The following is a 72,089-nucleotide window of genomic DNA, read 5'->3' on the forward strand; positions in this document are numbered from 1 at the left end:
GCAAACTGCTATAATTTCAAGGGATTTCTTGCACCTTCTCTCACCTGCTGGCCCTTAGCTGGGCATGTGCTGATAGCCCAGCATGGGCAACATCCTGCGTTGCTCTGCTGGACTTTTCTGAACCCTCAGTTTCAGTTTTATAGAAATTTTGAGTTTCTTTGTATCCTGTCTAGTTTGCCATAGGAGAGTCTATCCTCTATAAGCTGTGCTGAGATGAATTCTAATGTTTTCTTAAAGGATTAATTTGAAATCTGCCAGTAATCACCTCCAGGTTGTTTTGATCACAGTCACAGTCTTATCAGGTCTCAGGTAGCCTCCAGAACTGTAAGACCTAGTCTTCAGCCTGAGCCCAGCCACAAACACCCCTGTGATTTTTGCCTTCCTTTTCATTTTGTTTAATAACATTCTTCTCCTCTGTTTCATTCTTACATGAAGTACGGAAACTCCTCAAATTTCTAAAATACAGCTTCACAATCAGCTTCTGCTCTCTAACTTAACAGCAGCCTGGCAGACACACCAGTTACTGCTAGAAATAAGGCTGCCTTGTGATCGCCCCCACCACTTGCAGACACAGAAAGAAGCACCCTTCAAACCTTCTCCAATTTTACTCCATATTCTCAAAGCATTTTAACTCTTACAGAACTTGCCACTGCTCCTTTTTTTTTTTTTTTTTCATGGAGGTGTTACTTTTGACTCCTGGTGCTGTATGGCTTTGAGTGGCCAGTCTGGGTCTACCCACACCACACAGTCCATGGCTGTGAAACAGGCACTTCATGAGACACGGGGTAGGTTGCACAGGGCAGGGCTGTTTTGGTGCTTTTCGTTTAGCTCAGGTACAGCGTGGGCATACCCTTGCAGATAAGGACCTTGTGTTGTTTGTTGTTTGACCCCAGATGGCTGCATACAGCCATAAAGCCTTCTGCAGTGCCCCATCTGGACTGCCTTGTAGGGGAAGCTCAGCTCCTCCATGGCTTAATCTTCTGCAGCACACAGCACACTGCAAATACTCGGAGGTTTCAGCAGCAAAGGTTCTTCTAAACACAACACAGGTTGTTTTTACTTTAAGTGCTGACTTTAAACAGTATATAATTTAACCAAAATCGGACAGATTTATGTAGGGCACAACAAAAGCAACTCTCAGTACCAGTTTTCGAGATTTTATGACCGCCTGTCTTGGAATAACTTCTGGATTCTGTTTTGGATCATAAAGTGTTAGTAAGTGAATGTGGAGACTGTTCCCATAGCCTTTCTGAACTACCTGTCTGTGATTAATTATGGACAACTCTGAACGATTGTACCTCTCCACCAAACTCCATGTTTGCGCAGTGACTAACATGGTGATGTCAGTTCTCACTAATGTATTTGCCAATTAGGAAGATTTAGTGTGGTGACTGAGGACAGCAGAGCGTTGGTGGCAAATCTGTAATTGTCCAAGTCAAATATCTGACAACTGGGTGTTAGAAAAAGTGCTTTAGGTTTTACCCCCATGTGGGTCTGACTGCGCATCTTTCTGCAACACTTCAGTTTGTATCACATCAGGACACATCAGTCACAACTTATTATGTCACGGCGAATCACTTTCTGGCTCACCATAATACTTAATCAACAAATCCAGTGCCATGTGCTACACTTCAAAGCATCAGTCAAGCAAATGCAATCAAGGAAATGTCTTGATTTTCTTTGAATGCGCGTAATGGTCTGCCAGTATTGGTAACACCTCAGAGCTCCACCAAGACAAGCATCCCATTATGCAAGACCCCTATAAATGTTGCAGGAGGCAACCTCTCCCTCAACAAGCTTACAGACAGGAAGCAAAACAACTTGACCATGTGTGCGCTCACACACCACGCACACACACATCAGTGCAGAACAGACCTCAGCCAACCTGACAGGCTCACAAATGCCCAGTCCACCAAACCAGGCTGAGGTATGTGCACCACTGCTGGTGTGTGAAATACTTCAAATGATACTTGGAGGCGACAGGCTTCAGCTGCCTATGTCAAGGCAGTAACCCTGTAGCTTGTGTAATTGCCTCTGTACAGGAGTTCGTGTTCAGCCGTACCTCCCTCTGTGAAAAAGTTGAGCTGCAGGATAAGAGCTTTCACACAACCAGCTGCTGCCAAGCAGCAGATTAGCAGGTAATCAGTTGACTGGTAGTAACTTCGTCAGCTCCCAGAGTCTTGCGATGTGTCAGGGGCGGATGGTAAAGTGTCAAGGCATGTGCACCAGGGGCAGAGGTAGACGGCTAAGGTATAAGGTGGAATTGGCTGTGGGGTGAGAGGAATGGGCGCAGTATGGCCCTCAGTCACTGGCTTCAGAGAGCAGTGGTGGGAAGAGGATGAAGGAGTTAATACCATAACCCCGGTCTGAGGGACATTTACATTCAGTAGAAAGAGAATAGAGGCTTTCACATGCCTGTGCATGGCTCAGCCTTGTACTGCCACTACCCACGCACATGTGAAAGGATAAGAACTGCAATTTCCTTGAGTTTAGGATGATGCCAGGTAACCCATGCAAGCACCATACACTGCAAACCATCAGCGAGCTGTCTGATTCTCCAGCATGGATAAAAACAACAGTATCCCAGGTTGGCAGGCTGTCCGGAAGCAATGCCAAGTCCAAATGGCTTAAAAAAGAACCAGCCGTATCAAAGACACTGTGGAAGTTTTACTTCACTGCTTTTTAAAGTTCACGAGTTTATTTCCATCCCATGGAAGACATCTACTGGGTTTCATATTTGGAGAAAACCTAAATCCCAGTAAGAGATACTGAGTTCAACCTTATTCATTTCTATACTCGCATGCACGCACCGCACACACAATCACTGTGCTGAGAGGCAGTTGTATGCTTTGGCCACTTTATGCCAGCTACACAGACACAAAGAAACTGTCCAGGGAAATAACTTTGACAGAGAGGGGTTTATCTGGCAGCATTTATCTAGCACTGCCTCTGCATTCCCTTTTCAGGACCTCCCCTCCTCCTCCACCCTCAGGATGATGGTGGAGGAAGGGATTAGGGAATAGAGGGAGAAGACCAGAAAGGAAACATCACCGGGGAATACTAAGTCTTCAGCTTTTCTCTGCCTGAGAGTAGTCCCTCTGCACTGGGGATGCAAGATACAACAGCCCTATGAAAAGGATAAACTGGCCCCTATGAGGACCCAAGAGCAGAAAAATAAACCAACAACACCCAACACTTCTATGACATTCCTGAGCTGCACAGATCACTTGCCCAAGCCCTCACATACTGCCTCCCTCCTCCCAGCTATGCAGCACTGCTGCAGCAAATCCACAGCGCCTGGACAGCTGGCGATGGCTGGGATTTGGCCCGATACGTGGATATTATTTGGGGGGGTTTGTTGCATTTTTTATGTTGACTCACTGCATACAATGGGCCAATGTTGCCATCACCACATAACTGTCACAGAACTTTTTTTTTTTTTTTTACTATTATTGTATTTATTCCTTTCTTCCCCTGCCACCCTGTAACAAAGAAAGGAAAATCCAGAACAGGACATGTGTTATTTAATATCTGTGTCAATGTCAGAATGCAGGCATGCTTTTATTCTTTTGCCTTTTGCAATGAATGTGTGATACCTGATATATTAGGTATTAATAAAGCAGACTGCTTTATGCTGTTTATATTGGTAATATGATTCTGGATCTTATCCCCAGCTGAAAGGAGTAGGAATGTAGATTTTTCCCTGTATATTATTGCCCAGCCATGGCTAATCAAGTATACAATATATTCTGATTTTTGTGTATTGTTTTATTTTTGATTGGCTTTAATTAGAACCAGCTCTCTATATAATAAGTAGACATATAAAATGTGGAAGGGAGGGAGCAATGGCTAAAAACCATAGAGCATGAGACAAAATGAAATCCAATAAAGAACCCAACAGGATGGTGTAGCCTTGCACTTCACCAACAATTTTACAGTACTTCACCCATAACTGCCAGGGCCAATCCCATGCCTACAGCAGTGATCTGTCCCAGAGGCATCAGTTCACCCGAGGGCTGAAGATCCCCATCAGCATTAACCAAGGGATTAATGGGGAATTACAAAGGGAAGTTGCAAAAGTGTGATAGCACAGAGTGGAAAGCATTGTTTTCTCTTGTCCATGGGTAAACAAAGAAATTTAGAGATGTGAACTAGTTCAGATAAAATAAGTCTCTCTTGAAGCTCTGACACACAAACTTGAAATTCTGCATAAATTGTGTGTGTCCCTTTGTCTTCCCTTATACACATGCTTCCCAGTTTCTCACAGATTTTCTTCTGGATTGTATTTGAAGTCCTCCTATGGCTATTGTCAGTGACAAAACTCAGATGTCATCAGGCACCTTCCCAGCAAGAGAAAATCCTCTTTGTTTGAATGTCCAGTCCTTCTCAAGGAACAGCTAATACTTCCATTAATTCAGTCAGCAACTGACCTTAATTTGTTTGCTCCTGGATAGGAGATCCGATCACATAAACCACTTGCACAAACTCCTGGGTTTATCCTGCTGAGGAAAATAGCGGCTGGCCTGCCTAGTATCACAGCACTTGATGCCTGTTCTGTAGGGCTTTTTACATAACATCTGGGGAGCGCCTACTTCTAAGGAAGTTTGAAAATGGTCCCTTTCATCAGCATCAGATCCCATTGTATTCAATGAGAGCTGCAGGTGTTCTATACCACTTGGGGCCAGGCCCTTCATCATAATAAAAAGGCCAGATTTGAGCTGGAAGGTCTGTCATTAAAACTGCCTGTAGTGTATTAGTAATCTGCTGAACCTCCTAGAGGCCCGGAGAAACCTTCTGCTGTGTTACTTTAACTCTTTGTGATTATCAGAACAGTGAGGATTTAAGAAGGGGCACATTAAATTTCTGTCACATCCCTTCTCTGAGTTACCCAAAGACTAATAGACCCAACAAAACCTTTCTTGGGAGCACAAAGTAAAAGGAGCTCTCTCTGTATGAGATAGCATTGACTGTCAGAAGTGCCCACAATGTTGTTTAAGATGACTGACAGCCTTTCCCTCCATTTTATTTTACAGCTATTTCAATGTATTGAACACCTGGAGATGCTTATGAGACCATCCAAACCAGTTTTTAGTGCCTCTGATCCACACACCGAATCCATTTCCTGCTGCTCTCTTCCCAAGAAGCGAACACCATTTCGTGCAAGGGCTTTAGCACAGGGCGTGGGGGCACTTCTGCTTCAGCCGTGGGAAATATGCTGATGGGGAGGTTGCAGTCCTGAAGGCACCCTGATGGCTTATGTTCTTACTGGATAACATCAGGGTGGAAACATCAGGACAGACATGGGAAGGGAGCAATGACTTCATGGAGATCCACTCTGGCAGGTTTCCCTGGTGGGTAGATCTGCTGATAGGCACCACACGGGTCATCTGCTACCAGGGCAGTGATGTGAAAACATATGAAGCTGGGGCACAACATGGTCCTGCACTGCCAGCCTGAGAGCTGTTGTCACCTGGCATAGATCAGAGTGGTATGTTGCTGTCATGGGATTAGCTGGAGGGATATATAGGAGGAAAAAGAAGGACTAGGTTACTGAGGGAAGGCTAAATGCTATAAAGAGTCTGGCTCTTCATGTCATATTCATTAAAAGCAAATTATTGGATCAGAATGGCTGTTCAAATTGGTTCAGCTAAATATTAGGATATGACCCAAATCTTCTATCCAAGTGAACATATGCATACACTTTTCTGAAGCTCAAAAGATTTAGTCAGTCAAGATTTAAGAAAGGGGAGAGATTTGCTTTTCTGGGGTAGGTAGTTGTTTATTTTATATTTCAATTTTCACATAAGTCTGTGCTTGTTGGAGTCAGCAAAGACCAGAAATTGTAACCCAACAGATCTGTGTAGTGTCTTGGATGATCTTAAGATGAGGTTTGGAAAAGCTTCTAAGAAACTTCCAAGTATCTATAGCCAAACTTTCTAATATTTGCCAACCTCTGTTATTGGAATATTTCTCCCTGTCAAAAGCCATGACTTGCACAACTCAGGAAGGTCTACAGAGGATTTTAATTCTTTTTTCTTTTTCCTTTTGCATCTCATGAGATTCAGCATGTAATTTTATTATGATCCAGAGGCCACATTACTGTGAGCTTCAAGAAACAATTAGAGTTGTGGTCACAACAACTTGTAGAGAGTGCGACGAATTAATAGCATCATGTAATAACTTGATAATGATGCCATGTCACAAGTTTAGCATAGCATATCATGTAATTTCTCTTACACTAAAAATGGACATGAAACAAACCCCCAAACAATCCCAAACACTGAGATTTGACTCCCAGTCCAACTCTTCGCAAAGCCAATTACTCTGTAACAGGCTGTGCCAAAGTCCTGGATCAGAAGCCTATCTATTTTGGGATCGTATCCATCCAGATCCAAAACTTGTCGAAATGGGGCCCTGTCTTTGTTTCCACGATTGCTCAGCAGCATGCAGCCGCTAGCGCTGACCTGCAGTCGGTTTGCTGCAGGTAGGAGATGTGTGGGTAGGGGATGTGTGGTGCTCCCTCGGGTTCGGTCTTTGTCTCCAGTGGCCGGCGGTGCAAAAGCAGCCCCAGCCCTTATGGTGAGTGTGACTGACGCTCCCACCCACGTCAGCCAAAAATGAGCTATAATGCAAGCTCTCCATGTTTGCACACTGCTGGTTATAGTCCTTTAAAGGGTGGGAGAAGGTTTTAAGCTCAGGGTCTGGACTGCTTGTGGTTGGAGGCTTGAATAGACTATCCCACTACAACAAGCACCACCGCTCGTTCTGCCAATGAATCTTAGTTAGTTTTACTGATAGAGCAGCTGCTTTGGCATCCAAGAGCCATCAGTCTGACATGAAGGAGGACAGATTTCTCATGTAGTCAAGATGTTAGGGTATCCAAAGAATATAGTATCACCACATATGAAAATACAGCTCTTTTTTTGGTTATCAACTTTGGCGTTAGAACATGTTTTTTTTCCTTCACCCTTATGACTACAACTGAAAAATATTCTCAATGAACTTTTCAGGAATTTCTTCTCTTTATTTCATGCCTTCAGCTTCTACAGAAAGTCTTGGAACTAGGTGGTTAAACCAATACTCCCTTCTGCTCAGGTCTCGGGTATTACCTGCTTTAGAAACTGTGTAGCTCCGTTAACACTCTAACTCAATGAGCTTTCACTGGAGATTCAGCCAGGCTGGAAAGCACACCCTGGCTGGCACTATCAAGAGAGGAAGAAACAATTTCAGAGAGTGGGACATGGAAGCACATTCTTCTCTTATCCATGTTGTATTTTCTTCTTAAAATGCAGGAAAAGGGATGATAAGAACTGGGGTCTGGGTCTGCACTGCAACACACCTGACCTCTGGGGAAGTCTGGGTCTTCACCAAGGACCCTGGTGTCTCTCACAGCATTGCCCCCCTCAGCACCCCACTGCTTTGTCTCCCCATCCTCTCTCCTGCTGTCTTGTTGTCCGCATGGCAGTGCCGCTATTTCAGCGTTAGTCCTCGGGTTGGACTTTGTTCGTTAAGATGTATGTCCATTTCCAAACACATTGACAGAAGACATGAATTACAAATATTATGATGCATTAAGCTGTGAAAAGACAATGGTTAAATAAGAAAGCTGAACGGCAGGGACGGAGGAAAATAACTGGAATTCCATCAAAACTGAAGATGAATGAACAGAACTACACTGACATCTGCTGGTCCATACATCAGCGCTGGTATTGTTACTGCCACTGAACATTGCTGCGATGATGGGGAAAAATTACATGTTAAACTCAATAAATCCTTCAAAGATACCTGCCACTTCCACCACATTTATCTACCACCTACTGCCCTGCTGCACTCTCTGGTCATCTGGGCACAATCTCTTAGGGAAGAAATTTTTATATTTGTATGAGTAGGATTTATTTCTTTTTTCTCTTTTGTGTGTGTGTGGTGTGTTTTGTTTTGAGGCAGACAATGTTTCAGGTTACTGGAGTTCTGCATGGACTGCTGGGCTTGCAGAGCTCCTGCACAGATGTCCAGTGCCTGTCCACAGGCTGGCTCTGGTCAGCCTGCACACCAAACCCCACACATGGGACACCACAGCCTATAGTGCTGCACCCCTGCACCACTGTGCATGCACCCAGTAAATCTAGTAATTTATTGAACTTGCTGTGTAAGCACTAATCAATTGTACAGCACACACACGGTAGGTCTGATGAGTCCTAGATACTACAAATCCACTACACAGTCCTTAGGCACTTGTTTCTGTCCAGGAAATTTTGCAGAAGAATAACCGCTTTCAGATTTTCAAATTAGGCAGATTTTTTTTTTTCTTTTTAATAAAGATACACCATATTTAACAGCTGTAGAGTATGATTTTGCACCTAGGGGAAGAAGAGTCATTGGGAAAGGAGGCTATTACATTTATCAAAAGATACATATACAGGAGGACTGTGATTTGGGATACCTTACTGCACGGTTACCCACCTTTACAAATCTTTCAGAGACCTGGATTTTTATAACACTGAACCTTAATCTTCTGAAAATGTGAAGAGTAAAATGGATGTACACAACAAAACCACCTGTCCATTTAGATTCATATATTCTGGGAGAGCTATGTGTGGAAAGAGGGAGGATATAAAGACAGTGGAAAATTATTATTTTTCCTTTAATTTGGTGAAATCTTTTCACTTTGCATATAATGCTAAACAATTAAAGCACAATCCTTATAACCCAAGCCAAAACAAAGATTGTGATATCTCAATACACGAAAAAAATCCATTTAGTTGCTTCTCAGAAAGACACCTCCTCAAAACACTCTTTTCTTTTAAATAGTAAGTTAACTATGATATTCTATTTCCTTTACTGAAAAATAACAGTCTTTCAGAAAGCAGCTGATTCACTTGCAAATATGCAACCCGCACCCTTACTGTCTTAATCCTGATGACAAGGGGGTGGGGCTGGACCATCTGAAAAGGAGCTCTCAGTTTCCTTTCCAAATCACTGCTTTGGGATTTCTCTGGGTGGATTTTTGATTGTTCTGCTTTTACTGCACGCAGAGCATTTTCTTTGCACATCTAAATGCAGAGGCGAAAAGATCTCGCTATTGAAAGAGTAGGGCAAAGAAGAGACTTGCATTCATACATGAAAACCCAGACATTTGTTGGAAGTCATTATTCCTTAACCGTTACCAAAGAGTGAAAGGAAGCAGCTAGATGAAACAATCAAAATATCTTCCGAAGCACAGATAAAAATCGATTAGAACATTTTTCGCCACTTCTAATCATTAGTAACATCAATTAAGTCCATTTTATAAAACACTCCTAAGAAAACAAGCTTTAGGCTCCCATTACCTAAGCAAATCCAGACCCCTTCTGGCCTCCCCCTGTACGCCTCCAAGTCAGAAGACCTAGGAGGCTTCAGTGACTCAGCTTATCAAAGACAAGGTTAAGAGGTAACTTGATCAAATGTTATTTTATTTCATGCAGGAACACAGAGCTGATAATAAATTTTCAGTCCACTAGACAGAGGTATAACAAGAGCAGAAAACCATTACTAAACCTGGTAAGAATAGAGCCACTAACAGAGAAAAGGAGGATGGATGGGTTTGTCACCTCTGTCTTTAGAAGCTAATGCTGACCCAAATAATCAGAAGCAGGGTGCAAAATCACTTTTCAAACACTGTTAGGGTTTGAAGGGTTTTGTTTTAAGTTTCTGCTCTTAATGGGAATATTTTCTGTATTTTGCTAGACATACACATTTTAAGGCTGGAAAAAGACCATTTTGATTATCTGATATTGTACATTACTTTGGCCAAAAGACTCACAATTGTTAATTTCTACTTTGAGAGCAACAGATGCTTTTGATTTTAATTATATTCCTGTTCAAAATTCAGTTCAGATTTGAAAACATCCAGCAATGGAAATTCCACTGAAATAACAGTAAACTGTTTTAATTACCAATTACTGTTGCAGTTTAAAATGTTCACCTTATTTCCAACTTGATTTTGTCTATTTTCTAGACTTACATTCTTGTTACTTCTTTATCTGCTGGAGTGCAGAGCCATCTATTATTGTGTTTCTGTTCCTTAAAAAAGTATCGACAGTCTGTGATAAACTTTCTTCTTCTTTTTTTTGATAAGCCAAACAGATTCAGCATCTTCAATCTTTCACTATAAACAGTGTATTCTGTGGTTTTCATAATTCCCAAAGATTTTTTTCTGAGACCTCTACACATTTTGGTATTATTCCTCAAGTATTTCCCTTTAGCAGGTAGCTAACTTTGACAATTGGCAGGGCACAGCTGATGTGGGGTAGCTAGATAAGCCACTGGGTAGCCAGTTCTGCATGAGCCAAAAGTGAGCTGTACTTTTAAAATACTGCAGCTTCTGTCATTATTTAGTTTCAACAAACAAGGTTTATCATCATCCAGACTTAATGAGTTATGGAGATACTATCAGGCCAGCCTGGACAAATACGTTACAGACTGTCACTTAGTAATCCTCACAAATTAAAATAAATCCTTACATGTCTGAGTGGTTCTGAAGGTATGCCACACCTAGCCATACAAATACCAGCTTGCACCAAAGTAATAACAACATACAGATTTTCAAAAACAAGGCCATGTACCCCACACAAATCTATCAAGAGATAACTGTGTCTATGCTGGCTCTTGAGATAAATGCTTAAGTCTCTTCAGTTCCAAGTATCTCAGTGATGCACTGTGCTTGGAAGCTTCCCAGAGACTTTAGCTAATGCAGATAATGGCCTTTTTTTTCATTTAGCAGAGGTAGCCGTGTCAAACATACAAAATCTTTTCTCTATTGCACTGGCATTTTACATGCTTTTGAGTTCATTTCAAGCAGTTTATTTTTATCTACTGATGCCTGATCTCATTTAACTGCAGTCTTCCTAAAAATGTTTAGGTAGAGGTGTAGAATCCTGATAACAGGTTGCTTTCCTTGCTTCCATTTGAAGAACCCATTTGATGTAGCCCCTGAGAGTCTTTGGATGATGGGCAGAAAACCACTGTCTCTGTGTTCTTGACGACTGCATACAGTGCCTATTCTTAAGATACTATCTCAAAAGTTGAGATCAAGAATAGGCAAGCTGAAACCCTGATGAAAAGGTATTATAACGACTGAACTTGCTCATTTTATCAGCATGAGAGTCTGTTGACTTTCAAGGCACCCTGCATAGACTGTGACATAGACAGGCTCCTTCCTGGATGAAGGTTTGATCAAAAATAACCCTACTCTAAATCTGGGACATGTTCTGCATTCAATTCAATTAAGACAATGATTGTGATTGTCAGCAATGGGGATTTCCCAGAACATTCGGTACCTACTTTGTAATTAGTAAAAAATTGAAATGATAAATGTACTTGTGGATTTATGCAGTAGAATAGGTCTTACATTGGCAGCTTTGATAAATGTGTCTAATAATAGAAAGGAAAAAGGATCTCATGTCCTGTGTTGACTCCACAAATTAAGAAATAACAGGGATATGATTAGAGCTTTCCTAGCTCATTTGAACACTTGTTTCCAACTCAGAGCAGCACCACACCCTTGGTTTCTGGGAATAAATTCATTAATGAATGAGTGAAAATTTTTAGCTTGTAGCAAAGTTTTGCACTCAGGAAAAAAAAATCATGACAGCCTTTATCATATTACTGAGCCAGCGTTATAACAAGAGTATAATAGGTGGGACATGAGGCTTTTAAAGTAAAAAAATACAAAATGCAATGCCAAATGCAGGAGAACAATGCGGACACTGGCAGCAAGGAATGAGAACAGCAGCAATATTATTTACATTCACACTCCCATGACAAACACAGAGCAGAAGCTCTGTCTTCAGCGTTCCTGTTTCTAGCGTAGCTTCTTTGGTGAGTTTATACTGACACCTGTGGCACACATCACTCCAGTGAAATCACCCAAATAGTGCTTGGCAGGAGACATGGTGAGACTTCAGCTGGACTTCATCACTGCCTGGACAGTTGGCCATGACACATAACAGTGTATGCTGGGAGCTGACCTTATTATAGAGAATAAATCTGTTGCACGTGGGACACGTCAACCATGTGGTACATATACAGATCCACTGTGGAGCAAAAGTGTAATATGGCCAGCAGATGTTACGTCGGATTAGCTACTTTTGTCTCTTTCAGTGTTGTCAGATCTATTTAGACATTGCAATGCACATTGCCACAAGACCCATGAGTTGTATGGCCATACAAAAGAGAAAATCCACAGTGCTCCAGAGAGCGGCAAGGTGGGAACGTCACGTTGCTCAGGAGAAGCTTTCTGGAAGATAAGACATGGTTTTGATAAAACCTTGAGGGTGCTGCAGGATGCTGAAATGCCTCAGTGGATGTGGCTGATGCCTCTATGTGTCATCCAGTTAAGAGGATAAGCACAAAAAAAGCAATTAAGCGCTTTCAAACAAATCTAAACTACAAGGTATCTCCAGTCTCAAATACACTATGCAGCCATGGGATCCTACTAGTTTTCCAAAAAAGCATGCTTTATTTGAGCAGAGTATGTCATCTCAGCAGGTAACCTAGACCTGTATACACCTCACACAGTATCTGTTCCGTACAAGCAAAGAGACGTTTAATGTGTCTTCTCTGATTTTGATATTGAAACGAACCAGTTCTCATGTTGACACAGCAACTGAAGCATACACACCTTGGCGGTCTCATTTACATGTGAAAACACACATCTGAGTGGCTTCAGGCTTTGCTCTTTTTATCACTCCATTTTTTTCCCAAAGCTAACTTAAGCAAAGTTAACAGTTTAGAAAAAAAACCAAACCAAACCAAACCAAACCAAACCAAAAACCCCACAACAGAATAGTCTCTCATAGAAATAAACAGCAAAGAAATAGTGCCCTTTCCTGTCCTCTTAAGAAGCAGTCATTTCCAGCCACTAACAGTTGCCTTGCAACAAGCGACTGGCAAAGCAACAAAGAGAAGGGACAAAAATCTGTCGTCCAACAAAGTGGCATTCTGGGTCCTGTAGGTTCACTCTTCACCCTTTTCTTTTATTTCCTCAGGGTTAGCAGTGAAACTTGATGATGCTCTGGGCTCCTAGTTCATGGACCAGTGGCTTTTCCTTCTGTCACCTGCTGGGTCTCTGTCATAATGAGAAGTTGCAGTTTTCAAGGGTAGCATTTAACATGCCATAGCTGTCTTACTCTAGTTACAGGAAGGTCTGCACAAGAACTTACTCTGTACACGCATGGCTAAATAAGAATCTCAAATAATAATAATAAAAAATACTGCTACTAAAGTATTAATTTATTACCGAAGAAAAACACATTGAAGTTTGGAGATGAAAATAAAATACACTCAAAATTCATAAGCAGTGTATGGCTAATTCCTTTTTTATGAAAACCATACAGCACAGATTTGCAGAACATTCACTTCTTCCATTGTCACCAGTTGGAATTATTAGGTCAGTGCCTTTGGAAATCTTAAATCTGCAAAGAATATTTAAGTTCCAATTAAACTGCTAGCTCTAGTTAATTAAAAGGACAGTCTAGTCAAAAATCATGCTTAAAATATTTTCCATTCATCATGATACCTCTTTGAATCTCATAAAACAGAGTAACCGTTATTCTGAAAAGTGACCAGTCACAAGATTGTCAGTTTTCTTTAAATGGTTTATTAGTTTGATGAAATTTTCCATTTTCCATATCTTTGTTCTTTTCAGAAATAAGAAAATTAACATCTAACAGCTTTTTTATGGTTTTGTTTTGGTTTGCTCTATTTTCCCCTTCCCTTTCTCCTACATAGCAAGGCAGAAAACAAAAAAGAGGATAAATGGAAATAACAGGAATCTGAAAATTAAAAAAAAAAAAATCCCCAAGAACTAAAAAGTCAAATAAGAAAATGTTTACATTTTGAAAACAGAATCATAAAAATAAATTCATATAAATAGATATACAAAAATTCTCAAAAGGTGTCAATAATTTCATTTTTTGATATTTTAATGGAAAATATCATTAACAACACTTAGAAATATCACCAGTCTTTTTGATCAGCTCTCTGATCCTTTATGTGGCTGTTACGAGAAAGAGAGACAGTATTTCAATTGCATGTGAAAACAAAAGGGAAGCTTATAATATAATTACCTTGCATTTTGCCTTTTCCTATTTTTTAATTTTTTTTTTAATATAAGGAAGGACAAATTATTTCCCACATTCTAAAAAAATATTTTAAAACCTTACCAAAATTTAGTGTGAATCAAACATTATTTGATGGCTAAAAACCAGCAGAAACAATGAATTAATCACAAGAATTCCTGCATGGTGTTGTATGCCCACAACACATAAATATTGCAGATTATATCTGAAAAACAAGCTAAAGTCTGGGTGACTCTTCGAACCTGTCAGAAACGAACCTTCATTCGTTGTTAAAGGTTAATTAAAATAAAACAGCCAACGTAGTCCCGAGTTAAGAATACCAGACCAAGAAGCAGAAGATCTATCTGGATTTCAGAACCTTCCCTTCCATGGGTAGCATAATGTATTGTTTTTCCATGATTTATTTGTGTTTATTCATTTCCTTTGTCCGAATCTCTGCAGTGAATTCTCCTTTGTCACCTGCTTTTTGTCTCTAATTTCCCCCATCGTTGCTCTTCAGCCCCAGCCCGGGGGTTCTGCCTCAACAGTTTCTGAAGTTTAGATTCCAGCTCTACTCTCAGTTTTCATCACACTGTGATTTCCATTGTGCATACAGATGCTCCAAAACAAGTTGTTGGAGAGAAAAGTCAGAGAAATGCACATTGCATTTCTGTCTACAGATTCACTGCCCAAAGAAATATCTATTCTCAGCAACAAGACGTCGATGCTGTAGTGCACTCCTTCAGTGGACAGTCCAGCTCACTCCCAGTAGCTTTGGCTTTACCTGGAGGGAGAAGTAACCTCACAAAGTTTTCTCAGCCTGGCCTGGCTCCCCAGTGCAGAGAAACTCGTAACCAATTACTGGGACTTCAATTCTTAACTTGACCGGCTGTGTCAAAGCAACGATGCCATAGGCTCCCAAGTGCTGTAAGATCTATAATTCAACTTCCATATAAAAAAGTCAATATTGGACAAAAGAATGACATTTAAAAATCATAAAATAAGTAGCTTGGTATTTACCTAAGATGCTCTTTTCTTCCCATAGTTTTATATAACATGTAGTGGTCTGTTTATACTTCTGCTTTTTTCATGAGTGGAATAATTCTCCTTCAGTTTTAGAAGACGTCTGCACAAGTTTTGAAACACGGTCATCAAGAAAAGACAGCAGAGGATGGGCAACCTCTGGACACATTGAATTTTTTATGCTCTGAAAGAAGATAGGACCCATGTATCTTGTGGCTTTACTCTCTAGTTAAAATAGTGTTCTGAAGAAAAAGTCATTATATGAGCAGTGTAAAAAAAACCCAAACAAATAAACAAAAGACAACAGTCCTAATTTCACTGCACCAGCTCACATTGGCCCTGTGCAGAACAGCAAATGAAGAATCACTTTAAATTTTGCGGCAGTAATTAATTTTGGGTGCAATCAGAGGCTTCAGAAGCTGTGCACTGCTTCTCAGGGGCTCAGGCACCCACACTGTATGTAGCCCCTGTTCGTGGGAGTAGTTAGGGCTGCAGGTTCGGTCTTTATGCCCCTTTGCCACGAAGATCTGTAGATACCGTTTTCTATAGTGAGCTCAATGAGCCAATAAAAACCAGGACAGCTTTGCATATGCTAGGCTCTGTCCTTACTGCCCACTAAGTGCCAGCATATAATTTTTTCACCTGTAAGTGATAAAGGAAGGGTTAAAGAAAAATACCCGAGATGATGTCTATGGTGTGTTAAAACATCTCTTTACCAAAAATTGAAGAAATAAAGAAGGTGTTCATGAATAAACAGAGTAAGTGACATAGACCCAAACTTTTCTAAATTTTATGTCAATGGGGAAGGAATTATCTAGTGAGGTGCAATGGTGCACCAGATGGGACACTGAAGCAAAGGAAAACAAATGGAAGCAAAATCAACCTGAAGTCAGTGAAGGTCAGGGGGGTTTTTTACCCTTCTCCTCCTGTGTCTTGCTGCTGATCTTTTTTGTTTGTTTGTTGGCTACATTTTGTTGGGTTTCCTTTCGTTTCTTTTCACTATTTTATCTTGAGCTTCAAATATTGCCCAAATAATTCTGAAAAGGTGTTACATGTTCACTTTGATCATTATCTGACTCTCTCTTTTTCCTTCCATTTTTTTCTTTTTGCTGCTGAAATGCCACAACAGAGGACACTGTTTTGCAGCGTAAAAAGCATTGTTTTCTGCAACTCCTGTTTCAAAGACCACTTGCTTACCCACATTGAGAACTCAAGCAGAGAGGAAAGAAAGATGGTATTTAGATGATTATTTTAAAGATTTGATCTTTCACAGCTACTCAAAACAAAAGGCCAGACTATTCAATTAGGCACTAAGCCATTTTCCATGGCTCACAAATTAATTATTGAAACTGGAACCTGCCACCAACTCCTCATCTCTCCACACCTTTTGCTCAGGATCCAGAATCAAGCTCAAAAATAGGGCCAGGATCACCAGATTGCTCGGCCCTTGACAAGCCAAAAAAAGAGAAAGGGGCAGAAACTTTCTGTGTGTGAACCCACCCAAGCCAGACCCGGGAAAGCATTTGCAGAAAGTAATCCTGCACTGGCCACGCACAAGACAAAAGTGATGGCAACACCGTGCTCTTTTCTTGCTTCTCCAGCTCTAGGGCCACGGTAAACACCAGTCTCTTCACCTATGGATTATGAATCTTGAGAGATAAGAAGGAAGTTTCTAGGAGATAGGAAGGAAAACTGGTTTTGTGAGGTTTTTTAATAGCTATCCCCCTCCTTCTCTGACAGATACGAGGAGTTTTCTGCTGTTACAGGCAAGCTTCCTGCTGGCTGACTGGAACATTTTAAATGGACATCAGCTAGCATCATCCTGCCCAGCCCAAGAAACGCTGTGGCAAGCTGACAGCCTTGAAATATTCTGATGGTCATCATTTGCATTTGTACTGCCGGGGTATCTCTGATCTGCATTACCATTCTGACCCCTCTTTCCTGTTCATATGCACTTCGACTGACCTTCACAAAGATACAAATTCCAGTTTACTTCACTTCAAATGCAAGAGTGTGAGTCAGCCCCCTGAGGGAATAGCAAGGAATTCATTATAGCAACACAAGAGAAAGATGTGGAGGAAGTAATGTGCTTTCTTTACACAAAAGGGAAAAGAAATAGACAGTGAGAGCACCAAGCAAAGCCCAAGAAATCTTGAGATGTAATCTGACATAGTGGCACCGAACTCAATTCTTATTGTCTGTAGGTGTAAGACCTTAGTAGGGCTTAAAAAGTAAGCCAAGTCTTGTCTGATCCCTGCTGTAGCCTGCCAAGTCAAGCAACTGCTTCCAGAAGTGGAAATCTTCATGATCAATATAAAACCACCGGAGGTACTACACAGTTGTGAGTGAGATCTTTCAGTGAAATAAAAAGCCAGGATTCCCAAATCACAGAAATTAGAAGAGGGTAAGACCTAGTATGTTGTCTTGTCTAACCCCACTATCAGTGATTCCTTAGACATATCCATCACATGCTACACCAGCATGATTGCTTTTTCAAAAGGTCCTAAAGAAAGAGGTTTCAGCTTGAGCACAAGACCCTCCTGAAACCAGGTAGCTGTTAGGGATCCCATTACCTTTTCCTGATAATTACATCCTGATTATTCAAATTCCAAAACGACTTTTCCAATTTCATATCCTTCCCTTCACTTTCAGTTGCCAGACAGCACGACATTGATCTAAAAATCTGTTCTGTTCTACCAAAGATATGGCTGCATTTAGAAAAGTGAACAGCTTCTGAGACCCTTAGCAATGAAAAGGGCTATACAAAGCATGGTTTTTACTACCATCCATTCAAAATATAGCTGGAAAAAGGCAAAGGAACTCTTAAACCTGACAAGTAACATGTGCGTATTGGTGCAGTGAAGATGAATCCAAATTACCTTCAGCAGGAATCCAGAAGCCTGCATTAGTGCACAGAGCAACATATCCCCTGGTGTTCGTTTGTATTTGTGGAAATGGAAAAACAATGTGGATTTAAAAAAAAGTTTTTCTCTCTCATGACTTGACAGAAATATCTGATTAGCAGTAATTACTGCCCAGCTAATTTTATTTACAATTTAAAGGAAAATCAAATTTAAAAAATTTTCTGTTCTTAACATGCAATTTTTTCCACATAACTTTTGACATAGAGATTTTTTGATCCAGAATGCTTTAAGAAATAGCTGGAAATAGTTCTTTTGACCATTTTTACTATTTACTGTATTTTTTTTTCCGGTAAACTACTACCTACCACTCACTTTTATTTTTTTTCTAGGAATGCTTGCATCAAACTTGGAAATATCATTAATAAAGAATATCCCACTAACATACAAAGTGCTAAACTATGCTAAATTGTTGGACAGAAAGAGATGGCGTACGTTTTTATTTCAGAAACATTCAGCAATATTCACAAAGAGGAGTTAAATTCTCAGTAGAGTGCTCAGGTGGACTTAATGGCAGTTACAAACTCTACTAAAATCTGGAAAAGACCAATATCCATTATTGAACTGGCCCAGAGCTCCTATTTCTCAGAAATTAGGTGGTTTCTTCCAAGCATGGAACTTGGATTAAACTTTCTGCTTAAATTGTTTTAAATACTTTTTGACTATTTGTTTTTCAGACAGATGTTCTTTGATACGTTGGTTTCAGGAGGGTGCAGATTTTTACATGTTCTGCAGAATGCAGCAGTGTTTTTCTGCAGAGTTCCTACTTTCAGACACTCAGTACCTCAACCTATTTACAAGCATTCAAGGAAATGGAAGAAAATATTCAATTCTTTGGCAGCTACCAGGATCCCATTCCTTGCCAAAACAGAAACAGGTACCACAGAATATAATTCATAAAACCAAATAAGCTGGAGACGGAAAAGACCTTACCTTTTCCTGACAGCATTGGTCCCTTTCCCAAGCATACACACTCTCATGTTGTGCCCTAGTATTACCTGTGCCTGAGGAGGTTTTCTCTGCCTCTTGTATGAGAGATACCTGATCTTTCAGATTTTTCAGCTGCTGGGAGTTGTTGAGCAAACATGAACATTTTCAGATCTGGGCAAATTTGATTCAAGCATACTTGGCCAAAGCTTGGCAAAGAACCAAAGAGATGTGTTTCCACCAAGCTCAATGAACCCAAATCTCAGTCCCTCTTCTGCTTCCCTTTTTCTGAGGGATGCTTATTCTGTTCCTCTTTGGATTTACCACTCGAGATAAGCCCTGGCCAGGCAGCCCCAGAGGCTGATGCTCCTTCCTCTCTGAGGCATGTGGGCAGGGAGGGAAGGTGCCCCTTGCAGCTGGGGAGCCCGTGGGGCTTCGCTGTGATCTCCACAGCACCCGCTGCAGCTAAGAGCACACATAGCTGAAAGCGGCCGTGGCACAGGCTCCCACGCTTCATCTTCTCCATAGTATATGTGGGGGATGTTTCCCACGGAGGCATGCCCTGATGGGAAATTTTTCTGGAAGCCACCCCTGAGGACAGACTGTGGTATTGTTATCTGTGGAGCCCCTGACCTCTCAACTACAGCAATCAAAGGGAAGGTTATTTGTACTCCAGCACTGCTGGTATGGACACAGGACTGCTAGGAAGCAGCTTAGATCATTTCATTTTATATACACTACAGAACAAACAGCACATGCTTGCAGCTTTCAGAAGTCACTAGAGATCTGGGTCAGATTCAAATCAGCAACCTAGAGGTGAAAGTCTCCGTATCCCATTACCAAATCCTGAGACATCCAGTCCCCCATGCACATATTAATAGTTGATCATTATGAATTCCATGTTGGGATAATTAATTACTGCATCTGAACTCTGCCTTAGGAATTATTAGATCATTTGGGGCCTGTAATTTATTTTATTTAGTACTGTATGAAAATTGCTGCTTTTTTTTTTTTTTAAAAAAAAAAACAAAACATATACCTTAGGCTTTGAGAAGTACATAGTGTTTTCTGCAAAACGCAAACCACAAAACAAATATATCTCTTATTGGGCCTGGAGTAGTCCTACAGGATTTGTTAGCAGGCTCTGATGATAGACGTGAGCAGCCATGCATCCAGCTAATGAGGTGGCCCAAGGGATAAAGAACACACCAAGCCACTAGCAATGGATGTGGAAAAAGAGCCAGGGGAATGGTAGAGCATGTTGCCAAATGATGAGTCTTAAAGGTGGCTTCCCATATGAAATTAAAGGTTTTTGCAAAAGCAAAGTCTGTTTTTCTCACTCAAAAAATAAATCAGACAATAAGACACATTCACTTCTGAAATGAATGTTCTCTCCGACTCCATTATGTTCTTAACAAGACAAGCTCACTTAGAGAGCCAAATCCTTCAGACATGATTTAACCTGCACTTTCAGAAGGCTTTGGTAGGTGTTGTGTAATGAGTCCTGAATAAAAATACAGTTGAGGACCACAGAAATTTTGGTCCTTTGTGGATAGGAGTTATAATTCCAAAGAAGTTGTAAGAAACCTATTCTATGCATAGAAAGGTAAGGAAAGGTGTCTCCACCCTTTTTTACAAACCCTGCTTGCTATTCTGTTCTTTGCTGCAGGGATTTGTCTTAGTTAGGTCTGAAATTCTCCTCAATCTAAGGGCCAGATTCTGCCCTTCAATACATGTGTGGAATTTATTCCTTGAAATATATATTTTATTTTCAGTACTGTGGACTGAAATACTGTCTATTGATTTTTTTTTTGCAGCAGACAGAATACTTTGTGCTGTTTTCACTTGTGTCAACAATTGGTAGATATCTAACTATAGGATGAAAAGTGTCTCAGGAGATGTAAAAATACAATCCAGGTTTGTTAACATTTGTAAGCCTCTATAAAGCTTCAACCTGGGCAAGATGTCTCTGTTTTATCCTAAATAATGCTAACTGCAACTAATTTTATTTCCCCAAAAAGCCTCAGGAAAATTAGCTGCATGAAACAGAAAACAGAAACACTGACAGTTTTGTTTTCTTCTTATTTATTTCTTCCATCATCATTCAATCACCTGCTAGTAAGTGACCCTATAGTCCTAGAAAATTCCTATGAATCCTGAAAAAAATGTACTGGCTTCTCTGAGCTTCATGCAAGGTGATACCTGGAAAACCCCTGGTTTGTGTGCTGCAAAAGATAATGGAAGAGGATGTTAATTTGATCATAATTTGGTGGCTTTGGGTATTCTTAGTACTTACCTACACCACATCTTGAATTAGATCTCACTTCTGTGGGTTATGGATGGTGCATGTTCAGCCTGTCAGGTTTACAACTGTGAAAGAACCACAAAATGCTGAACTTCTGACGTGCATCTCTGAGAGGAAGTAGACATTGGTTTTGCACATATGTGATCATGTGGGGATGTCTGTGCTAGTGTGGGGATGTCATTTCTTCTTTAGGATGCACATTTTGTGTTTTCTGAGCAGACACATGAGCTTATTTTTTCCTGAAAGGCACTGCTAGAGATACTTTCCTCCACTGTTATTTTTGCAGTGGGGAGTTTAGATTTTGGGGAATCTCTAGTTATTATATCAAGGTGGTGGAAAGAAGGTTTTGGCATGCAGAACCCCATGGTAATAAATGGAAGGGCCATCAAACATAAATGACCTTGGCAAATTGGGGCACCGACACACTAGCAAGAAAAACACCTTGCAAAATACAGCATACACGTTTCAGTAAAATAACTGTAGTGCAATATAAATCACTTGATAATACTTCCTGAAATACTGTGAGACCTCTTCTGCAAAACATGAATCCATAGTCACTCAAAGCTGCCCAGCAAATCTGCCTAGCACTGTACTGTTGATGATAACTGAGAGGTGATGTTTCTGTTGCACAGGACACACAGGTTACTCAGCTGTTGATTGGTGTGGCTTCCTTTAATGTGAGGAAGCTGCTTGTTATGTCTGTGTGATGGGATTTATACAGCTTAGCTATCAGAGTCAGTTACACGACCATGTCATGAACACTTCTAATAGATTTCAATCTGCTGTGCAAGAGAAGTTATCATCATCACTGCTGCTGAAAGCATATTTCATGATCCATCCATCCTAGTCACATCCCCATCAATTACTGATCCCAATTCCATTTTGTGATATGTCTGTGCTTCCATATTTCTTATTTTAAGTGTTCTGGACACTTTCATGCAGCATTAAGACCTCTTATGACCCTCTGGGACGAATTCAGCCTTCCTTTTGCAAGTCTTTTCAAAGACTATGATGACCTAACCTCAGGTGTGTCAGAAGTTTAGATCACTTGTAGACAAGCCTTCCCTATATTCTTTCAACTTGCAAAAATCAAGCCTGAATTCCAAAGAGGACAAATCTTAGTGCAGTTGTGTTGCTTTCTTTGAGCAAGCCTCATGAAAAAAAATACAACCACCCCTTTTTGAGTATTGTAATTCTCGTGGCTATTTGCTGTAGAACTAGAAAGTCCACAGGAATTTTAGAAACATTAAGAAAATTAACATTATATTTTCAAATCTAACTAAGGGAATGTGTGATTAACGTTTCAAAGGAGGGTTCAGATTTATTCTTATGTTGCTTAACAAACAGGGTCCCATCCAGTAACTATTTCTCCATATTCAGTCACCTTTCCCACCATTTTACTACCAAACACAATACTCTAACCGCTCATCACCATTGATCCAGCTCGGGTGTCTGGACTGTGCAGCCCAAGAGCCATGTTGCCTAACATGGTGTCCCTTAGCAAAGTAGAAACTTTCTGAGTGTGCGGGGGGGGGCATATCACGTTTTCGGAGCTGGAAGTCTATCCTGAATCCCATCTGCCATTAGTGTAGAGTTACATAAATTGATTTTTCAGACAGGGTGACAGTCCAGAGCCAGGTGACAGGCCAGAACAGTGGCTGGACAATAAGATACTTAGGGAAGCTAACATGGGCTTTATAGAGCTCCAGGGGAGAGTGCTGAATAATACTCTTCAAGCCAAAATCATCTGTAGGACATAAGCACTAAATTATGTTTCCACTTCCCATACTGACAGGTCTCTGGAATCTGCGGGAATTCCCCACTCTTCAAAGGATATCAGCACACAGTATGCAGCTTTCAGGGATTGGCAACTTCGCTTTTGTGATCTCTTGTAATGAAATTTTACCCATAATGCCATAAGAATAAGGAAATATAGCACTCAGAGACACTAAAACTATCAGCAGTTCCCTGCTCGGTGCCTGCACTGCTCCTTTGCCTGGCCAAAGATAATCACACATACTTTGCTAAATTAAAACAGTTTGCTGATTTATACATCGACTTCTGAGGAGGTATTTCCAATTACTTTGGCATTCGAATGTTGGACAAGCTGTTCTCTCAAATCACCCTGGCACTTAATAGCCTGCGCTGACTGATATTTTGTATGACCCTGGCACTATTAGCCCAGCCTGGCTAGTGTTTCAACTCACCATGGCACTAATGGTCTGGAAGTTGTTCTTATTTTCCAGATTAATGAGTACCCTAAAAACCACTCAAAATTGGAAAAGAAAGAATGTTTTCAAAGGGGAAAAATAAGGAGAGTTGAAGCTGCCCACTACCTTTTCATTGTGCTCTTTCCTCATCTGCTTCTGCTTTAGCTGCCTATACAGGAATGTAATAACACCAGTGGTCTCATGGAGCATATGTCCGGCAGCTCAGGGTGCCCACCACTGACACCTGACCCTGAAAAAGCCCCATGGAGACCCCTAGGAGGGAAGGATCTCTGCCAGCAGATTGCTGTGAGCAAGGAGAAATGATTGAAATGGGAAAGGCCTCATTTGCACTTTCATTGTGTGAGATAGTTGAAGCCTTATCTGTCAAAATCCACCAGAAGATGGGAATTGCTTAACCAACATTGCCCTCATCAGGAGCTGATGGTGGCACCCACATGTTCTTGGGCCACCTTGAGCTAAGCCTCCCTATTCCCCGATGGGGCATGGACAAGCAGCACAAGCCAGGGTAGGGCAAGGGCTCAACCCCCTCTGTCAAGGTCAGCAGCTGCTCAGTGAGGACCCTGGTTTGGCAGAGAGGGAGGCTCAGGCGAGCACTTCACCACCTGTAGCTAGCAGAGCGGAGTCCTGCGAGCACCATCTCCCTTGGGAAGAGGTGAGATGTATGGCTGGACTCTGGTCTTCACTGCGCCAGGGTGGTCCCGGTAAGCAGGGACGGGGGAGTGCAGCAGAAGAGGAGAGGGGAGGCTGTTGCAAGAGCAGGCTGTTTTAGTAGAGGTTTTCACTACGTGAAGAGGGATGACTTCTAACTTTGTTGTCAAGACTTCTTAGCAGGTCAGAATTTTCACCTGACATACATGTAGACACTGCCCAGTTATGATGGGCATTTCTAAGTTTACTGCAAATTCCACCCTTTTTTCTTCATTATGATTTCAATTGGCCTCTGTTACTTGTTACCTTTTCAGAAGTAAACCCTATGCCACCCTTGCTTTTAAAGAGAGAAGAAAGAGAGAGGCAGGGAGGGAGAGAGAAAAAGAGAGGATATCACTCAGCCCCTACAGAAGGGATTTAGAAGATTTTACATCTCAAAATTTTTTAGCTTCACTATGCACTTTCCATTGTACCTGATTATTGTTTCAATATGTATACTATGTTATTTAAATGTATGGGGGAAAATCGACTAGCAGTTATGGGAGAAGGCAGAGCTGTCACAACATATTCCTGCAAAGCCATGATTTGTTTTGTGTTCAGTCACACATTGTTTGGATTTCAGCTCTTATTTCAGTCCTGGCCTTAGGGTTTTCTGAGCAGCGTTGGAAGTCAGATACACAGAGTGCTACAATGAATTTGGTATTCTGTATTTCTAACACAGAAGATGGAATAAGAGAATTTTGTAGATGGAGGGAAGGACATAGGACAAGTTCGTCCCTCATTATTTACAGATAGGTAATCAGAAACAGGTTGTAACTATACTAAATACCGGCACGTGTGTTTGTGGGAGGAAATATGTCTGGCTTCCAGCAGGCTGACTCCCATCCTTGGCTGTCTTGGCTCCAGCCCAGCAGCCAGAGCTGCTCAGGGAAACCCCTGTGCCCACAGAGCCAGGCAGGTGAGAGGGGAAGCCCAGGGAGGAACCTGTCAGCCCACCTGGGTCTCGCTCTTCCCACCATACAGCATCTCCATCTGCCCTAGAAACCTGTGGTCCTCACGTGCTCCAGCCAGGTGTTAGTGTCACACCTCGGGCGCCAGAATCAGAATCCATAATTATATACATATATATATATATATGGGTTTGGGGTTTTTCTTCACTATAAACAAAAAGACACTCATCTGGTAAGTCTGACTGGCTGAGCCATCCTAATGCCCATTTTGCTGGAGTTTTTTTATCCTTCCATACAGAAGAATATCTATCATTAAGTCTACACAATCATGGGCCAACCATGCAGCTACTGTTAATCTATGACATTTATGAAATGCACTTATATTTGGTCGTTATTTGAGTCATTCTCATAATCCACAAACAAAACCAGTCTTCAGAGCAGTGAGGAGACAAAAATGTCAGTCCAGCTACAGCTTTCCTAAGAGATCTGCCACAATGTGTTGTCTCAACAGATAGACTATTTATTGTGCAGTATTTCTGTTCATAAAGAAAAGTGCTAGGAAACATGAAGGAAAGAAAAATATGAAACCAATTTCTGGACAGAGAGGAAAAAGTGTGGTGGGAGGTGATACCCTGCCCCCTCAGTAAGGCTCTTCAACTTTTGGGATGGTGATAGAGCATTATCTTTGTGAAGGGCACAGAGAGGTCTTTACCGAAAGTTCTGTGGTTGTGCCAAAATAAAGCTGTGTCTAGTTTTAGATCTTCCTTTTGTTCTAATCACAAACTCAGTGTCTGCTGCATTTTATATACAGTCATCACCCCATCTAGCAGCTAATGAAAATATGAGAAAGAATACCCTAGTATCTTCTGTCTCTTCCCATCACCACCAAACATACACAAATGTTGAGCAAGAGACTTTCTTTCTGACATTTTTTGAAAAGCCAGAGCAATAATAGATGTATCTTAAATGTCCTTCTCTGGGTCTTTTTAGATGTTACCATTTAGATTTGCTGCCAGCCTTAAAGGACATTGTCTCTAAGTGATTATTTTTTATTGCCAATGTCAATGAAATAGAATAGAGAGGAAAGAAGATGCTGTAGCAGTTACTAAATCTGCAGAGAATCATTTTCATTGCTGGTGGCTTTTCTTGTCTTTTAATGTTATTTTATTCAGGTGGCACTTTCCAGGGAACAAAAGACTTTTGGAAAGGGAATGATCTGGAAATGTAATCATAATATTATAGCAAGGTGACCTCCAAAGGTCCGTGCCAGGGCATCAATGTGAGGAAACCTGATCTTCTGGAAAAGCAGCAAAGAGCTTCCCAGCAATGTAGAGCACCATTCATAGTCTCACCTTGTGACTCTGATATTGCTGCAGTCAATTAAGGCACAGGAGACTTCCCAGAGGACTCTGAAGTTGGCACAGGTGGTCTTACCCTTGACCTTAATGGCCTCTGAATCAAATTTACAGAACTTTATTAATGTTAGAAAATTATTATTTCAGTCAAGGAATTGTAAACTAATGTAAAACTGGGAGAGCTTATCCAAACCCTATCCATCCCAATCTAGACTAAGGGATACTTATAATAATAACCTGTATTTCAATATCATAAAATTACCTCACAAGTAAAATCTGTCACAGAAAACTAACAGGCTGCTATTCACATAAAAATAGTTTTCAGATAGTAACTGATATCCAGTACAGGTTATTTATCAGTTAAAGAGGAGCCTACTGCCAAACAAACCCCAAATGACTTCCTAACTTATGGGTGAATTTGGCATAGAAACTTTTCAAACCTCTAAATGTTTGTTTGCCTTAGATACTTGAAGGGAAAAATCTGAACTTTAGAGGAAAAGATAAACCTTATCCAACCATCTTGTTCCTTAAAAATTGGGCAGGAAATCTTACTGTCACAGAGTTTTGGGAATCTGAATCTGCTTGCTCCTGATAGGTAGAATTAAAAATTACAAGCTTCAGAAGCTTCTTAGTCCAAGTAAAATGGGAAAATACACTGACATGGAAAAATCCCACCACTGCAAACTCTTACAAACCATGGTGCCTGCCATTATCCCTTGACTGAAATGGTAAAAACAACAAACTGGAAAACTACCCCAATCCACTCAGATGATGGGGGCGGGATGAGCAGAGCACTTTTCATCCTGATGGAAGTTCAGCAGAGTCTTGGTAGTACAAAGACCCTGGCTCACAGCCTGGTGCTTCAGTGAAGGTTTCATTCCTCAATCCTTTACATCATTTATATTGCTACACAATATACTGATGAAGAGGATCTCAGTGCATTTCTTCACACAAGAAGGATGTAAAGGCAAAGATTCAAGGACAAGCTAAACTGGAGAGGTAAAATAGTGTCTATCAGTCATACCTCGTTTTTCTGTCATGCAATTCATCCTAAAGTACAATACAAAATTTGCTAAGTCAGCCCCCAAAAACAAAGTCCCTCATCTGAAATACTTAGTTAGATTAGAGGTCTGTTTTGGTCATTAATTTAGTTTTCATTGTAGGTCTCTTCAGCTTTTAACAACGTTCTATGGACTCTTTCAGGCCATCAAAAAGACACTTAGAACAGGCTTCACAGTGAACTGACAGGAGTCCACTGCAATGCAGTCATCTCTGCAGAGCAGTGATGAGAAGCAACACATGGCATTTTGCACAGCTGAGTAGCAAAAAGTACTCCTCAAGGGCATCAGGGTAACCTCAGCTCTCAAACTACTGTAGGACCTCAGTGTGCACAGGGGGTGAAAAAAATTATAGCAAGACTGCTACTGTTTTAAGACAAAGAAAAAAATTAATCCAAGAGATCCATGCCATTTAAAAATCTCACACCAAGTAACACAAATCATGTATTATCTGTGTAACAGGGGTGAAGACTTAAACTGATTTTGCTACAAACTGAGCTTATGTTCCAGCTAATCAAAATATTTCTAATCTGGTCCTTAGATGTTAATATAATCTCTTCTAAAAAACACAGTGATTGCTCTGTTTTTCTAATACATTCATCCCAAGGTTCACTTGTCCATCTGTTAAGTACTTACACATGTTTGTTTTAGGGGATCATGTGTATGTGTGTAGGTGATGGGAGAATTTCTGCTGGTAGTTTTATTGCTGTTGAAGCAGGCAATCATCTTTTCCTTAAAATCCCTGGCATGATTTATCACAAAGATTGTTTTGTTTATTAATGAGTCCTCATAATAGCAAGGCTTGATGCTAATTTTTTTTTTTTTTTTCAGACATACCAAGGTCTCATTTAAATGCTGCAAACAGTTAAAACCAAGTTTGTATTAGTGGATAAAAATTATAAGGTGATGAGTTACTACACATTAATGAACTCACAGTCCTGTGAACCAGCTAATAATGACTTAGGACCTTGATAAAGTTGGTTAGAAGAAAAAAAATAAGCACAGAAATTACTCAGGTTTGTGAATATTCTTACAAAGAAATCCAGTTCAAAAGACAGCAACCAAATGCTAAAACACAACAGTGAATCTAGGCTGACCTTAGTTCTGCCCAGCAAAGTTCTGTTAAGGCCTTGGGGACACGTGCACGAATAGCCTAGCACAGTAGTGATCAGGAGGGGAAGGAGATCTGCCTGTTCAAGCGTAAGGAAAGGTCCTTGCTGCCCAGGAGGCAGCAGGAAAGCTCTTCTCAGTCTCGAAGCAAACAGGATAGTTACCACTAGAGAGACTGAAACAACTGTGGGAAGACAGGGGAAGGACGTGTCTGACACAGATGACCACATTCTGGTTTTGAAGTTATTCTTCTTGCATGAGAATCTTAGTGCAATTTGAGGGGAAAACTCAGACCCTATAATATTGAGAACCACTTAGTAGCTACACACTTGTGCCAGCATATGAGAAACTCATTCCTCCTGTGTCTTGGGAAGAACAACTGCCTGAGCAAGTTCTCCAACTGCACAGTCTGGCTTGCCACAGACACAACTCTAGCTCTGCAAGGAGAGGACATGATAAACTTTCCCATGAAAAAAACTGGGAGCTTCACAGGAAATCAAGAAAAGGACCGGGAGGTTGGGAGTTGAATGGATGCAGCAGGAGTGGTCCTCTCCCCCTGGCAAGCGGAGAAAAGGAAGGGAGGGCAGGGATGGTCTGTGATCCTCTCAACAGAGCAATGAATCTAAACTAACAAGCAAAGACAAAATTCAATCAAAACACGTGCTGGTGCCTGGATCATTATTGTCCTAAGCTACCTCATGTTTTGCCAAAAACCCTTTACCCTCATCTCCAGGAGCTTTGTTCACACAGATAGCATATAAATAAAATTCCTGGATAGACAAATATCCACTTTGTCCTCGGGTGACTTTTAAAATATGCCTTTTGTGCAAAGAAACTAACATTTTCTAAAGCTTTTTGGACCCATTCCTTCTGCAAACATAGAATACCTACTATGCTTTGTAGTACCGTTAGCTTGGTTAATGTTTTTTCATAAGGAATTCTAGCAGGAATCACCATTACAGAAGGAACTTAGTTCTTTGAACTGCTCTAAATAATATAAGTTTCACTTTCATCCCAAGAAGTGTTAAGGATGCACAAAAACACACAGGGAATTTTGTGCTAGCACCACTGATTATATTACTTTCAAAAGAGAAATAAAATCTTACCCTGAAGCTCAGAATTATTAGAGTGAACAGCCAGAATCTATTATACTATAGAAATATCACACAGAGAGCATTCATGAAAGAATTCGCCAGACAACTTGCTATGGTACAAAATTGTTCATTTTGTACACATTGTCTCATTACTTACTTTCCTCCTTATTAATGATGAAGTCATAATATGTGGGTAAATTAAAAGTCTTTCTACTGTAACAGAGAAAAAAATATTCCAAAAATCATCTGCTGGGTTTTAGTTACACTGCAGTTTTACAGCAGATTTAAGCTGGTAAAAGTGCAGGTTCTCCATTAAATGGTTGGCGCCTTCCTTCATGCCAGTGTTAGCCCCACGCAGCCAAGACATGAGGCAGATTGAGAAACTGAGATGGTTGACAACTAGTTTTCACCCCTGGACTCCTTTTGCTGTATTAATTTGCAGCCAGTTGGTTCCTTCACCCGTCTCCTGTCAGCACAAGGGAGGCCACAGGAACATGCAGCCAAGAAGATGACTTTTAATGGGAGCCCACAGATTGACAGTACGTTGGCATCAAGAGATCATGAAACTCAACACAAGCTTTCCAAGCCAGGGGAAAACAACAAAAGAGGCTTCTCATACCAGGGCAACTTGGAGAGTACTCTGTGAGTGTCAGCGCTCACGTCCACTGCTTTTGTTACAACATGCCACCACTCTGGAGAGGTCAGACCAGACCAGACCTTTCTAAGGCACCAAAGTGCACTCCAGCACTTCTGAGGTCTCATCATTTCCAAGCACTATGTGAGCTGTGTGCCCTCTTTAGCACCCTTAAAAACCTCTTCATCCAGCCAGGTCTATCGCTTCTTTGCACAATGCTGTTAACTTTATTTTTTAATAAGTTGCATTAAAAATGTTACAGCTAACATGAAATACACTTTACCATCACTCTCTCTGGGCAATCGTGCCCCAAGGACTATGTGTCACTCTGCTCTGTCTGAGTTCCTTGTCACATTTCGAAGGAACATTTTCATTAGTTCCTGGGTGATTCAGGAACCTAATTCATGTTTTAAAAGCAACTTGGGAACTAAAATTTCAGATAAAGTCCCAGGAAATTGACTCTCAGTCACTTTGACACTTTTCCATGCATTCCCACATGGTTTTGTTCTTAATTCGCCTGGAATATAATAGAAGCAAATTAGTCACTAAGGAATTGTGCCTTAGAGATGCCTACATTCTTATGGAGACTATGTAAAAACAAAACAGGCTTCAAATTTTGTATTCCTCTAGGCAAAATAAATCCAGGAGACTTGACCTAAGAAACCCAGTGTTCCAAGCTTTAGGACCTGAGAGCACTTGCTAGATACCAGTGCACAGAGAGTGATACAAGACATTCTCATAAGCAGTTTCCCTCTCTTCCTTTTAATAGTAGGTAAAGCCTGGCACTCAGGCCAAAAGGGAGCCCCAAAACACCCCAGTCAGCCCCCCAGGCAAGGCACATTGCAGCTAACATCCTCTCAGAAGCATAGATACAGCTTTGGCAAAGGCGGGACAGAATTTGCTTTATAATTATTAGGCAAATTACACTTTTCTCCTCTTTACAACTTATCTTATTTTAACTTAAGACTAAATCATCCAGTTGTCAGCTATGTTTTAAAAACAGGAAAAATGACTTTCCATGTTTTTCAACCTGCTCTGTTCTTTGTTAATTCTACTGTGTATCTCATTGTTCAAAAAATTCCTATCTAAAGAAAAACACACAAAACCGATCCGAACCTGAAGTGCTCCTTCTTTCTAACTTCATTTAATGCATGGCAAACTAATTTTCCCTTTTTTTTTTTTTTTTTTAGTAATTAGCAGAACATACATCAAGTGCTCCAAAGGCTACTGAAGTCAGTGGATTTTTTTTGCACCAACTTTGATGGGTTCAGATCAGCCCCAGAGCACTTAAATTCACGTTGTATTTTCAATTCTCTCCTGCCCAGGCTGCTTCTCATGTGGAGATGAGCTGAAATAGAAGTAAGCCCATTAACTGTTCTTCTTCCAGACCTGCTCAATTCAGTCGGAACTTTGTCATGATTTTAAATACCACATTTGTGGCCCTGATCTACTTTTTTATTATTACTTAACCTTTTGGATGTGCCTGAGTTCACACAGTCAGGGACCTGCTCTTCAAAGATAAACAAATTGTTGGAGAACTAAGAAATACAGGAAATTCACGTGCTTTGCTACTGAATTAAAGGGTGGTAGGCCGAAAAAGTCATTAGTTTTAGTGACCACAGTGGGTTTTATATAGAAGAAAGGTTTCATTCCCTAAATTGGCTCACATGTTATTGCTAATGAATGTCTAACAAAGATTCTTCTCTATAAAATGTGATCATTTTACACAGGAGATTTATCAGTCGAGTTCTTGGAGAGATTGAGGCATTGGAGTCTTTTAAAAGTCCATTTTTTAAGTCTCTACTCCACATATTGCTTTTATGACCTAAAAAGCAAAGGGACTCCACATGCTGTAGGGTTCAATTGAAATTATTGTTGGAAGGTAGGAATACAACAGTAGGACTGTATTCATCACAAGAGTTACACTTTTTGTTGCTAGAGCTCAAGAAAAGTCCGCAAGGATCAGAGTTGCAAGCCAGCTCTTTCATTTGCTCGTTCTTTGTGCCACACTTTGTCTCTCCCTCTCTGGCGGTAAGAGGGTCACCTGGTGCAGGCAGCACTCGTGCGCACTCACCCTGCTAAAAGTTTTCTGGCAATTTGTTCAAAGGTTTCCATGCCTTGTTAAAATGCTAACGCACGTACAGCCAGGCTGTCGTTCATAAGCAGGAGCTCGGAGGGCCACGAGGTGCAGACTGGTGTGTCTGTGGGAAGGGGGAATTTGCATCACCCGCTTTTGGAATTTAGGGTGGGTGCAGCTCTGAGGTCCTGCGGTCAGCGCCGTCAGCAGAGAGAGATGGGCATCTCTGAAGGGCAAGTCACAGCATCGACATCAGATGCCTAAAGTTAAGCAAGGCAACTATTTCTTTAACACAGACAAATATAGGAAATCTTTTCCTTGACTGAAGACCAAATAAGCCTTTCAAAATCCCCTTGGCAGGCCACATTACTACAAGCTTTAGCATTATCCAACAATAATAAACACACATACACACACATAAAAGAGAGACCATGTGGCCACAAGCCATATGAAATGAAGCAGTAGGCCATATCGGACCTCCTGCTGCATGCTCTGTATTGAGGCAGGAGAGGTATAAATACCTTACTCTTCATGCGGTGTATTACAGCACTCTGGCAAAGGAGTCTTGAGTATTAACAAAAGGGTTGTGCTACCACTGATAATAGCAGCAGAGTGAGAAAAGAGGAAAAGTAGTAGACAAAAGAAATCATACTTGGATGCCAAATATTTGTAGCATGCTCACTCAGGACTAGCACCTTCTGTACCTTCAAAGCTATCCTGGGGAAGGCAGCAGTTTGCAATTGCTGTAGCTGTTAGGCAAAAGGCGTTGGGGCATAGGGTTTCTCTTCCATGGGACACTGATATTTAAGTCTGAACATACGCGCGGTCTTTCACAGCAATCCCATCAACCGCCCCGCACCCCAACACACAAGTCTCACCACACATAGTCATCTTGCAATTGTGTGGAAGTGAAGGGAGCAATGGCTCAGCACTGCAAGGGATGATCAGGCAATCTGAATGCAGGTTGAATTAATATGGGGCCAGCACAGCCCCAGTTACACAAGATCACAAGACACGTGCCTGTAGGTATCTTCCAGCACTGCTCTAGGGGATATGAGCTGTTGCTGTAGCTCCCACCTGGTGCCTCTAGCTGCCACTAAACTTTTGTGTCTCACTTGCTCCACAACCCAGGTAAGGCACCAGTCATGTTTAGAATGCCCAGCACATAAAAGGCCCTATACGGCCCTACAAACTTGAAACCCTAGGTACGTAAGGTGCTGGCCAGAGGAGGATACGTAAGGTGTCACACATGAGACTTTTTAGATGGGCATAACACACTTCTGTTATTTTTTCATTTAAGTGCATTATTGGCATCTGTGCTTTTCACAAACCACAAGATATTTGGAAGAATTTACTGTATTTGTGTAATGTACTGTTATTATTGTAATCTTCAGCTATGTCACCACTAGCAACTGAAATGTGCTTAGGACTGTTCTGTGGCACGGAGGCACACCAGCCCAAGCCAGCCAGCATCTATCCTCACCCTCCCGAGCAACACAGCCTTCTGCAAACTGACTCTGAGGAACTGCCTCTACGCTGTGCTGACTCCTCAACTGTGCCCAGATACTATTGGGGAACCTGACACAAGCCAAAACTGTGCCAGACCTTCCTGACTCAGCAGGATGGGCAATAAGCAACCTGGGAAGATCTTGTGGTATGTAAACCTCCCCTCAATACTTGAATTTCCTCAAATTTCTCCCTCAATAATAATACCTTTAGCACTACTTTTTTGTTAGCTTTGGCAGACACTACAACCAACTACATGTGTGTTAAACCACAACATTTGATTAAAAAAAAAAAAAATCACCACCGTAAGCAAACAGTCAGTCTTCACCAAAATGATAGTCTACTCTGTCTCTTAACCTGCTGCTGTTTGCCTTGTATGCTTTTTTGGATACCATTAATGAGTCTTTGGATTACAGGAAGAGAGGCTAAGAGCAGAAGGCAGTTTAATTTCAGAGACCTGTTCCAGACTGTATCCATTAAGGCCATGAGACAGGAGAGAAAAGGGGCTGTTGCTCATGAACACATTCTAAACACTTTGCTTTTTTGAAACAACTTACTTTGTAATCATTATCTTGGCTCTGGCCCTCTCATTTAACCTCATCTGCCTGACTTTAAATTCATGGAACAGATTTGTACTGCCTTGGACTCTGTGCAATTGGCTGCTGTAATATTCTTGGACTTTTTTTTTTTTTATAAAAACATTTGATACCATTAATCATATTGCCATATGTAATAAATTGGCTGCCTGTGGTACATTGCCTCAAACTGTCACATGGTTCCAATCACAATTCTGCCAACTGAAAGTGGTTGTTGGAAACTCTGACTCTTCCTCTCCAGCACGCTGATTGCGAGGTCCGCGGGGCTCTGTCCTGTTTGTACTGTACATTAATGACCTGCTGGCTGCCTCGCGGCACAAAGGCCAGGAGTTACAAGAATGCACATGTTTGTAAGTGCCGTTATACATAAGCTATAATCTGTTTGATATCAAAGTCACATCATTACAGAGTCAGCTTTTTGACAGCATTTGTGAGGTTTGAAGGCTAATTCAGTACATCTCTAATTTGCAGCTTAAATAACTGCCAGAATGAAAGGTGGGGAAGTGGGGGGAAAGTATTAAATTTAGCTGTGTAAAATAAATCAGGGAACAAGAACATTGCTCCTGCCATTCGGCTTTTGCGACTGTCAGGGCTCTTGTCAAGTCACAGCTGGAATGCTACGGATTTATAAGAACAATGGAGTTTTTTGGGGGAGGAGGTGGGGAGAAAGGAATAAAATGCTATTTGTAGCACTTCAGCTAACACTTTGACACAGGTTCTTTGGATCTTTCTAAGCAGGCACAGACAGACTGGTTTAAATAAAAAAAAAAAACAAAAAAAAAAAACACAAACCACCCAAAAATGCAAAACAACTCCCAATCCTTCACTGAAGTTTGCTTTGAATCCTTTTTCTCTGAGCAGCAAAAATAGTCTATTGACTTTAGAGCTGGACCCAGAAAAACAACACTGGTTTTGAATACTGTGAAGTGTCTTTCCACATGGCACCTGGACATGAGGAAGGGAAAGGAGGCTACTGTAATGAAATAATTAATGATCATTTATATTATATTAGAGCACCAGTCATGGATCAGGGTCCCACTGCATTAATTATGATGGAAAGACAGAACAAAGACAGATCTTGCACTCAGGAGGTCTTAGTCTGGTCTCTAAACTCACTGACTTTGTTCTCTTCTCTTAAACCTTCTTATTGCTGCTAGCTCTTACTTGAAGAAAACACAGATACCTCTGCAGGTGTGGATGAGGTGTGAAAGAGCACCACAGGGACACCTGCTCTCACAGACCCTTGGTCAAACCAAGGAAAGGAAGCCCTGTAGACCTATGTGAAAGAAAGAAAAATAAAATATTTGCAGAGTCAACAGCCCTCTTTGGTATCCAGATACTCAGACTTTTTGGCTGGAGCAAGGAAGGGTGCCAGCAGCAGTGAAGCTGCAGTGATGCAAAGCTAGGTACCAGTAGTCAAAGCATATACTCAGGACCCCAATGCATTCATATACTGAGGGCTAACCTGCTTTGTCTTTTCTCATTATTCATCCTAGATTAATAGATACAATAATCTTGTCATTTTATTGCTGTGCACATGTAAGGAGTTCAGCAGATATTATAAGCCCACACTGGAAGAAACTGGTAGTTTAAATCTCAGCAACATGAGGAACTCCAGACTCATGGGAGCTGCTATTCCAGCACTGGAATTTGGCCCCCGAGTCCTTGACTTCATTCATATATACAAACAGTCACATAACTGAGTCAAACTGGAAAGGAACACAGGAATTCAAATTCATAAAAAAAAAAAAAAAAAAAAAAAGTAAATATCTCCTCTGATCCACTTTCTTCAATAGATAGCTAAATTTTTTTCCAAATTGTTCCTCAGCTTTGTTTGAGCTATTTTTCTTCAAAGATATTTCAAGTTAATGCCTCACAGGCTTTTCTTTCCTAGGAAGTTACTCAGAGGATTTTTTTTCCTCGGAGGTCTTGATCTTTCAGACCTTTATACCTGTGTTTAACTCAACATGTAATAAAAATCCCAGTTGTAGAATCATTTGTGAAAAAGAGACAAGCATGCACAAAAATGCTTACAGGATCTCAGATTCACAAGAAAAACCTGCACAGTTGTCAAGTTGAAAACACACAATACTGAATTGTGCTGTCAAAAAGCTGACACTTCTGCAATGCTTGGTATCTTACTACCTACTGGTGACATTTCTGGGGGTTTGTGTTTTATTAAAAAGAGACAACAACAAAAAAAATGTTTCACAAACCTTTCTCTGAAAGCCAAAGCTCTTGGAAGACTACATGAAGCAGTGCCAGGCTGACTTTCATGAACTCAACACTTTCAGAAATGTATATAATCAAGGGCATGATTTTAGAGGTGTCTGTAGATGTCTTACAGTATTCTACCCATAACAACCAGATAGCAGTTTTAATTCTGAATCATACCTGGTAGTAACTTCACAGAGCAAGCTCATCAGGTGAATCGAGCTATGCATGCTTACAATGCTGTTTTGATTTAACATAGAGCAAACTAAAGACAATATTAGTTTCAGCTGAAAAAAAGCTTCCATTTTTTGGTCTAGACTCATAGATGTTAAGGGATTTGAGTGCAGAAACTCTAAGCATTGCCAAAAATCCCTAATTACCAAACAACACACGTATCAGGAAGGAGTAAACAAGTACTGCTATGTTAGGTAGTCCCAATTTTTTTTGCCAAATACCTTACTAAAAGGCACAGATGAAAATCTCACTCTAGTTCAATGAATAGTGTTAAAGAAAAAAAAAAAAAACAAACAAAAACAAACAACAAACAAACAAAAAACCACAGAACAATAAAAAAACCCCTACCCCGAAACATGCCACAAACCGCAGAAAAACCCCATACAACTTAAAATTGTGTTTGAATACCCTAGTGACTTGATTAGCTATCACTCAAAGGAATTCAACTTAATTTGGGGCTCAGGGAAGAATGAGCAATTCGCATTCATTATTTCCAGGAACAAATACATAGAATTAATGTTTAACTCTGAGCATTTTGACAGATCTTGGGAGAGGAAGGAAAAAAAAAAACCACATCACACTAATTTGCAGACTCTAAGATCCAACTAAAGCAGCAGCCCATTCATGATTTGGGCACTTGCTTAAATTAAAGCAGAAGGTGCCTGATCCACTTCTGTATAACTTTACACTCTATGTAAAGTTTATCATAAAAATATATATAGGGTTTCCATTGTGCAAGGAGGACACTCATTCAGCAAATAAGATTAAGCTTAAAATTAAGCTCATGGGCACATTAAGTCAATGAGCCTTCTTTAGAGATTAAGCATATCATTTATTGGTATGTTAGATTAGGAGGCAAACATTTGGACTGTCTTCATGACATTGACTTTTTCCTGCAGCAGCACAGCTCCTAGAAAAGTAAGGCAGTCTGCTTGGTCCTGTGTGATGGACAGAACAGACAGCCACTTCCCTCTTTTGTTTATGTTCCTACTATCCAAAACAGAAGACTTACTTTTTGCTTGCAGAAGTTTAACCATGCAAAAAGCAATACACTCCAAATATGTGACATCATTAAAAAAGATTATAGGAGAAGCTACACAAACCAAATGAGCAATAATAAAGAGAGATAACTTATGATTCTCTGTCTACCAAGGTACAGAAAGAAAACCTACTACCAAAAAACTTGCCTCAAAAATCTATTTTTTAAGTTATCTCCAATATTTCAAGTCTGTTCATTGTAAAAACAGCCACCTTTGAGACATAGCCAAAACTTGTCAAAAGGACACACTTACAAATAACAGGAAAGATCAGGTTCCTGAAGGATACCTGTTTTGTGGTAACACACTGTAGTTTCACTGTTAGGCTAAGCCATATTTCTAACATCTACCCATTAACCCTATAAAGGAAAATTTTCTGAGCTGATTTCTAAGCTGAGAAATCCAGCTATGTGATTTTCAACTACACACATCAAGAACAGAAAAAGTAGATATGGTCCTCAGAACAAGTTTTTTTTTTAATTTTTTTTTTTAATTCATATGACAAGTTAACCATAGCTAGAGGGTGTGGATTTCCTCTTTTTTTAAAGGCAGGATGTATTCTAGCTGTCTCACATTATTGTACATAGCTGTTTATATATGAATAATCAAATATATGCAGTGGAGTAGAATTTTTAGATGTAGATCAAGAAAAAAAAAAGCACACAGAATACTAAACCCTCTAGGCCTCTATAGAGTAAATTAAAGCACTTAGTGAAAGGAAATACTGGCATATACGAGGGCTTTGAATTTCAAATATCCTTCAAGAAGTTATTAAAAAGAGACTCTACTGCTGAGAAAGATACAAAATACAACCATATTTCTTGGTGTATCCCTTACAATTGCAAAAGAAACAGTTATTACACTAGCTTAGACTCAGTCATTTTTCCATTTTTAATGTCTTATGATTATTACAGGTTTTTAAACTCCTGAAGAAGGCAGCAGCTCATATGAAGGAGCTATTTGCATTCCAGTTTTGTCTTTCTAACTGTCAATCTAAGAGCAATATACTGGGGTTTAACCTGTTTGAACCTTCATGACTTTACTGAAGGCTTTAGCTTATATTGCTATAAACTGTGCACATGAAGACTAGCATTTGCACATCCAACAAATTTGGCTCCCAAATTCCAAACAGATATGCTGAAGCTCAAAGTTGTTTAAAATAGTTTTCTACTTGCTGGTCAAAACCCTGAGCAGAATATTTCTTTATCGTATTTAAGGGAGCCAATGAATACTCCTCTGCAAGACTCCTGGGAGCACCATCACTTGTAACATCTGCCTGGGAGGAGGCTATCCCAGAGTTACCAGTGCTGCCATCACTGGCTTCATCCGTTAAGAGAAATTCCTCTCTTATCGGGGAGGTCAAGCGGTCTTCCTCACCTAGGAGGAGGTGTTGCAACAGACGTGTCCTAGAAGAATGACCTGCTGCTGAGCAAGCCAGCCCAGTGCAGTCTCTGACCCAGCATCGAGCAGGTTCTTGCCGCACCCAATAGCTGGCAGACCTGGCCAGCATTTCCACAATCTTTCCATCCCCCATTGGTGCAGGGATCCTAGAGAGCCCCAAAGAGCCTTCACCACTGCAGTACATGCTGGTAGATGGGGCACGACTCCTAAATCGGTAGACTGCAGAAGAAAGCAACAAAAACAGACCAAGCAGAACAAACCAATTAAAGATCCAAAGCCAAGAGCTTGCATCTGACTGTATTCTACAACACCTAATCACTAAATACTTTATATAAGTCTCATACCATTTTTTTCTCCCCCTCACCATAAGACTTTAAGGACTTAAATTGGTTATCACAAGACTAATGTAATTTGTCCAAGGTCAGAAATCCAAATCTTTAAAGGAACTAAAATGTTATTTCGCACTCCATTTCAGTGGCCTAGGCCTGGAACTGAAGCCAGGGACCACAGTCATAATGGTTTTAGGATTTCAACATTCTCATTCCATCCAAACTGGAACAGTCCTGCAATCCACCTAGCTTGCTAAGTTTCACTGGCTCTGAAGACAAAAGACTAGAGTCATAAAAAAAAACAAAAAACAGCACACCCAAAACAACAACAACAAAAAAAAAAAAAAAAAACAAAAAAAAAAACCATCCCCAAACTTGGAGGAAGGTAAAACCTAACTAGCAATCCTTTTTGAGCCTCAGTACTTTATTTTGCCTTCCATACAAGAGCTCAACTTTCATTTTATTTACTCCTGACTATCTTCTCTGCCTGCTTACAGCCCACCCCCCCACAATATAGCAATTCTTGATTTCTATTTCTTTATGGTCTTTTTCTCCTCAGAAGTACTTTCTTTCACCTACTTACTAACCTTGAAATATTCCCAGACAATCTTTACATATCCCTTATCAAATGCTGAATTGTGCCCTTTGAAAGGGGTTTGTGTTACACAACAAAGCTCGCTTCAAGGCTATGCAAGCTCCTACCACCCTGGGCAGCAAGCACAGATGGCTGGTTGGAGCCTCCCATCAGTTGGCCAGGATGATTACCACCTTGCCAGAGTAGCTCCATACTTACAAAGTGCATGTACACTTTTTAAGGAGACTTCCTGCACATGTAAACTGACTGTAGGCTCTGAAATCTAGCTGCCTACCAGTTACAAAAAAGGCATCTTGCAGCATCTCTGCCTTGCAGTTCTGCTACACAGGAGTCTTTGGGCTCCTCAGGACAAAAAACATCATATCAGCAGGAAACTACAGTGCTGCTACTTCTTCTATAACTTCAAGTCACACTGGATAGGTGCAAACTCAATAGATCCTGCATGCCATTTTTTCTTGGTGAGCTACAGAGCTGATCTGCACAGTGGGAGGACAACACTACTGAGGTGGGAAATAACTCCACCCAAAGCATAGAGAAACAGCTTTAACTCCAAACACTGATATTATATAAATAATGCCTTGACTTAAGTTTCAGAGCCAGACGTATTTCACAGAAAAGAAGGAATTCTTAAACAAGTACCCCAAGATCATGGGTTTTTGCTTACTTACTTAAGAAGGAGAAGATTTGAAGGGAGGGGAAGAACCAGAACAAGCCATGCAAGGACATAAGACAACATTTTGTGCAGGTCAGAGAACGTTAGAACTGAAGATGAAGTAACAAGATAGCCATAGGGGTGTCACCTGGAGCTCTTTTACCTTTGAGCCCTTATCTTAAGAGAGTTACATATGTGCACATAGGCAAGACGCATAAGGAATTCAGTTTCAGTAGGACGCACCTGCAACTGGAGTCAAGTTAAACCCACCCTCCTCTGGACCCAAAACTACTACCCCCTTCTTGCTGATCACCTTGCAAGGCCCTGGCATGGTCTCCTCCTTGCCACTCTGAAGTTGTCTGTCTACACCATCTTCTCTGAGATCTAGCGAGCTGTAGTCTAGCATGCTGCTGGTTTTGGCTGCCTGCTTCAACATCCTCTTCCCCAGGGGAACAGAAAGCTCTTGACTTGTTCCGATGAACCATTTTATTAGGGTCCACCTAAAGCTAAGAGTAAAAGTTAATAAACAGACTAGTCAGGAAGTTACTGGTCTTACAGGACAAGGGGAAACAGGTTCTAAGAGCTATAAAAAAATCCAATTTACTTCATACCTTACAAGGTAAAAAGGAAGCCACAGTGCTAAATCAATATCAACAACTCTTCCCAGACCTAAGAACTTACCTTATAGCTTATCCCTACTTCTTTGTGAAAGAACCTCCTTTCTTTATTCCTAGGTAGGAACACAAATGTAACTCCACAGATACAGGGAAGTAGAGGGAACTAGGGCTATAAGAAGTAAAGGAACCACTGGAGGAGGAGCTAACACAGCATCTTCTCATTTGTAATCAGCAAAGCCTTTCCAGGCCTAGTGAAATGAGCAGAGATCCCACAAAAGCTGGGCACGATGTTTTGGTCTTAAAGGAGTACAGCATGGCAAAGTTTCTCTGGGCCTTAAAGATGCAAAGGAGAAGGCAGGGTGAATCTCTCCCTTGGCTGAGATATGTTCAGCACATGGACAAGAGAAGGGCAGAATAAATACCTTTTACTTCTTTGTAATATATAAACATATTTTTACCATACTGTTTTCTAAGGTTTCTTTCAGTCTTATTCTGTACAGGTGTCTGCTGCAGTAACTGGAGTACTTCTTCCTCTCTTCCTAATAGCACTATTTCCCAGATCTTGTAAAAAAAAACAATCTTCCTTCTGGACTATCTGACCCTTGTACAGTCCCCTTAGGTCCATCTAGCTTGTAGATTTTCATTAGCGTGTTTCTCAAGCTTCTTCTAGCACTTTATGAACTCCTCTGAGACCCTTTCACAACTCTTTGAGGACCATGACACATAACCAAAGAAAACCCCAGGCCTACAATGAAGAGGAGGCAAATGGTTTTTTGCACTGCCTTCCATGTCCTAGGTGCTGTACAAAGAGAAAAGGCAGCTCTGAAAGCAAGGACTAAACCAAAGAAAGGCTAATCTGGTTTTTTAAAACAAATGTCAATTTTTGTTTGAAAGAGCAAAATTGCTAATGCCTGTGAAATGGCTGCTTGTCTTCAGTCCCACAGACTAAGAGACAATCCAAAGTGTATGTGTGTGGGTATGCTTTCTAAAAGTATTGAAAGCTTGATTAACTTCTTGCAGACATGGGCTGTTTAGATATTTATGATTATAATCATCACCTTAAAACAAAACAATGCTAAACCCTGGGTTAGAAATACAACTGCACTGGTAAATCTTGTGTTTTCTCCTTGTCATATTTCAGAAGTAGCTAATTAAATGCAGACTTACTAAATGACTAGCACCAGACCACAGTAAGCTCACTTAGTTTCTGGGCTCTGCTATGTACGTGTTCAGCAATAAAATGCTTCTTTCCCTCCCAATCTGTCAAAGGCAAGGGCATCATATCATGAGTTAGTGTGGGGGGAGGCGGGGGTGGGCAAGGAGTGGTGGCCCAGAAGTTGAGGTGGGCGAAGGCTTGATGATCCAGATCATATGACCTAATAGACTGTGTCACTGCCTTTGGGAAATACAGGCCTCCTGACACATGCCCTTGGCTGGAAGGTCAGAACAGAAAAGCCCAAGCTCAGAAAATGAAGCCCTCCAGCTGAGAAAAATAATCCAACCATGGATTGGCAAAAGCTTTCTTTTTCCTCCCAACTTTTTTTTTTTTTTTTCAGACTTGATGTGTTGCTGTAGTGCACTTCACATCTGATTAAATTAGTCACATTGCATTATGCCATATCAAATGTGACATGTTGCAATGGAATGTGAACAGTGTATAAAGATGCACTGGCATCGCAGAGCTGCTGTCTGCTTCTGACTCACATTGGTGTGTTAGCATCAGGTAAGGCAGGCATGCAAGGTCCAAATCCTTCCTTGCTATTAAGCCATGCTTTTGCAGCTGATCAGTAGTTTCTTGTATGGTTACTTAACTTTACATCAAATTAGTAATCAGCTACTCCAAGAAACTCTTAACTACCTCTCCTGCAACCCCCAGCCTGCTTGTGATAATACAGAACGAGGTATCTCATCAGGATTCAGCCCATCCCTTACAAGCATACTAAATACATTAACTAAAAGATGACTAGTAAGATGCAGAGCATATAGATAATTGCAACCTACAGAGAACAGGGCAGAGGCATCATGTTATTGCTTTTGCACACACAGTGAGTATTATTCTTGGGGCTGCAGGAATCACACCATCAGGAAACTCTAAATTCTAGTCTACTGACTAAGCACCTCCTGTTAGTCTTTTATCAGTGTAGCTCTTGTGGGGCTCTGCAAGGAATTAAAGCTACTACACTCATGTAGAGCACAGAGAAAGTATTAATACGATATTCCACCTTTCTCGGGGTAAATGCTCACCCCCATGCATGGCAGTGGAGATGGATGGATTAGAGAAAATCCATACTAATTTGAGCTGGACTAGACCACTACAAATGCAGAGCCCATTTTCCACTTGCTGTGGACTTGATGTTTTATCTGGGATTCTTGTAGGACAGCTTGAAAGAGACGAGAACAGTTTCAGGAAGAAGGTCTGTTGGAACTACCTACCTGCCAAAGAACCACTAGTTCATTGCCATTTTTCTTCCATGTTCTCTAGAAGTCAATACCATTATCCAATATATAGCAAACGACAGAGCCTTCTTGTGAAAGGACTACCTAAGCAGTCAGTAAAGCCATATGTAAAGCTTTACTGCTTACTTACACACTAAAGGACCAGAAAGGGGAAGTGCAGAGGAGGCAAGAATATCTGTAATATTGTCTCCACACATAATCTGAATTAGAAGTTAAAAGAAGGCAGTCAAATTAATTACACTAAACCTTCTGGTACCCTCCTGGCTACACAGATTATTATAACATATTTTTCATGTGTATATAATGAAATATATTTTATAAACTATGGAGAGATCTCTTTGTGTTAATCATCTGAGGATGTAAGTTTTTATGCTATAATTATAAATCACAACCTTTTTCTCTTAAGTGCTACTGTGATTCTTTTACAGTCCTGGAGGTCCCCAGCTCAGGAGTCCTGGGGAGCCCTAGCATAGCAGGAAACTCTCCCTACTTGGACAAGGTTCCTGTGACCAAAGGAGTTTAATTAGATGGATGCAATGGGGACTCACACAACCCAAGACCATGAGGTACTACATGAAGCTGAAGAAGTAGGTTGGCATATCTGGGAGACTTCAGTAACTCAGTCTCAGTGAGTCTGGTTGTAATGCACATGCTTATTACCCTATGTTCCCGGGGGAAGTTGTGTCCTTTCTTGTGACTCTTTCACAATGTTCATCTTTCTTATCCTGGGAAGAGAATGGATGGGTTTTGACAACTTTTGTGGTGCATCTCTTACAGTGGAAGTCCTATTACCTAGGGTATCTCAGCACTACATTGTCAGATAAGTACACAGTTACGATATAGCTGTGAGAAGAATAGTGTGCAGGCTATAATAATGAAAGTTGTATTCAGTCTCTTAACCACAACTTACTTTGTCTGATTTTCAGACACTGTCATGTCTAAAAGTGTTCAATCCAAACATGAATCCAACTTCATGTTCTGAATTATCTAATGATATTGTTCAGGATTCTTTTTCTCCCAGTTTCCAGTCTTAACTGAGGCCAGGTATTCCCAACAAAGTGGGGGAAAGTCATGATGATTAATGAAAAATTTATTGGACTAATTAAAATTTGAGTTTGGCTCAAGAGCATGGTTGTATAGTTAATTAGAAGCTAATATATCAGAGTGCCTAAACCCACAGACCTTACTTGGGAAAAACCCCAACATAGGGGTTCTCCAAGGAGCTGAGCCCACTAAACAATTCTAGGACTTGCTCTCCTTTGAAAGCTTTATAGGAAAAGCTGTAGCTGACATGAGATACGTTTCTCTTTACATCCCCCATTCCCTGCAATTGGCTAGTTTTGAATCTTTTCCAGTGTGTGGTCCAGAAAGGGAGGACCATTCCCATTCATAGTTTGCCCTGGCTTCCCTTTTCTGTTTGTCTTTCTCTGGTTTCTCTTTCTTCTCATTCAAATTCATACATATTTAGCAGATGAAATGAATAGTAAAAGGCAACTGTGTTGTAATTAATGCACATATGTAAAACCAGTGCCTGCATAGCTGACCTTTCCATTTGTCTAAATTTGGCTGGATATAGAAGAAACTGCCAACACAATTTTCCATTGGTAATGACGTGCTTATGACTGTACTGAACTGTAAAGCCTTCTATTTTCTGGTGGAGAAACAGAGCAAGGAGGATGGTGATCACCAAGCCAGCTCTGGATCAAAGGTAACCCAGTGCAATACATCTCCAGAGGTTTGAATCAGTTCCAGGATAACTAAGTTGTTCTCTCAGCACTCCACGGACTCAGCTGCTTGAGTAGTCCCTGTTCTAAACTTTGGAAATTTGGAAGAAATGCATCAAATGCTTGGTCACTTGCACCTGCAGCATGCCTGATGGGGATCAAAGGTCTGATGTTTGAAGCAGGCTGACAAGGACATGTTCCCAAAAGAGAATCCTTGGAGGAGGAAAGAAATGTCATATAACAATGTGATTTTAGAAAATACTGTTATCAGCTCCCTGTGGAGGTCAAGGCCCACTTTAAGGCTGATGAGAAGGGAGCAGTTTGGAGATGCAGAGCACTGATTCTGTAACCTGCTCTCTAGCTCAGACATGATCTTCTTCCAAACCACGCAGAGCTTGCACTGAAGCCATACATAGCACAAAAGGCACTGCAAGCTGGAGAGCATATTTCAGGTTGGTCCTGAATTAGAAACACTACTGCCCTTCTCCTAGGCCATAGAAGAACTTGCTTACTGTATGGCACCATCAAAATGAAGTGCCTCCCTATTTACCCCACTAGTGGGTATATCCATGGATGGAATAAGCCCTGTGTTCAACCTAGGCAGACCTTTCCTGAGGCTTAGGAGGTAAGATCGTACATAGGTGGACAACTTGGTCTTTGGCTAGTTTTGACTCCATAGGAACCTGGCATTTGAGCAGCTGCAGACTGGTTTGGGATTTCTATGACTTACACCAGAGATGATGCTGGCTCCAATCCAGGCCAGGATCTGTGAGGAGCACAGCCGAGACACAGCCGCTCTGATTCTCCTGGCTCATGAGACACATCCGTACTCACTGGCCAGCCAGTAAAGATGGGGAAATTTGACACTGCACCAGCAGTAAAGCTAGGATTTAACTGCCATTCAACTATTTGATTTGTCTAGAGACCTGGTATGCGTATTGCAGCACTGGGGAAAATAGAGGAAATACAATTTAATACTGAAGTCGCTGGAGTGGAAAAGCTGCGACATCGCCCTCCCTCTTTGCCCACTTGGTTTAGTCTGATAAGCAAGGAGCTCCCAAAGTGCTTCCAGAAACACGCACGTGCATGCAGATGTGACAGTCACAGCATGGCCATTGCCACAACTGGAGCTGTGTGTTTCCAGCCACCAACACACCTTTCACTGCAGAGGCACATACAGGAGGGTACACTGGAGAGCAGGAGCCTCTGCCTTTGTAGGAAGAGTGGGAGGTTTAAAAAAACCCTATGAATTAGGACTACAACTGCTGCTAGGAAAAGGGAAACTAATGTTTGGTTGCTTCTGAGCTGAGAGAGCATGGTTGTCGCTGGAGGGCTGGGCTTGAAGGGGGAAGACAAGGAATTGTAATTATGCCTAGTTAATACAAGGCCACAAATTTAGGAGTGCAGGCATCTTGGGCTTCTTACAGCCAATAAATAAGAGAGTGAGAATGGCTCCTTCAGGAGCTTGTCTCTGCCCTGGGTCCATGGAGAACCCACAAGTGCCACACTGGTGACTCAGGCATCGCAGTTTAGAAGAACCCAGGCCTTTGGGCTCAGACAACTAACAAGTTACTGCAGGGCAACAAGGGACTATTAGGAAATAAACTCAGTGAATTTATGCTTCAGAAAGGTACCAGACGTCTCCCTGTGTACTGCTAGTGTTCATCTCTCTTGGAGATGCCTGCTGTCTGACACACCCTTGGGAGTCCCTTTAAGGACAAGTAAGGGGTAGTACCTGCTGTTTAGGGGCAAGAAAGCAGAGGCAAGGGGCGGTAAGGGTGACGCAGGGCCATAGGATGGTCCAGAGGCAGATTTAGGATTGATTATTGGTATTGACTATTTGTTTCTTCCTCTCCCTTAACTGGCAGAAGCTGTTCTGAATCTGTCATTCAAAACAAAAGCAAGGCAGGCAGATGCTTTGTGAATGGGGGAAAGAATACACCTGAGGGGTTACCTTCAGCTCCCTAGAGATGCCATTTGTGAAACAAACATGGTTAAGCAGATGCTTTTCCTTGGTAGCCACCTACATCTAATCTGAGGAGCACCCAAGAGTGCTCGCCCCAGCTGAGCCCACAGGGTCCCTCATGCTCCAGCTCCCACAGGAAAGAAATCTGGGAGCATATGAACCTAACTCTAGAATGGAGCCAAATTCTGGCACAAGACTTCGGTGTCTTGACACAGCCTCTTTCCCAAGGAAGACAGAGGAAAGGAAATCTGTCTCGGAAGAGATTCTCTTGGTGTTTAGTGGGGCCTTTCTACACTGCTGCTGAAACTCAGCAGCCCCTTACCTGTTATTTTACATTCCATACCCTCGAAGCATATAAAAGCTTTGCTAGTAGATATTCAGCCAACATGTGAGGATGGTTTTCAGTTATTCACAGCTGGGCACTGAAGTAGAGTGCAAGCTAATCTGCTAGCTGACGAATTTGCATATACACAGGCTTTAATATCAAGTGAGATGCACTTTATATGAACTCTGTAGTTCTTATACAACGTTTTCAATTAATATCTGTTCACTGGTTTTAATAGGTTTCTCCTATAATGTTTACAAGACTGTATGGACTCTCTCTTTTGACTAATTAACACATCTTTAAATTCCTTTGACTAAAGCTTTTCTTTGTCTGGTGAGTAATACTTTGATTTATCAGGCTTTAGATCCAACTATTTGGTGGGAGGAGTCATATATTCATTAAAAAATAATCTTTAATATTCTGTCCTGTCATTGTAAGGCAATGTAGCAGGTCTTCCACTATGTCATTTTGTATTTTAAAAACTGCCATTTTATCTGTGCTTTAATTTTACTAGTGCCATTTCACTTTCTGTGGGGAAACAGGGATAACGAATTTTGTCAAAGGGTTGATGGTTCAGAGGACTACGCCTTCACTCCAAGCCTGATTCTGCTTACAAATAATACATAGAACCATGAATACTAGCGTTGCCTTTTTCCCAGGATGGAACACTGCTTTGTAATGAAAATTGTCTTTGCCTGAAGCCTACAGAAAAAAAAAACGGGATAAAATCCTGTATCATCTACCACACCTAGTGTCACCAGAATTGCTGAAGAGTTGGAGACCCAGCCTTCCATACTGGAAAAGCTACTCACAGCCTTTATAAAAACAATGGATCAGAAGCTGATGCCTTCAAAACAGAGCTCCACACCAGCATAATTACAGAGGAAAAATATGCCTGGTTTTCCTTACAAGGAGTCCTTGGTATTGACCACACTTTTGATCTTCTCAAAGTGCACTTGTGTGTCCCTCTTGGAGTGCCTGCCTCGGGACTCATGTCATCAGCCGTGGACATCTGACTCTCTTTAATTCCTCACTTCAGCACCTCAGTGCTATGATAAAAGATTATCCAAAAGGATAGTCAGTCAAAGTAGATAGCATAGATCTTTGTAAGAGGAGACCTTCGCTTTAAGGAGCAATAAAAACTTCATTTAAAAAAACACACAACTGGCATCTGATTTAGCAGCCTTTGAACTCGGCAGACTGAGTGTGGAAGTTCACAGTACATGGCTATTTTTTCAGGTGGACACCACTGACACTTGGGGGTCATATTTTTCAGATTTTCTTTGCTATCATAACACTGAGAGATTTCTTTTTAAAACAAGGAAAAATAAAGCTGACACTCCAGAGAGAGTGAAGAAGACAATCTGTCTCCTCTAATCCTTCTGGGGGCTTTTGAGTTCAAATTATACAGCATGGTGGACTTGGAATCTTCAAGAACAGATTTTAGTATCAATATTCACTAGTGAGTACATCACTACTAGGTCAATTGAAATAGATTCTGAAAAAAATCTGGTTTACAATGCACTGAATATTACTTACAATGCATTAAGTATTAGAATACTTACACACAAAGGTAAAAAAGCTACACCACCACCACACACTAGCTAACACTTTTTCATTGTTTTATTTCTATAGTGAAATTTACCTCCCCACATGGAAAAATAAAGCAAATAGTAATATAGCTCCCTAAATATAGTTTCCATAATGACCTTATAATAAGCAAAGCTGGTGGCCTCATATGTTATATAGTTCTAGTAAAAAAAAAAGTGCTTGCTTATTAACTTGCCATACCCAGCCATTTTTGCTAAAGTTCTCAATACCAGGTGTCTACTCAAGGTGATTGGTTTTAAAAAAATTCACCAAATTTTTTCAGCTATTTTCTAAACTACATTAGAAAACCAATGAGGGTATTCTTCTTCCCCAATTTAAAATTCTGGTGGTCTTATCTTTAGGAGTTTTGAAGGCCTTATGCCTCAAAACAGGTATCTGATATTTGGCAGTGTGTGACCTTCCCAATGGGAGGTGATCTACCATGCAAACCCTTCAAAACATGGTGAAGTTCCAAGTTTCTGAAGTGTTAGATTTTAGCAGCTTCATGTCTCAAGATCTGGTCCCCACTAAGCATGCTACAGATCAACCAGGATTTTCTCAAAGTTAGCAAATTCTTGTCACAGATGAGTTGAGGTTGGGCAGAGACTCGATCCAAGCTCCTGGGAGCTTGTTCTTCCCCTATTCAAGGTGGACTCCCAGTAAGGTCCCAGCAGACTGGCTCAGTGATGGTTGTTCTAGTGGAACCTTCATTTTCTGGTCCCGTTGGGAATATCAGAGCACTCAGAGCTGTTGAGGACCTTAATAACAGCAGTCCTTTGAATAGATGCAGTGCTTTGTATAATATATGTGTACATATTCACTTATGCACACACCATATATAGAGGAGGCATGTGTATTCATATACACAAAGACACACTGATTGTTCAGAAAACTCAGATTCTTGATACCTCAGATTCAGGACTTGAAACTCTTGAACACTTTGGTTCTTCATTTCTGTGTGCCTCTGTTCACCGTTCATAAAACACAAACAACAGTCTTTCCTTATTTTCTGTCAGTGTTATGAAAATAAGTTCCTTACTGTGTAAGGCCATCCAGTACTGCAGCAAGGAGTACCATAAACACGTCCACAAGGAGATGAGGAATTCTGTCTTCTGAGCAGGATTTGAATGTCGTAAGGTACATAAAACATGTGGCCACACACTGAAAAGCTAAAAGACAACACTGTATAGCTGTTCATTAGTTTTGGCACTGAGTCCAGCAAAGATACCCTGGAAGAAACAGAATTTGATCAGCTAACGAAGAATCTTATTCAAATATGTTATTGATTCAAGGACAGTTTGAATTCTGGATTTGAGATCTTGTGAGTGCTTGCTTATGCATCTTCTTTAGTATCTTGTATTTTGTAAAATTCTTTAAATTTTGTTTGTGTGATACAATCTAAAGCATGGAGGATCACTCTGGCAACCAAGCACTGCCACTCATCTGTACTGCAGAATTAATTTCATTTGTGCCTGCTGAAAACAAACCATGATGAACATACTTTTAAAGCGTGCCAGTGTAAAATGACATTTAACATAGAAGATATCTTCAATTAAAAAAAAGTAATGAATCAGAGAAGAAATGAACAAAAGAAACAGTATGCCCAAGGAAGTACTAATTTAGACTAGCAGAGGGCTGAGAAGAGCTATTGAACAATTTCATTATCACATCCTTTTCAAAGAAGGAAGACTCCTGCTTTCCTATTTCACGATAATTGGATGAAGAAATGTGGGTGGGAGCACAATTCATTGCAGAATTTGATGAATTATTTACTAATTAAGGAGAGAAACGGGATAGTATGAGCTATATTACTTTGATATGAATGTTCCTTTTATTATATTATTTATACACATGCAATTGTTGCTTTTATTAACTAAGAGGTTAATCACTTGAATGGGATGCTTTGCATTCTTTACAATTACATACACCAGCAAATTGGCTAATTTTATGTGAAAAAAAAATAACCTAGCAATTTTTCTAGTACTTATCTGTATGGTGCAGTTTAATAACATTTTTGCACTGTGTAAAATGAATAAACCAGCTGGTCTCATGTTTTGGCAGCAGCACTGCACATTGCAACATGGCACACGCAGGCTCAGGAGCCCTCGTTGGGGTTTAGGCACACTGCAGAGGTGATGACACACAACTCCCCGAGGGGTGGAAGATGAACCTGATGATGTACTGTGTCTCCAGACAGGCTGTTTATGGGGCAGGCTTGAGGATGACTTCAAAGGTGGCTGCCTCATTTTTTCTGCAGCTGGGAGGGCCGTTTTGTTCTAGGGATATCGTTTCAATAGCAAACTGATCACTGTCTAGACTGGATGAAATTAAAACTGCCCTGCTGTATGCGTTAAACCCTGGTACCATGGCCAACAGAGAGATCCCCTCCTACACTTAGCCCCCAAGTTTCTGGGACTGAAGGACTGATCCTGTCTGATGCTACGAAGCTTTGGTGTCTCCTCATACAGAGCCCTGGTGCCACTTAAGTTGCCCACGAGCCTTTCACCCCACACCATCAGCCAGATTGACACTGCTAAACCCTTTGATGGTAATTCCACTCTGCCACTGCTCCCCAGGAAGCACATCCAGGACTTTGTGGAACTGGTGCTGTTCAGATAAAGTCAAAATAATGGAACATGTGCCTGGAGGAAAAGAATTTTTCATCTGAACACCTTTTCATATCTAGATCACCTCACCAGAACTCCAGAAGACTCCACACTGTAGCAGTCCATACCATTTAATTTGTTGGTTTTTTGGTTTTTTTTTTTTACATACATACAGATTGTTAAAAAACCTGAACATATGGTCTCCAGACAGAAACACCTACCTCTATGTAAAATTTATAAAAATATGAAAGAATCTTTGTTCAGATTCCTCATTCACATGCCCCACCCTTCCTTCCCTGATGCATATAAAGACATTGATATGTAAACTTCATTCGTTAGCCATTAGAAAAATAAGTAAAAGTACATAGTTTGGGTTGATGATGTAATAAGTTATTTAATGATTTTCACTGATTCAATGGAAAAATATATCTTATTGTTCACTAGAGATGGGGGATGGGAGGTTAATATACATTTTGTCTTAGATATGAATCATTTTGGGAACATTAATGGAATTTTTTTTTTCAATTGTAACCACATGGGGGTTTATTACATTTTAAAACGAAAAAAAATGCAGATGGGGCAGCTCAGCCATCTAGCTCACTTTTCACATCTTCATAACACGCCACAGCGCAGCCAAACCAAGCACTCATGACTGCAGCCCTGGGAAGGTCTGGGGAAAGCCTGAGCCCCGCAGTGAAGGAGGCCATTCTCCACTGCCAGGAATAGACATTTTCTCTGTTTACCAAACTCCTCACTTCTCAAAAGAGCACAGGAGTGCTCTGGCCAGAGCAGCTGTTCTGTGTGAGCATCCTGTCTTTACATACATTGCTGGGACACAGCTGAATATGACCCAGGAGCCCTCAATAGCCAAGTCCAGGAGAAAAAGCATTCTTAACTTGTCTGAGTCTGAGATGACTGAACTCCCCCACCGCTTGGCAGCTGTATTGTGAAGAAGACACTGGTCAAACATAAATATCCAACCTGACCAGAGCATGGAAATTAAGGGGTGAGGAAATAAAAATGATAGTAGGAGAGAAGCACAGTCTGTGTTTGCCAATTGTCCAAGGAAGAAAGCATCCTCACATCACAGAAGTATGACTGAACTTCAAATTGTTATTGGGTTTGGCTGTTAAAATTCACTTTCAGATGATATCTCTGCACTTGGAAGTAGTTGTTCCAAACAGACAAACAGAACACACACATAAAGATAACAAATAAAAAAAATTTCATAGAACAGTAGTCAAAATGTGATAAGGAAAAACATAAATATAGTGTTGATTATACCAGGAACATCTTTCATGGAGCCGTGGATGTGAAATTAAAAGAAGTTATTAGAATGAATTCTCTTTTACCTTGCTGAAATGCTTCATTTCAGAAAGATCACATGAAAAACTCCATCAAAACTGACATGTCTCTCTCAAACATTTATTCATTAACAAATCTATCTTCTTTTTTTTAATGGAAAATCCATCAATCAAAACTTTTTTACTTGCCCCTACTTTTCCGCTGTAGAAAAAATCAATCCCTCAGTCCGGGCTGGGAACCAGCCCCTCAGTGCAGAGATGCACGAAAGGCTGTGTGGGGTACAGGGACCCCTAGGAATGGGCACTGCTGAGCAGGAGAGTCAGGGAGGTCTCGTCCCCTCAGGCACCACTGCTGATACTGTGCACAAAGCCGTTGGCTGGTTTGGGGGCAGCAGCAGGCTGACCTTTCCTTCCCAGAGCCTCAGCATGTGGTAGCGCAGCATAGAGGGGGAAGGAGGAGGGGGAGGAATATGTTTGTTTCAGATCTGCCCCCTCAAATATGCACAGATTCTCAACAGACTGATCCAGCCATGTAACCCTCTGATTTTGAGGGCTTATTTGGTTCAAGGCAGAATCTGTAAAGAAACTGAGCGCTGAGCACTGCTGCTAATTTGAAGCAAAGGCAGAAAAAAAGGGACCCAGTAGTAGTGATTATCCAGCTTCCAGGAATATGCTGAACCATCTTTGCACATAGTTTTGCCTTCTCTTAAACAGGCGTGAGGCAAATACCTCGATGGGGTGAGGCAGTCTAATATCAGGAAAATGAAGAAGGCACAGTTTTCCAAGGGATGGACTCACACACTTTGAAGCCTGAGGATGCTATCTCACATTTTTCCCCAACTTTCCTAGCTTTAAGAGTCTTGCATTTGCCTGGGTGCTGTGTGAATGCTGCACTGGTCAAGTGAACCCATTGTGACGCTTTGGTATGGCTGGGCTAGCTATATCTGCACTTTTTAAAATGAAAATTTAATAACAGTCCATATGGTTATAATTAAAGAAAAATCCATTTACATTTTAAAATGCGCACATTTTATTGAAAACAGCTTACATAAACACATCTGGAACACAGCTTTAGATAAAAAGCATATGCAGGGTCTGATTCTGTTATTGCTTATGCTGGAGTAAGTAAAAAATGACTCCATCAAAGTCAGTTCACAGGTGTAAGGCCAATGGGAGATCAGAATCTGACCTAGGGCCTTTCATTTCAACAAGCAGAATATTGCCAAGTTTCACTTCAATCTTGCAACTTGGAAGAGAGGGGAACCAAAAGTTTATAGCCCATATGAAGAATTATTGTATTACGAATAACTGAAGTTTATAGAAAAATTGTTTCCAATGGTTAGACCTACAGTTCTACTCTTCACAAAAGCAGACAGAAAAGCAGGCACTGACCTCTCAGCTTCAGTAGGTTTTTATTGAGAGGTCTGCACTCCAGGCAAGGTACAGATTTCTTCCATGCGCTATCACAAGTAGTCCATCTTCCATTCTATCTTTCAGGGTTAAAAAGACATGTAACTGCAAATAATTGTATCATATTTAATCAACTGGACTCTCTAAGTACTTTGCAATCTATAGTGTCTATTTTGCCAGACATTTTTCCATGGAATTCCCTTCTATTTCAGGGATTTTGTCCATGCACAGATGAATGATATGTAGAGCTAAAATGCCTGAAGTTCTCTATAGATTAAGAACTGATAGAGAGAGCCTGAGTATTTGCGAGATGTGCTGAAATAAACAGGCAATACAATCTTACAGCTCTGCTCAGAACAGGACTTCAGCAATGACACACAAACCAGACAGATGGGTTCACTAATTTGGAATAGCAGGTATCTTGGTGTTAAATGTATTCCCTTTTTAGCAGAATTCCAAAAAAGTCAACCAAAACATTATGGCAGGATGTTAAATGTGCAGTGTATTGCATTATGGGACACAAAGCACATTCAAGACAAATACAGTCCTACTTATTTTTGTCATGTTTATTTTCTGCATCCAACAGGGCAGTAAATTAAAAACACTTTACTGAGGTAATGGTAGATAATTTATTCTACTTTTACACACTGTTTTTAGCTTCCAGACATGGGAGGAATGACTCGCCCTTTACAGGCAACGTTACCTCTTTTCCAATGGGATTTGCCTTTCTACTGACCAGTGAAGTCTCAGGATCTGAAGGATACTGGATTTATAATTTCATAAGTAAAAAATAAAACTGGAATTCTGAGTGGGCAACATACTTGTGTGTGTGTGTGTGTGTGTGTGTGTGTGTGTGTGTGTGTATGTTTTTGTGCTAAAACAGGATCAGCCTGTGTCATGTTGTGACCAACAGGACGAACATGCGTACTTGCACACTTCATTTAATCCACTGCTATAATGCTATAATTTTTGGTGTAAAATGTGGCAACCAGCTAGCAGTCCACCCATATCTTATGAACACTGAAGAAAAACATTGTATCTCGTATTAAAAGCTCAGGGTGAATTTTAAGGTGGAAAGAATTAGTTACTCAGACTAGAATTTGGTCCTGAGACAAAAGCTACCACCACCTTCACCTTTTGAAGCATGCCATGGGATCCTTAATGACCACAGATGGTCGAGACCTCAGTTTTATGTCTCATCTTAGAGAGACAGAACAGCTTTTATAGATCTAGATGCAACTAACTGCTGGCAAAAGCTGAAACTTTTACATTTAATGAAGCTGAGGATCTAAGAGCAAATAGCAACTATTGAACTTGTTATGGACAAACACAGAGTCTGATTAAGTCCATGGAGCATTCACTCAAAAAAAAGCAGCCCGTTGTGGTTTACATGTCAACTCTCCTTCACTGGTAAAGAAATCACTAAGTTCTCTGTGGATGCAAAAAAGGAGCCTGCTCTGCTTACCAGGACCAAATACTGTACTTCCAGTGAAGCCTGTAAACAGTGCTGGGAATGAACTCTTGTGGGACTGAGTATCTCAGCTGAATACTCACCTCAGACAAATATAGCTCAAAACAAGATACATGGCCTTTGCAATGCAATCACCTTGATATTATCACTAACACAGCATAGCCTGCTCTAGGAGCCTTCCAGGATGGGAGGAGTAGCCTAGAAGCTCCAAAGTGATGGATGATTTTTGAGAGCCACTCTGCCAAAGGAGCCACACATCTTTCCCCTGGGATCTGTTAATTGCCTTTCATGTTATGACAATAACATGTTATTTTAAACAGTTATAGAGGGCAGGGCTGTATGACAAGTCTGACAATGCATACAAATAATCCAGAGGAAGAAATAAGGCTGTATTCTTTAGGTTCATTTCCCCTAAAAAAATAGCATTAGCCTCCCACTCTGGGATTTTGGGGGCTATAATTCAGGGTGTGGTGTTGGTATAATCTGGGGAGTTTCTTCTGAACTGGGCCCGAATGTACTGAATTCTGACCCCCTAAACTTGTGCAGTGTGCAAGCCACTCTACAGCTCTGTGATGTTTTTGTGCTTTGCAGTCATTTTCTGCTGCTCTGCTGCCAAGCTTCGCAATTAACTGGAATGTACAAACATTTCTCCTGGGTTTGACGGGAGCAGAGACCTGTCTGTATGCTGAAGGTCATGTGAGAAGTTTCGGCAGGGTGCACTGTCTGAAGCGACAGCCTCTTGACATCCCCCTTGCAACCCAGTGTGCTCATTCTAGATGTTTTTTGACCATAGTTTGGCTGCTCTCAGTGTTTATTTTGGAGCTGGAAACTATACCCAAAAGGAGAGCGATGTTTTTACTGCCCAGCGGGAGACTGAGCCTGCGCATCAGATCTGATCTGACTCACACTGTAGGAGAGAAAACAAGCACATCCTGAGGCTGGATCCAAGCATGGAGTCCTTACCTAAACCCCTAGCCCCAGGGAACTCCAAAAGCCGGGGTCTGGCAATCCTTGAGTCTCTGAAGAGTTATCCAGAGACTTCTTCCTATGCAGTCAGGGTTTCAGTGAGGAAGCTTCCTATAGCAATAGGGGAAGATAAGGATTACTGGGATTTTGCATAATTACATCTAGTTTGAAGTAGGGTTTTTTTGTAAGCATAGTGTTCCCTTTCTGGTTTAATGTGTTTAAAGTACAGATCTTGTTTATAATTATTTTTAATTTTCCTTATGCATAAAAGCATACATTGGAGTATGTATGATATATACTGACTGATCTTACAGGTCATTTGAAAGGTAAAATACTAGGAATTATTCATATTTAAGTGATGCCTATGTAAGGGCAAAATAACTCCAGCAGAAGACACTGATACTAACTCATAGCAAAGGAGCTACTTGGGGTTGTGCCTCTTGACTGTCAGGCCCTCACAGAGGGGGCTAAATGTGAAAATCTCAGCCTTAACTTCTGTGCATGTCTGCCCTTTGTGACAAAGGCCTAAAATAATTTCTCTGTTTTTGTCAAAGCAGTCCCACATCTGCATATAAAAGTCACTATAAAATGTTAAGCACATTGTTACTGTTGAGCACAGATAATGTTGACTTTGAAAGCAAAGTCTGTTCACTTTTCACCATTCAGAAAGATGATCTTGAGAGAGAACTAAAATAGGGCTTAACTGAAAGTAACATGAAAGCTATGAAGGGGGCTCCAAGGGAAGTGCTACTCTTTCCCCTCTGTTATGGACAAAGGTGAATAAAGGGAGCGGCAAGATTAGCAGGAAGTCATATTTTAATACTGGAGACATAAGATAAAGCCTCGTCTGAAAACAAAGTTTCTAGTCAGCAGGATGAATAAAATGCCAAGTTCTTTAAAAGGATGAGTCCCCAATCATTAGAAAAAAAAAATGATCAAGCCTCTGGTTTTATTGGAATATTTAGTCTTCTGCTCTTCTGAACATGGAAGCTTGGAAGTCACGTGTCAGCAGACAAGCTCTCCACCTATAATTAAAAGGGTAGGTTGGTTCCAAGATGTGATATGACAGACGTGTGTAATATTGTGTAATATTGCACAGGGGCTATTTTATCTTTCTAAAAGCCAGTACTGTATAGTACTGAACTAGTTTTGCTAGTCCCCCTGATGGATACAAAGTGCAAAGTGGTATCCATATGGCCCTATGGAAGTATAACATCACATTCTTCTAGCTTATACAAGTTTAATGGCACTGAATTAGCATGGGCTGCCCTTTGGTGCTAATTCTTTCTGCACTCAGGGGGTTAAAGGAGCTTCATACTATCCAGATGTTCAGTGGCTCCTGCAAATGAAAGATTAGCAATTTTTGCAACTGCTGCTCTTTCTTCTGCTCCCTTTTTAAAGCTGATATTTTCCTTAAGAACTTGCTTAGTATCTGAGTCAGAGGAATCTCTTCCCTGAGGTAAATCAATCAATAGGCTGCACAAGAAAAGGAACAAAATATAGAGGAGGCAGGCCTGAGTTGTATTAATTTGTTTACAGGAATTGCCTTCCAGGGACCAATGTATTCATCCCAGGGTTTCATTTTCCTCTGTGAAATAAGAATCAAACACAGCATTATTTCTGGGTATAAAAATAATAAAAATATAAAGGAGCCCAAATTTCTTCCAAAAAACCCTATCTTTTTTAGTGGTAGTGAAAAAGTGTCCCTTTTAATTTTTCAGATTAGACTATAGGTAAATGATGCAGGTATCAGAAATACAGCTATCTTAACTCCCACCTGCCACCAACAAGGCTTCCTGGAGAGAAATAGGAAAAGTAGCCAAAATGAATTCCAATAAATGAATGCCAGATTAATATCTACTAAGCCTGTCTTTTGTATACATAGGTTTACTCAGGTTCCTGCTGCTGCAAGAGCTGTTCGAGCATGGAATAAGTAGAGTTCCAATGAGACAAAACCTTCTGCCTCAGCTGGCATTTAACAACCTGTTTTCTTGCTGCAGCTCAGCCAGAATTTTTCTAACCTTAACAGAATTGCTAGATTTCACATCTTGCTCTGGTATGTACTTTTCCAGTGTTCCAGTTATCATACAGGAAGCAATGAATTGTCTGAAGCAGAAAGCAATGCGGATGTGTGTTACTAGCACTATGACTATGCTTCATGAAAGTTCACTAATGAAGACATACACCAGGCTTCTCTTGCCATTCTTCCTTTGCCTTTCATGGAGTCCAGCTATGTCCTGTGCCTGGGAACAAAATTCTTCTCATTTAGCTCCACCAGCTTCCACGGGAAAACTTGGTAGCCCCCCAATTTGGGGGACATGGTGGTAGTTAGTTATTTGAAGAAAGTACTGGATTAAATTTATAACTGCTGGAATTAACTGCTTATTAAATTTAATGGGCACTGATATGTATGTTAGCCTTTTATTCTGAGGGCACTGCCAGCCTGACTGTTCATGCCCAGCCTCCCTGGGGATCTCCCTGTCCATTGTTCCAAAGCAGTGAGGGTCCTAGACCTTGTAAACCCTTTGTCTACAAGGAGCACAGAACATTTTTGGGAGTCTCGAATGGGGCAAAAGAGAGGTACTTTGAGGAAAAGGGTTCTTCCACAGCAAAGGACTCAGTTATGGACTTCAGAGGATTTCAGTGTGGTCCATCAGAGATGGAGCCTAAGGCACACAGCTAGGTTGTAAATGGTTCAGGTCTTGCATGGACCACATGCAAGGTGGGTTGTGGCACACATGGACCAATAGGTCACACATGCACTTCCCAATATTGCTCTGGAAGGGGAAGCTATTTTCAAGGAGGTAGTTGTACGCTGAGGACTCAAGGCCATATTGAAAAGGAGCTGCAGAACACAGCAGATAGGTGAAATGAGAGTGTTTTTGTAGAAAATCTCCAAACTGTACCAGATTTCATGAAATACATGATTTTCTCCTTTGCCTATATCCTTACAGAGGCAGTAACCACCCCGTTCTTTCTTACGACAGAATAAAGGGTCTTGAAATCTGTGAATGGAAGGAAAGAGAGAGAGAGAGAAAAGGGGGAAAAATAATCAAAACTAAAACCCAGGAATCTTCCACTGACTTCACCAATATGAGGATCTCAAGGGATGGAAGAGCTGATTATCTAGGTCTTCTCTTTAACTCTTATCCCCTCCTAAGCATCTTTGGTATGTTAGTGGCCAGCTATGATTACGTATTTTGAAGAGATACATAGAATTTTATTGTGCTGTGATCTGTTTATCAACAATTCTTACCACGGGTCAGATTTATAATCAGGCATGGTTCAGCTGCATACATTTGTCCCTTGTAAGCAAACGTTTGATTTTCAGTCAGGGAGGTACTATATCCCCAATGAAAAAAAAGCCAAATCTCAGAAGAGGAGGGATAAGCCTTAGCATGTTACTTTCTTCTAGCATGAGAGATCCTGAAAGCTGCTTTTGTAAACCTTGGGCTTTGGGAAGGTGGAAGGAGCTCCAGTGGCTGGTTAAGAGGCTCCTGTCTCCTACCATTCCAGCAGAAGCAGCAGTTTGTGGATGCAGCAGGAAGGAGTTACAGCAAAGAGGGCAAGGAGCAATGGAGAAAGTTAATGATCAGATCAAAGAATCCAACTCTTGGAAACTAATAGCATTACCTCTGTGTTAATAAGGCCTACAAATTCAATCAGAGCATAGCAAGTGGGAGAGTACGATACCTGGCACCACAACCTGATTCGGGAATTGTGCACTACAGTGATGAGAGGCAGGTATTTGGAGGGCACTGAATCAGCAGTGATGACAAACTTGCGACAGAGATTTTGCTGATCTATCAGACAAGGCTACCAGACAGCTAGCTCAAATCCAAGGCCCTGTGGGTTGTCCCCATTAGGGTGAGAAAATCATGATGATCTACTATTTTGTATATTGTTCCTTTTATTTTACAGAAACGCATGAAGCCTTGCTTCCCAGAGCATGGGCAGAGAATGAGACAACAGGAGCCTGCTTCACTTTTTACAGCTTCTGGCTTCTTTTAGTCAGCATTCAGTCCCCAAACTCTCTCTCTCCAGGTAGCTGTTTTGTTTCAGGGCCACATTAGTAGTGCTCTTGCATCTGTCTTGTTTTACCTCACTGACTCTTCCCTCAGTTGCTCTGGTCTTTCTGCTGTTTCTCAGAGACACTGAATTACAGCCCAGTGTATCAGCCCACAGTTTGTTGTGCCAGCCACCTGGGCCACTGATTGGTTTGTAGCTAATGTGTCTGTGCAAATTTTGCTTATTTTTTGTTTTGTGGAATGGTTCTTCTCTATCAATCCCCAATATCACAAAAGAACACTTGTGGCTTTCTACCACTACCTGAAAAGAAGGTGGAAGGCTATTCCCACGAATTGAAATTCCATCCATCTTGTGAGAGTAGTCTAAAACTCTGCACATTCACTAAATTATTTGCTTCTGCCAGCTGTCCAGTGAGACAGCTCTCTTACTGCAGTAGGAAACATGTACTTGAACTTCAAGCCAGTGTCAAGGGATGACTTTATATCCACCACTATGTTGCAGGGTCCAAATGCAACTCAAATATTTGCAAGAGCAAATGTGCTCTCTGAAAGACCAGATACAATGTGAGGTCTATCCCATATAACAAGCCTGTGCAATTCAGGAGATATCTTGGAAGAATCAAATTGTACAAGGAAGCCATGGTCACTAGAAAACACCCAACTTCACCTCTTCCACACTGCTTCTTTCCTCTGTACAATGGGAAACCATTTTCTCTCTCTGAAACCCTTTCCCTACTTATATTTCCCCTCTGCCACTCAGCTCAGCCACATCACACTGTGTTCCTTGTGCCTAGCTGGTTTCCTTGAGCCTGGCTGGCCTTAGATCACACTGTCTAAGGCATCAAACAGCACCAGTGGACACCTTAGGGCAGGAACAGCATCTCTACCACATCACAGGAGTTACCGTAATTTAGGCAAAAAAAACGAGACTACCAGTAAGAAAAGTCACCTTGGCTATCCAGCTTCTTATTTCCTTGAACTCCAGTGGCTCCTTGGCTTTTGAAATAATGTAGCACAGAAAGCTGGTCTCCCAGGCACTGAGTTTCTTCTGCTGGGCTCTAGCCAGCTGCTCTCTTTGCCTGCTTTCTCTCTTCATTGACAATTTATTGGCTGCCATACACCTATTTTTTTTTCCTCTTAAATTTTCTCTTTTCTGGACAAGCCTTATACTTGATTCACCTGGCAATATATTTTCACTATACTTGAGCAAGAACATGTCAACTGTAAGGAAAAAAAAGAGCTGTCCCTCACTGAACCCACCACAGTGCCATGGCTGTGTCTGTTAACATTAAAATACAGTGTGTTTGGGAAATGAAACTGCTCTTCCATTTCAGTGCTGCCTCCTGCTTGTACCTTTATACTTGGTTTGTTTGGATGATCTCAGAAGGCTCTGAAGAATGCCCTCAAACATCCTCAACTCCCACCTCACCGATGGCCTCTCCTTGCACTAGGCTTTGAGCTCAGTTTCCCTATTCCCCATTCCTGTTGCTATGCCCAGCAGCTCCCATGGGTATTCATTTCTATGTTCAGCTCCAGAAAGCATGTTTAAAATCACTTTACATTTAAATTAGCTAAGGGTCGTAATGTTTGGATTAAGACTAAAGAGCAAGTGTGTTGTAACTCTTTCCTCTCCTTTGAAATTCAACATCTCGGTTAAGGAAGGATGGAATTTTTCCCTCTCCAGCTCTGCCTTCATCCTTTCTCCCAGCAGGTCCTCATGTCTAGCACCAGTAGGAATAAACAGCCTGTCCGTGCTTGGGACTAATCAGGAGTGGCCACAGGATGTCACTATTACTCCACAAACATACGGAGAGTGAGGTGTTTGTTTATAGAAGGTCAGGGTCTGAGCATTAATTGTCTGCAACTCATATTTTGTCAGCATGCTCAGCTCTGGTGTGGTACTTCATGAGCCTCATCCTAATGCTCCTCAACAGAGCCACAATCCCATGTAGAATTTGGCGGTGTGCGTTAAGATGCAAGTTGCATGTGTGCAAGTGCCTGCACAGAGCAGCTTCAATTTGCCCTAAGTTTACACAGCCCTTGGATTTCACCTTGGATATGGGATTCAAATGACTGAAGTCAGCCAAGGATTGCTTTGTTTCAAGCCAAAATCACATTAAGCCTCTCAGTATCAAATAGTTCCCTGTAAAACCTTAAATCAGCCCAGGTCCCCTCCAACTCAGTCTAGGCTCGTAAAACCTATGGTAAAATTCAGTTTTAAGTTCATAACAAAACCCAAAGGCAAGTTTCAGGTTCACTTTTGGATTTTGTTCTGAATACTTGCCTAGCTCTGTTCAGTGCAAGGTCACACAGACTGGATGGGGGAAAGGCTTTTAAAAATGCTTCAATTCTCTGAAACATAGATAAGCACATGACTGTGGACTGGTGCAACCGTGGAATGAAAATTCAAATGCAGCAGCAGATAGAAACGTCCATTCAGGAGAAGTAAATCTTCATAAATGCAGACAGAAACCAGGCTAAGTAAAAGGGTCAAAAGAAAACTTCCTCATCCTGGAAAGCTAACTATCAACATGTTAGCATAAGGACTCTTGCTCTCCTCTCACTCTGTCTCTTCAGCACCTTGTCCTTTCCTCTTTGTTTCCCAAGATGTATGAGCTGTTGTGCCTCAAGTCTGATGTCCTGGGAAATCTCCAGCTCCCTTCCATGCCAGTAAATTTTACCATTCACATCTTGCTCACAAATAATCTCAATTGATCAAAATGTGTCCTCTGGTAATATATTATCCTTGATTTGCTGAATTTTGAGAACTTACTCCATGTTTACACCTCACTATATTGAATTCAAGGGGTGGCTATTGGTACCAACTTCTTTTTCTGGAAAAACATTGTAAAGATTCAGATATTATTTGCAACTCAGAAAAAAACCCACACATATGTACAACTACTATTACGTTCTTAATTTGTGCCTCTTTTTGCAAAACTTGTGTGATGGACTGAGGCTTCTCTTAGAATTTTGGAACCTTTTTGGCAACATTGGGCATAATTTTTACCCTTTGGGTAATGAAGCAGCTAAAACACCAAAGGTAATCATATCCTATTCCTCTATAAAACAGGAATATTTTTCTCAGTATTGGTTCAGAATGCCTGTTCTACAGTGCTGGTGCTGTGATGGGTAACAGGCAGCCAGTAACTAATCTGGAAAAGAGACTACTACATAAGATCAATTCAGGCAGACCTATCTAAAAGTATCCTACCTGGACAGACTCTATGAAATTTAGGAACCTTATTTTGAGAACTGAAATTCACAAGTATGACCTTGGTGGGCTAAGATAAGTTGGACAAAGGCTATTCAAAAAAATCTAGAAGAGGATTTCTTTGGTTTCTGTGGAGCAGAAATATAAAAATCTGTAAAAGTGGGGAGTTTCTACCTTACCAGAAGTGGAGAGTTTCCACAACTCTTATTTTGTGTTTGTCTTTGTAGTCTAAATGCCCTGTCACCACATCCCATGGGCTTTAACAATAAACATTAGGCCTTGGCATTTGCTACATCTCACTTTTTAACTTGAAGGACTCTTGATTTGGACTTTGCCTGTTTACCTAATGCTTTTTGTGCTGCCTCCTGCCACCAAGACAGAGAAGGAAACATCATGCAGCCGAAAGACTTCCCTTCCAATTCCAGTTTCCAGCCAGAAACTGATGGAGGAGGATGCTGCTACCTCTAGGGAGGAACTGCTGCTCCAGCCTGGCAGAATTACAACTGTCCACCTGAATTTGACTGTGAGCAAGCTCCCTTTTCAACCTCCTTTCTCTGTGTTGCTTTATATGTCAGCTTAGGTACAAAAACTGAGCTATCAAAACAGCTACAGCTATAGAAGATTGAGAAACCTTGAGCCAGGCTGGTCCAGAGCTACACAGGTAATGAGATAAAGAAAGCGGCTGTTGGCATATTTAATGAGGTGGATATGAACCTTGTATTTTTCATGTTATTATGGTTACCATCAGTCTAGGACAGAATTTGTAACAGATTTAGCTGCCCTGGTTAGTTTCAGTTACACTGAAACAGCAGAAGTGGCATAGCTTGCCCAAAAATCTGCATGAAAAAATATCTGGTAAAAACCTATACTGAACTGTGTGGTCCCATGGCTGTATTGCTAACACCACTGGAGACAGCTAGCTTAAAGCTAGCTGGAATATGTCTCATGATCTGGCTTGTCGTGTCCTCAGCCTGCCTCTTCTTTGTTCCAGAGAGGCAGCCATCTACTGCAGGTCCACACAAATAGCAGTTTCTGTCCCGCCATGTCCCCATACCAGTTCAGTGCTGAGAGAAAGCGAGACTTCAGCCACCACAGCACCATTCCCAACACTCCCTTCAGCTCATGGCACATCCCTGCAGGGAGGCACATACCATGTGCTCATCCCACAGCACACACCCTTGATTCTCTGTGCAGATATGGAAGGTCAAGGAAGGCCAGCAGGCAGCATGAAGAGGTTTGGCACACGGGCCACCTCATATTTCCATTGTTTAAAAAACTGATTTTTAGACATACCTGTAGTTCAATTAATAAGGTAAATCTATGTCATGTCTCATTGTCATTAGACAATGACAAATGATTCTGAAGCTACTATCATAGTGAGTTACATCATCTGATCAGAACAGAGCATCATTGGTGTAATCCAAAAGCCTGATAGACCAGGCTGCTCTAGTTTTGTGTTTATCTCTCATTCTCCTAGGCAAGTACTTTCTGTGACAAGAATCTTCATCCAAGGAAACTGGTCCGCAGCTCTTTACCCAAAAGTTTTGCATTTAATACCACATCCTTTATAGCTGAGCTGCAGCTCTCAGAGCAAGAGAGACATGTGGATGCATCCAGCAACTCCATTCCCTTTCTGTCCGTCCAGTTGCAGTGATGATTCCACCAATTTAGATTAGACTCAGAAGTCATAATCTGAATGATTTACAATTGTTACTCAAATCACACAAAGAGCATAGCGTACAAAGAGGTACATCAGTATATTAAGATGCTTTTGAGGCCTTATTCCTCCAGAGGCAAGCACGGCTGTTCAGGTTAGAAATCACTGCACTGAAGGCACTTGGGTATAGCAGATATATAAACAAAACTGGACTTGTACTCCTTCCTTAGCAACTGCTGAGTCTTAACTACTACACTGGGTATTTTATGTTGTGCCTTTAGACATGCGCCATGATATTTGAGTCAAACGTCTTATTCCTTCTATTTTGTCTATCTTAGTCCTCTCTCTGTGCTTTACACGTTAAAATTGCCTTACAGATACTAATGTATGGCCATATGCTTGTATCCTGATACTAGAGGTCAATGAGGAATAAGGACACCTGTCAAATATGGTATTATCTGCCTTGTCTCCTTTAGCTTTGGGACTAGCAGAGCTGCTTTGAGGTTTCAGAAGAAAGCACAGCACGATTTTTTAAAATCAGTCTGAATGCATACATGGTCAGAGTGCTTTCGGGTGGCACTTCAGCACGTAAGAGTTGAATTGATTTTCTTTGGTTTAGCCATTCAAGTCACAAAACAGGTTAAACCCAAATGTAATAATTTTACAAGGTATCCACTAGGTGGTAGCCTATCCTTATCCTTTCCATTTACCAATTGCATCAAGACATTCTATACGATGACCAATGATCCATCTCAAGAAATCTCACTGTGTATATTTCCACTGTCGAGGAGATACTTGCACAATGGATCCTAGCATGTGAGCAGGGAAATGCAACTCATAAAAATCCATCCTTGTCAAAAATGCATTTGCGCACTGTCCCAGTTCAGATCTGGTGGAGGGTTTAGTGATCCTCAAGAAGTATCCAAGCAGTATAACCTACATAATCCAGGCATTTACAGTTACATTCTTGTCATTATTTCAAATTCAGAACAGTCAGTCACGTTGATCCACACAGTAGTTTTCCTGCTTACCCTGGTACGTAAAATGATGATATTCCTCATTCAAAACACCTTTTCTAGAGAAAGATTAGCCTTTTACCAAAGGTCAGATTCTGTACAGAAAGTCTAAGAGGTTTTTCTCTGTACTATTTTTGAAAGAGACAATCAATAGTGGGTGAATGTATAAATTTTCCTCTGAGCCTTCCTGCAAAAGATCAGGATAGTCATGAATTTTTGCACCTCCTAAGCAAAATGCACTTGTTTGATCCATTTTTCCCAATACAAATAAGAAAAGAGAGAGAAAGGGAGAGAAATACATTATTAAGAAGTATCATCCCTCTTCCCAATGGTATCTAAGTACAGACAAAGAGAAATACAATCACCAAGGACTTTAATGAAGAATTGTAAACAATAAGATTACAGTATTTTGTGCAGTGTGTAGCATACACTGGTTGAAATAAAAGCATGCCACACAGCAGCTTTTCTGCTGTGCATGCCTCTAATCTCTGTCCTCACAGTGCTACCAGGTAGGAGGTCGCAGAGAGCAGCAGGTGTTTGACAGACCTTTCACTTTACTGACATTCTATCAACTTTCCACAAAATGTTGCAGCTACTTCTAATTAGCTGCATAAGCATTTTCTACTCTAATATATATATATGTATAATTATCTGGCCAGCAATTCCACTCCAAGCTGATTCTACCTGCCCCTGTGAGGGACTGCAGATGTGTCTGAAGCTCAAGGCTCTCCAAGGCAGTTGACAGGTCTCAGATATGGAGGTTGAAGGTATTCAGGTGAAAACTTGGGACAGAAGATATCTTGGAGAGTCAGCATGAGCCCTGACTTCTGTCCAATGCAGGGAGTTGACCATCAACCATTACTGTGTGGCACAGATTGCAGGCTATTCTTAGCCTTGAAAGCACAATGACTAGATGCAAGGATATTTCTAGAACTGTTGTGTCATGAATTTCTCTCCTAAAACTTTTTTAAAAAACAATAAAAATTAACAGAAGCCTAATTGGCAGGATTCCTATGTGCAAATCTGGAAGTACATTTACACCCTAAATTGTTTTTACTCAGCAACTGAAAATGCTTCCCTAGTTTCTGCATCTCATTTGTATGATACACGGCAGTTAATAGAACACTTAGGAGAGTTATTAAAAACGTTCATTCCATACTATCTTTGCCATTTTTATATTATACCAAGGGGAGTGAAGCTCACTAATGCAATACTAAAGCCCTTCAGAGTTCTGACTACTGTACTTTTCTTGCTTGGTTCATGTACCATGAGTTCATATAATGTGGACTGAATGAAAAGAAGAGAAATATAATAAGGAAGGTCTCTTTTGACTTAAACTTGTGCTTGGTCATTCAGTCAAGATCAGGTAGAAAGGAAGCTGACCAGAAGTGTATGGCATGTCTTCTATATTCATCTATAAGAAGGCAACTATGGCTAAATATGACAGATTAATGATAAGGTGTTTGTGCATTACCTATTGTGGTGTATTGACTTTGGCTGGCCTCCGGGTGCCCATCCAGCTGATCTCTCATTCCTCCTTCTGAACAGGACAGGGGAAGAGAATAAAATTAAAAGCTCACAGGTTGACAATAAGGACAGGGAGATTGCTCAACAATTATTGTCATGGGCAAAACAGACTCAACTTGAGGAAGATTAATTTCATTTATTGCCAGTGAATAACAAAGTAAGATATTAAGAAATTAAAACAAAAACAAAACAAACAAACAAACAAACAAACAAAAAATCAAAATCACCTTCTTCCCCAGCTCAGCTTCACTCCTGACTCTTTTACATCCTTCTCTCTGCCAAGCAGTGCAGGGGAGTGGGGAATGGGGGTTGTGGTCAGTTCATGACACTTTTCCTCTGCCACTCCTTCCTCCGCCACTCCTTCCTCCTCACACTCTTCCCACGCTTGAGCTTGGGATTCCTCCCACAGGATACAGTCCTTCATTAAATGCTCCAACATGGGTCCTTCCCACAGGGAAGACTGTACCCTTCCTTACCAGTGGGTACAGTCCTTCAGGAACAGACTGGTGCGGTGTGGGTCTGCCATGGGCTGTAGTCCCTGACAGAAAACCTGTTCCTGCATGGGCTCCTCTGTGCAGACCACAGCTCCTGACAGGATTCTTCTCCAGCTTGGGCTTTCCATGGGCTGCAGCCTCCTTCAGAGCATGTCTGCCTGCCCCAGCATGGGGACATCCTGCTTCATCATGGTCTGCTCCACAGGCTGCAGGGACATCTCTGCTCCAGCACCTAGAGCACCTCCTTCCCCTCCTTCCTCATGAACCTTGGTGTCTGCAGGGCTGTTTCTCTCACATTTTTTATCCTCACTCTCACAGCTGCTGTGCAGTGTTTTTCACCCTTTCTTCAGTACATTATCACAGAGCAGCCACCAGCATCGTTGACAGGCTTAGCTTTGGGCACTAGTAGGTTTACGTTGGAGCCAGGTGGCACTGGCTCTATCCGACATGGGGGTGGCTCCTGGTCTCTTCTCACAGAAGCCAACCCTGCAGCCACCCTGCTACCAAAACCTTGCCATGTAAGCCCAATATATTTACCTTTTCATCACATCAAATGAAACCTCACACCTAAAGGAAACCTAGTTGTTCTCCTTCTCCTCTACCTCTGATGCACAGACATTACAGGCCTTATTGCTACTCCTGGATAATTCACAGTCTGAAGGACTGTCTCCATTTTCTACATCCCCTGCCAGGGATATCAAAATCCCAGAAGATAATAAAATGGAGAAATGCAGCCAATTGCAAAATGTGCTCATCAGTTGTTAAATTTTAAGTGCTAATATCTGACACAAGAAAATGGAGGACTGTGTAGTGTGATCTCAGGCATTTTGTACTGGCACATGAAGAATGCAGCTATGCTGATGTTTAAAGAGAAGTCCCCAAGCAGCACTGTTGATCATTTAATGAAAAGTTCTTCTCAGAATTTAATTGCCTTTAAATGAAAAATAGTTGAACACTATCCTGATTTTTAAAGAGAGGAAAAGAAAGAAGAGATTACACGGTCCCACAATAATCATCAATCATGCTCGTGTTGCAGCTACAGCATTTTGTACACCCAGTTTTCGAAAGGATATGGCAGAGGCAGGAAGCAAGATGAATAGATGCCTGATGTGGTTTCTGTATGAAAGGAACCAAAGAGAATGGGACAGTTTAGCACAGAGAGGAGATGAATAGGAACAGGCAAACTGCTGTACTTAGAGTAGTATGTTATAAAGAAAGAAAATGAGATTCTCATAGTTATCATAGAGTACATTAAATTATTCTGAAAGGCTGGTAAAAGGAAATACCTTCTACATACCCTGCAATTAGTCTCGTTGTATCAAAATAATATCAATGTAAATCCCTAGTACGATCCAAAAGAGTATGCTTCAGAGAGTCTAGCTCCTGATCTGAATCTGAACTTTATAGCTAGAATGAACTTGAATGTATCTGTTAAAAAGTATTAAGATTTGTCCAAGAGTGAATATATGTTGCAGACACAAGTGTACACAAATTACATCTGTATTTCATGTTTATCTGCTTCTCTACACTACACACGAAGGCCATAGTTCCCATTTAACATGACATCACTCAGCAATGAAGTCTGAAAAGCAAATGCCATTTCAAAGAAAACCTTTGCCCTTGACAGTGGCTGCAGAGGCAGCTGTAAATGGTTAAGAACTTACTTGCCTAAGGAGGTCCTTATGAGTAGAAACCGTTCTTTAAATCTGTATCTTATTTCATACAAAATAATGTGGAAGGGTAAGCAAGGCCTAAATGCCAGTACTTATGCAAACCCTGATAAGTAGCAGACAGTATCATGCAGTGCAGTGTGGACAGCTGCACCCTTCTGCTCATTACATGCCATTGATCACACCATCAGAAACTCCCTAGAAGAGGCCACATCAACAAAAATTTCCGTCTTGTTAAAAGAAAAGGCCAGTCCCTCTTCCTCAGATGATCTTTCACCCCAGTGTTGGTATGCCAGCAGGACTGCACAAGAATGTCCCCCTACCAGAGTAAATTGCAAAAGATGGTGTGCAATCAATAATAGTTTGGATTAGTGATGGCTACAGTGGGGCAAAAACAAACTCCCCATTGAAGACAAGCCCCAGCTGAGATCTATGAGGCATTCAAACTGGGCCAGGGTGTTTTATTGGTAAGGTAGGTCAATCAATGTGTAATTGATTTTAATTAGCACTCCGTTAAACTCTTCACATGCAGCCAGCTGTTAGCTCCATCAGCAGCAGGTGAGTTTCATAAAAAAATATATGTGCAAAATACTTTCCTGCAACATGAAAACTTTAAAGTAAATTATTTTTAAGCTGGTCCTTAGATGTAGAAACTTTCACCAGTTGTTCATTAGTATGAAGGGCAAACATTCCAACATCACTGGCAGCTGGATTTTTAAGGTAGCTTTTGATCCTTGGGAGGCTAATGATCATTAAATAATGACATACAAACCCAAACCACATTGTGCTGGATAATCTTTCTGCAACCAGACAGTTACATCCACATAACACAGTGATGTGACTATTGATTACATTACAGGCTAAGCCACGGCTATTTAATTAATTTCTGTTGAGGTCTACTGGGTAATTTGCTGAGGAGTGCTTTGCAGGAAGCACTGTGGCAGCTGCTATATGTTGACTTCAGGGCTGGTAACTCTGATAGTGACCAGCAGCTGTTCCCCAGGAGACTGAGAATGCTAGAAAACAGGATTTCTGCAGGACTGTGAGACATCTC

This window comes from Tyto alba, unplaced genomic scaffold, assembly GCF_018691265.1.
Source record: "Tyto alba isolate M040663 unplaced genomic scaffold, T.alba_DEE_v4.0 Super-Scaffold_27, whole genome shotgun sequence".
NCBI lineage: Eukaryota > Metazoa > Chordata > Aves > Strigiformes > Tytonidae > Tyto > Tyto alba.